The following is a 72,089-nucleotide window of genomic DNA, read 5'->3' as shown; positions in this document are numbered from 1 at the left end:
TCCCTATATAAGTGGCCATGTTTCGGGTGCACGCTCTCTCGCGCTCAAGCTCTCCCATCAACTAAAAGGCTCTCCAATAAAGCGTGATCTGAGAAGACTCCTGGTGTGGTGTTCGTTCTTCCTCGCTAGTCGAGAAGGTGCGCACAGCAAAGTGGTGCCGAAACCCGGGACCCGCGCGAGAGGCCGAACTCAACACACGGAGAGGGGATGTCGGTAAGTATCCCCCGGTATGCTGTTCACTGTAGATTTAGATATTTATTGGTTGCTTGCATTGCTTCTTCCCTTGTGGCTTGTCTTTTTGATGGTGCGCACTTCCCTGGAGGAGGAAGGGTTTGATTTAATCCAGGAAGGATGCAAAGTACTAACGCAGCATCAGGATAGTCTATCAGAGTCAGCATCCAGTAATGGGGAGGAAAATAGGCCTAAAAGAAAAAGGGAAAAAGGACAAAAGGATCCTAAAGAATTAAAGCAGGAGGGACTGCAGCCCTCAAAAAAGGAGGGGGTCTCAAGGAGACCCCCATGCCCTTCTTTAAAAGCAAACCGGTTCTCAGCCCTACATGTGGAAGGGCGGGACCAAGAATGCAGTGATCTTGTGAGTGACTCAGAGGAAGAAATGTTAGAGGAGGGAGAACAGCTGATAGTGAAGAGTTAGAAGAGGCTGCGAGGGAGTATGAGGCAGACAGATATGTGGGGTGGCGCCCCCTAGGGGTGGGAGTACCGCAGCAGCCAGGAAGAGGAAACGGAGCTGGCCCTCACCCGTCGGCCCCTCCCCCGTGCCCGGAGGCGGGGCGGAGTCACTTTATAAAAGGGAACACCTGGTCGCGGCTGGCGGCCGCCTTTCCAGTTTTTGAAAATCCAATTACTAATGAAAGAAATTTTGAGTCGGTTTCCTACTCCCAGCTTAAGGATTTAGTTGAGGCAGTCCGGACTTATGGGGTGACGGCCAATTATACCACTGCCTTGCTTCGAAGGCTAACTATTAATGCTATGATTCTGTGGGAGCAAAAACTGTTCAATATTTTCCTGAATTAGTGGCTAAACAGGCAATTTTGGTCTGAGAAAAAGAAAAAGAGAAAAAAAATGAAAAAAAAGGCAATTTTGGGTATAAAGTATTGTTTAATGCACTTTGCAAAAATTCCAGATAAATTAATTATTCCATACACCCGTGAGCAAGTTTAAATTTTAGCAGCCACAGTGGATATGTGGGCAATTCTTGTTTGCTCATTTCCAAATGTAATTGATAGCCATTATCCTAAGCATCCTCTGCTTGCCATAGTTAACAAAAATTTAGTGTATTTTTGTGTTGTCACTTCAAAGGAGCCCTTGGTTGATGCTCTGACCATCTTTAAGGATGGATCAAAATCTGGACAAGGTGCCTTTTTCGTTCAAGGACACAAATAGCCGGTAGTCTTTAATTTTCGGCCGAATGCCCCACAGGCTGTTGAATGTTTAATTGTGCTTGAAGTTTTTAAAAGATTTGATCAACCTTTTAATTTATTTTCTGATTCATTATATGTTGTAAATGCCGTTGCTTCTCTTGAAGTTGCTGCTTCAGTTAAGCAGGCCAGTACAGATTCTAATGTTTTGTTACAGATTCAGTCCCTTATCTTAAACAGAAAACACTCTTTCTATATTGGACATATTCGCGCCCACTCTATGTTGCCGGGCCCGATGGCAAGGTGTAATGATTTGGTGGACCAGGCAACTCGGGCTGTGGCTCTGGTCGCTGCTGATCCTGTAGAATTGGCAAAAGACTTTCATAGATTGTATCATGTACCTGCTAATACCCTTAGGAAAAGATATAATTTGTCAAGGCATGTGGCAAGAGATATTGTTAAAGCCTGTAAATCCTGTGGGGGTAAACCCCAGGGGGTTGAGACCAAACGCCCTATGGCAAATGGATGTTACTCATCTGACAGAATTTGGTAAGTTGAAATATTTATATGTGTCTGTGGACACCTTTTCCGTTGTCATTCATGCCACACCTCTGGCAGGAGAAAAGGTGTCTCACGTCAAAATACACTGCTTAGAAGCTTGGGCAGCTTGGGGAAAGCCCCTTAGACTCAAGACGGATAATGGCCCTGCTTATACTTCCCATGGTTTTTGCGCCTTTTGCGCACAAATGCAGGTTGCCCACACCACCGGATTGCCCTACAATCCTCAAGGACAAGGTATAGTGGAAAGAGCTAATAGAAGCATAAAAGAAATGCTTCAAAAACAAAAAGGGGGAATTGCTGAGTCAGCGTCCCCCAGGGAAAGACTTTCTCTTGCGCTCTTTACCCTTAATTTTTTAATTCTAAATGACAACGATCAGTCTGCCGCAGATCGGCATATGACAAGAGACCCCATGGATACTAAAGACATGCTTATGTGGAAGGATGTTATTAATAATAAATGGTATGGACCGGATCCGGTAATAACGAGATCCAGGGGAGCTGTTTGTGTTTTTCCACAGAGTCAAGAAGTACCTCACTGGGTGCCAACGAGACTGACCAGGCTGGGGGAGACTGCAGCAGAACCCCCTCTTGAAGATGCCATCCACTCGTCTCCTGATGCAGCTGATCTTCCTGCTGTTGGCAACAGTGCTAATAGCAATCCCTGTGATAGCTAAACCGATGATGCTGTGGGCTGTTACAATTTACTGACTGGGCCTCTGCGGTGTCCTTTTTCAAAGAATGGGTGGGAGTCAGAATGTTTTTAGCCTGCTGCCTGGGAGGATGCGTGGTCTGCCTATGGTTGGTCTGTTGCCTTCCAGCCCAAACCAGAAGGGACAAGGTTGTTATCTCGCAAGCATTAGCCGCTTTGGAGAGTGGATCCTCACCCCAGATCGGGCTGTCGGCCCTGAGAGGCAATTAAGCCTTACCATCCTGCATAGCCTTAGCACCCCGAGGGATCAGGGGATCCCATTGCACCGGGACAGGTATGCAATTTGCAATTTGGGACAGGGTGCAAGGCAAGTGCACTGCACTTGAGGAGGACCATCTCCTCAAGAAGAGCATGCTGGGTTGCAAGTGGGTTGATGCCCAAGATCCCACCTCTGCAAAAAAGGCATCGGACGGGCCTGGTCATCACTGGGGAAGGCGCCCTTCAGGCGAAGGCCAGTGCAAGGTCCTAATGTTTTAGACAGAGGCCCAACCTCTACTCTTACCTGTTGCCAAAAAACAGAAAAGGGTTAACTGTAGGGAGCCAGGGTAAACGCTATTACAAGATGGCGCCCACTCCCTTGCAGCTTTGAGGTAACCACTCCCTTTCAGGCGGTGCTTGGCGGGACAGTGGCTCCTGGGCTTTGCACATGCACGAGCCACGTAGGGTCCCCAGCCAATCCCGTGGCACCTGGTGACGGTGAAAGGCAGACGACCAATGATAGAAAGACCCGTGTTCCTATTCCCTATATAAGTGGCCATGTTTCGGGTGCACGCTGTCTCGCGCTCAAGCTCTCCCATCAACTAAAAGGCTCTCCAATAAAGCGTGATCTGAGAAGACTCCTGGTGTGGTGTTCGTTCTTCCTCGCTGGTCGAGAAGGCGCGCGCCGCAACTAACCATGCCCCTCACGCTAACCCTCACCCTAACACGAACTGTAACACAAACCCTCACCCTAAGCGTAATAAAAACCCTCACCCTAACCCTAAGCATCACCTTAACCCTCACCCTAACCCTAACACTCATCCACACCCTAACCCTCACCCTCACCCAAAACCTCACCCTCACCCTATCCCTCACCCTCACCCTAAACATCACCCTAACCCTAACCCTCACCCTTACCCGAAACCTAAACCTCACCTTAACCCTAACCCTCAACCTTACCTTCAACCTCAACCTAATCCTCACCCTAACCCTAACACTAACACTTACCCTAAACCTAAAACTCACCTTCACCCTCACCCTCTGCCTAACCCTAACCTATTCCTAACCCTAACTCTCACCCTAAACCTAAACCTACCCCTAACCCTCACCCTCACCCTCACCTTCACCCTCACCCCAACCCTCAAACTAACCCTAAACCTAACCCTCAACCTAACCTTCACCCTAACGCTCATCCTAACCCTCACCTTAAAAATAACCCAAACCCTAACCCTAACCCTCACCCTAGTCTTCACCCTAACCCTAGCCCTAATCCTAATCCTCATCCTCACCCTAAAACACACCCTAAGACTTACCCTCACCCTAAACCTAGCCCTACTCAAACCCTAACAGTAACCTTAACCCTAACAAAAAACCTAACTCTCACGCTCAAGCTCACCATCAGCCTAAGCCTAACCTTAATCCTAATCCTAACACTAACCCTCACTCTCACCCTCACCCTAAACCTAACCCTAACCCTAACCCTCCCCCTCCCCCTCACCCTCCCCCTTACCCTAACCCTGAAAATAACCCTAATCCTAACAATAATCCTCTTCCTAACCCTAACCCTGACCCTAACCATAACCCTAACCCTAAACCTTACCCTAACCCACACCCTCACCCGAAACCTAAACCTAACCCTCAGCTTAAAACTCACCCTAAGGCTAATGCTATCCCTAAACCTCACCCTTACACTAATCCTAAACCTAAACATAACCCTAAATTTCATCCTAAACCTCACCTTAACCCTAAACCTAACCCAAACCCTCACCCTAACCCTAAACCTAACCCTAACCCTCATCCTCACCATAACCCTCACTGTCACCCTAACCCTCACCCTAACCATAACCCTCAACCACACCCTAAACATCACCCTCAACCGAACCCGAACCCTCACCTTCACCCGAAACATCACCCTAAACCGAACCCGCACCCTAACCCTAACCCTTACCCTCACCCTAAACCTAACACTCACCCTCACACTCAACCTCACCCTAAGCTTAACCCTCAACCTAACCCTAACCATAACCCTAAACCTCACCCTAAACCTAACCCTAACCCTAAAACTCAACGTAACCCTAACCCTCAACCTCACCCCCAGAATCACCCTAAACCTAACCCTAATGCTCACCCTCACCCTAACCCTCACGGTCACCATAACCCTCACCATCACCCTAACCATCAACCACACCCTAAACATCACCCTCAACCGAACACTCTCCCTCAACCTCACCCGAAACATCACCCTAAACCGAACCCTCACCCTAACCCTAACCCTTACACTCACCCTAAACCTAACCCTCACCCTCACACTCAACCTCAACCTAAGCCTAAACCTCACCCTCACCCTAACCCTAACCATAACCCTGAAACTCTCCCTAAACCTAACCCTAACCCTAAAAATCAACCTAACCCTAACCCTCAACCCCACCCCCAGAATCACCCTAAACCTAACCCTCACCCTCAGCCTAACCCTATCCATCACCCTAAGCCTAACCCTAAACCTAACACTAACCCTAAACCTAACTCTCACCCTCACCTTCACCCTAACGCTAACCCTAACCCTCACACAACCCCTTACCCTCAAAATCACCCTAAACCTAACCCTAAACCTAAACCTCACCCTCACCCTAACCCTACCCGTCACCTTCACCCTGACCCTATACCTAAAGCTAATCTTAACCCTAAGCCTAAACTTCACCCTAAGCCTAACCCTAAGTCTATACCTAAACCTCACCCTCACCATAAGACTATCCCTAACGCTCTCCCTAACACTCACCCTCAGCTTAACACTAACCCTAACACTAAACCTCACCCTCAGCCTCACACTAAACTTTACCCTAACCCTCACCCTCATCCTCACCCTCACCCTAACCCTAACTCTAACCCTACCCCTCAGCCTAACCCTCACCCTAACCTAAACCTCACCCTCAAACTGAACCTAATCCATAACCTAACCCTGAGCCTAAACCTCATCATCACCCTAACCCTCACCCTAACCCTTCCCTCACCCTAACCCAAAACCTAACCCTAACCCTAACCCTCATACTAACCCTAACACTCACCCTAACCCTAACCTTAACACAAAGCTAAACCTCACACTAACCCTCACCCTTTCCATATCCCTAATCCTAACCCTAACCCTAACCCTCACCCTACCACTCACCCTAACACTAAACCTAAACCTAAGCCCCACCCTGACCCTATCCCTTAGGCTAAACCTTATCCTCACCCTACCCAAAGCCTAACCCTAAGCCTAAACCTAACACTCACCCAAACACTAAGCCTAACGCTAACCCTAACACTTACCCTTAACCTCACCCAAACCCAAGCCTAACACTAAACCTAACCCTCACCATAACCCTCACCCTAACTCTAAACTTAAACCTAACCCTAACACTAAATCTAACCCTCACCCTTACCCTAACACGAACCCTAACCCTTAACCTCACGCTAACCCTCACCCTTACCCTAACCCTAACCCTAACCCTCACACTAAACCTCACCATAACCCTAACCCTAACCCTAACCCTCACACTCATCCTAACCCTCTCCCTAACCCTAACCCTAAACCTCACCCTCACCCTAACCCTACCCCTCACCCTACCCTCACCCTAAAACTAAGCATAAACTTCACACTAACCCAAACCCTAACCCTAAATTTCACCCTAACCCTCACCCAAACCCTCAACCTAACCCAAACCCTCACCCTCACTCTAACCCTAACCCTAACCCTCACGACAGCCTAACCCTCACCGTCACCCTAACCCTGACCCTAAAACTAAACCTCACCCACACCCTAAAACTCACCCTAACCCAAAGCCTCATCCTCACCCAAAACATCACCCTAAACCTAACCTTAACCCTAACCCTCACCGGAAATCTAACCCTCACCTCACCCTCAAACTAACCAACACCCTCACCCTAAACATCACCCTAACTCTAACCCTCACCCTAACCCTAACCATAACCATCTCCCAAACATCAATCCTCACCCTCACCCTCACCCTCTCCCTAAGCCTATCCCTAAACCTACCACTAACCCTAAACCTAACTCTCACCCTCACGCTGACCCTATCATTAACCCTAACACTAACCCTCACTCTCACCCTCATTCTAACCCTAACCCTAACCCTAAAACTAAACCTAACCCTCAACCTAAGCCTATCCCTAAAGCTAAACCTAACAATCACCCGAACCCTAACCCTCACCCTATCCCTAACGCTCACCCTGACCTTAACTGAAACCCTAACCCAAACATAATCTTAACCCTCACCCTTACCCTCACCCTAAACGTAACTCAAACCCTAACCCTCAACCTATGCCTCACCCTTACCCTAACCCTAACCCTAACACTCACCCTCACACTAACCCTCACCCTAACCCTTATCCTCACCCTATCCCTCACCCTAACCCTTGTGCTCACCCTAATCCTCACCCTAACGCTAACTCTAAAAATTATCCTAACCCTCACCCTCACCAACATTCTAACCCTAACCCTAACCCTAATCCTAACCCTAACCCTCACCCTAACTCTAACCCTAACGCAACACTAAATCTCACCCTAATCCTATCCCAAACACTAAACTTTACCCTAACATTCATTCTCACCATAACACTAACCCTAAACCTCACCCTCATCCTAACCCTCACCCTAACCTTATCTTCACCATAAACCTAACCTTAACCCTAACCCTAACCCTCATACTAACCCTAACCCTCACCCTAAACCAAACCTTAACCCTCACCCTAATCCTCAACCTAAACCAAACCCTAACCCTAACCCTCACCATAACCCTACCACTAACCCTCAATCTAACCCTCATTCTCACCCTAACCTAACCCTACCCCTCACCCTACCCCTCATACTAACCCTAACCCTAAAAATAATCCTAACCCTAAACCTCACCCTCACCCTAATTCTAACCCCAACCCTAAACCTAAACCTCACCCTAACTCTAATACTCATCCTAAAATTCACCCTCACCCTAATTCTCACCCTAACCCTAACTCTAAACCTTACCCTAACCCTCACACTCACCCTCATTCTAACCCTAACCCAATCCTAATCCTAACCCTAACCCTTACCCTCACCTTCTCCCTAACTCTAACCCTAACCCAACCCTAACCCTCACCCTAATCCTATCCCTAACCCTAAACTTTACCCTAACCCTCATTCTCACCTGAAACCTAAACCTAAACCTAAACCTAACCCTCACCCTAACCCTAACCCGAACACTAACTCTAAAACTAACCATCAACCTCACCATAAAACTATCCCTAACCCTTATCCTCAAAATAAGCCTGAACCTAACCCTAACCCTAACCTTCACACTAATCCTAACCTTAACCCTAAATTTCCCCCTAACCTTCTCCCTAAACCTAAACCTAAACCAATCCCTCACCCTAACTCTAACCCTAACCCTAACCCTAAACTTCACACTCACCCTAACCTTCACTGTCACCCTAACCCTTACCCTAACCCTAACTCTCAAACATACCCTAAAACTCACCCTCACCCTCACCCTCACCCTCACCCGAAACATCACCCTAAACGAACCCTCACCCTAACCCTAACCCTAATCTACACCGTAAATCTAACCCTCAACTCACTAACCATATCCTTTACACTCACCCTAAGCCTAACACTAACCCTAAACCTAACACTCACCCTCACCCTAAGCCTTACACTATCCATCTTCCTCACCCTCAGCCTAACATTAACCCTAACCCTAATTCTCACCATCACCCTAACCCTAACCCTAACCCTAACACTCAACCTCACCCTAAACCTCACTGTTACCCTAATCCTCACCCTAACGCTAACCCTCACACACACCCTAACCCTTACCCTCACCGGAACACTAACTCTCACACTAACCCACACCCTCACCCTAACAATAACCCTAGCTCTAACCCTCACCCTCACCCTAACCCTAACCCTCACCCTAACCCTAACCCTCACCCTAACCCTAACACTCACCCTCACCCTCACCCGCACCCTAAGCCTAAACCTAAACCTACGACTAACCCTAAACCTAATTCTCACCCTCACCCTCACCCGAAGGTTAACCCTAAACCTAACCCTGACCCTTACGCTCTTACTCACCCTAACCCTAACCTTAACCCTCACACTATCCCTCACCATCACCCTAAACCTATTCCTCACCCTCACCGTCACCCTCATCCTAACCCTAAGCCTAACCCTAACCCTAAACCTAACTCTCACCCTCACGCTAATCCTAAACCTAACACTCTCCCTCATACACACCCTCTAACACTAACCCTAACCCTAACCCTCACCCGCACCGTCACCCTCACCCTAACCCTAAACCTCAAACTCACCCTCAACCTCATCCTCACTTTCACCCTAACCTTAAATCTCACAGGATCCCTGACCCTAAATTTTATCCTCACCCTAAACCTAATGGTAACCCTAACCCTAACCCTCACACTAAGCCTAAACCTCACCATAACCCTCACCCTAACCCTCACCCTAATCCCCACCCTAACCCTTATCCACACCCTAACCGTAACCCTAACCCTAACCCTAACCCTCACACTAAACCTAACCATCACCCTAACCCTAACACTAATCCTAACCTTAACCCTCACCCCCACCCTCAACCTTACCCTCAGCCTAACCCTAACCCTAATCCTAATCCTAACCCTAACCCTCTCCCTCATGCTCACCCTAAACCTAACCCTAACCCTATCCCTCACATGAAGCTAAAACTAACAATTACCCTAACCCTAACCCTAATCCTAAACCTCACCCTACCCTAACCCGAACCATAACCCTTAACCTAAACTTAACCCTAACCATCTCCCTAACCCTAACCCTAAACCTCAACCTCACCCTAACCCTAACCATAACCCTAACCATCACACTAAACCTATCCCTCACCCTCACCCTAATCCTCACCCTAAATCTTAAACTCACCCTCACCCTCACACTAACCGTAAAGCTCAAAATAACCCTAAACCTAACCCTCACCATCAAACTCACCCTCAGCCTAAACCTAACACTCACTCTAATCCTAATCCTGACCCTCACCCTCACCCTCACCCTAACACTCAACCTCACCCTCACCCTCACCCTAACACTAATCCTAAACTTAACCCTCACCCTAACCCTAAGGCTCACCCTAAAAACCCTCACCCTCACCCTCACCTTCACCCTAAACATAAACCTAACACTACCCCTCACCCTAACCCTAAGCTTAACCCTAATACTAATGCTAACACTCATCCTCACGCTTACACTCACCTGAACCCTTATCCTCACCATAACGCTAACCATAACCCTCACCCTAACACAATCGCTAACCCTAATCCTAAAACTAACACTAAACCTAAAGCTCACGCTAACCCTAACCCTACACCTGATCCTAATATTCACACTAACCCTAACTCTAATCCTATACCTCACCCTATCCCTAACCCTAACCCTAAACGTCAACCTCACCCTAGCCCTCAGCTAACACTAACCCTAAACCTAAACCTCACCCTCACCCTAATCCTAAGCCTAAACCTCACCCTCACCCTCATCCTCAGCCTAACCCTCACCCTCACCCTCACCCTAATCCTAATCCTAAACCTAACACTCACTCTCGTCCTCACCCTAATTCTAACCCAAACCCAACTCTTACCCTCAAACTAACTCTAACCCTAACCCAGATCTAACCCATCCCTAACCCTAACGCTAAGCCTAAACCATACCCTAACCCTCACCCTCACCAGAAACCTAACCCTAATACTAATCCTGACCTTAAACCTCACACTAACACTCAACCTAACCGTAACACTAACCCTAAACCTCACCCTCAACCTAAATCTCACCTTAACCCTTATCCGAACAATAAGCCTGAACCTAACCCTAACACTAACCCTCACACTAATCCTAACCTTAACCCTAACCCTATCCCTAAATTTCACCCTAACCCTAACCCTAACCCTAACCCTAAACCAAACCCTCACCCTCACCCTAAACCTAATACTAACCCTGACCCTCACTGTCACCCTAAACCTCACCCTAACCCTAACCCTGACCTTAAGAGCATCCCTCACCCTGACCCTGACACTAACCCTCACCCTAATCCTAAACCTAACCCTCACCGTCCCCCTAACCATCAACCTCACCCTAACCCTCACCCACACCCTATCTCTCACCCTCACCCGAACACTCATCCTATCCCTAACCTAATCCTAACCCTAAACCTAAACCTCACCCTAACCCCATCCCTCACCCTCACCCTCACCCTCATCCCAAGGTTAACCTGAAACCTAACACTAAACCTAAACCTAACTCTCACCCTCAACCTCACCCTAACGTTAACCCTAACCCTAACCCTAACCCTCACACTCACAATCACCCTAAACCTAACCCTAACCCTAACCCTCATCCTCAACCTCACCCTCACCCTAACCCTATCCCTCACCCTCACCCTCATGCTAACCCTAACCCTAACCCTGTCCCTAACCCTCACCCTAAGCCAAACACTAACCCTAACCCTAAAACTCACCCTCACCCTAAGCCTAACCCTAACGCTCAACCTCACCCTAACCCTCACCGTCACCCTAACCCTCAGCCTAAACCTAACCCTCACCCACATTCTAACCCTCACCCTCACCCGAACACTCACCCTCACACTAAAGCACACCTTCAAACTAAACATCACCCTAACTCTAAAACTCACCCTAACCCTAAACCTAACCCTAACCCTCACCCTCACCCTAACACTCACCCTAACACTTAATCTCACCCTTACCCTCACCCTCACACTAACTCTAATCCTAGCGCTTGCCATAACCCTCACCATAACCCTAACCCTAACCCTAACCCTCACCCTAACCATCTCCCTAACCCTAACCCTAACCCTCACCCTCATGCTCACCCTAACACTCACCCTAACCCTTCACCTAACCCTAACCCTAAACATCACCCTAACCCTTACCCTCACCCTAAAACTCACCCTAAACCTAACACTCACCCTAAAACTCACCCTCAATGTAACCATCACGTAACCCTAACCCTAAAACTCACCCTCATCCTAACCCTCACCCTAACCCTTACCATCACCGTAACCCTAACCTTAACCCTAACCCTAAACCTCACACTAATTCTAACACTCAATCTAACCCTCATCCTCACCCTAACCTAACCCTACCACTCACCCTAACCCTCATCCTAAACCTAACACTAAACATAACACTCACCGTAACACTAAACCTCACCCTCAACCTCACCCTCAGCCTAACCCTAACCCTAACCCTAATCCTAACCCTAAACCTCACACTCAGCCTAATTCTAACCCCAACCCTAAACCTAAACCTCACCCTAACCCTAAGACTCACCCTAAACTTCACCCTCACCCTAATTCTCACCTTAACCCTACCACTAACCCTTACCCTAACCCTCACCCTCACCCTCATTCTAACCCTAACGCTAACCCTAATCCTAACCCTAACCCTCACCCTAACCTTCACACTAATTCTAACCCTAACCCAACCCTAACCCTCACCCTAATCCTATGCCTAACTCTAAATTTTACCCTAACCCTCATTCTCACCTAAAACCTAACCCTAACCAAAAAGCTCACCATAACCCTAACCCGAACACTAACTCTAACACTAACCCTCACCCTCACCCTAAAACTCTCCATAATCCTTATCCTCAAAATAACCCTGACCAGAAACCTAATCCTAACCTTCACACTAATCCTAACCCTAACCCTAACCCTAAATTTCACCCTAACATTCTTCCTAACCCTGAACCTAACACAAATCCTCACCCTAAATCTAACCCTAACCCTAACCCTCACGCTCACCCTAACACTCACCGTCACCCTAACCCTTACCCTAATCCTAACCCTCAAATACACCCTAAAACTCATCCTCACCCGAACCCTCACCCTCACCCTAAACATCACCCTAAACCGAAACCTCACCCTAACCCTAACCCTAACCTACACAGGAAATCTAACCCTCACCTCACCCTCAGCCTCAACTTAAGGCTAACATTCACCGTAACCCTAAACCTAACCCTGACCCTCACCCTATCCCTAACCGTAACCCTAACACTCAATCTCACCCTAACACTCACCCTAACCCTAAACCTAACCCTCAACCTCATCCTCATCCTAACACTAACACCCTAACCCTCACACTCACCCTAACCCTAACCCTAAACCTCACACTAAACCTATCCCTCACCCTCACCCTAATCCTGACCCTAAATCTTAATCTCACCCTCACCCTTACCCTCACACTAATCCTAACCCTCAACCTAACCCTAAACCTAACCCTCACCCTCACACTAAGCCTATCCATAACCCTAATGCTAATCCATCCATAACCCTCACCCTCACCCTCACCCTAACCCTAACCTTAACACTAACCCTAATCCTAACCCAAAAATTAACCCTAACCCACAACCTAACTCTAACCCTAACCTAACCCTTATCCTCACGCTAAACCTCACCCTAACCCTAAACCTAAACCTCATAATAAACCTCACCCTAACACTCATGCTAACCCTAACCCTCACTCTCACCCTAAACTTCAACCTAATCCTTACCCTCACCCTAAACCTAACCCTAACTCTCACCCTCACACTAAATCTAACCTTCACCCTAACCCTAAGCCTACCCCTCACCCCAAACCTAAACCTAAACCTAACTCTCACCCTAACCCTTATCCTAATCCTACCCTAACACTAACACTCACCATAACCCTAAAACTCACCCAAACCCTAAGCCGAACACTAACCCTAACCTTCAACCTTATCCTCAACCTAACCCTAACCTAAACCTCACCCTCATCCTAAACCTAAACCTCACCCTCACCTTCACCCTCACCTTAATCCTAACCCTACCCCTCACCCTAACCCTCATCCTAACCCTGACCCTAAGCTTAACATTTACCCTAAAGCTAATCCTAACCATATTCTTCACCCTCACCCTAAACCTAACCCTAACTTTAACACTTACCCTAACATTAATGCTAAACCTCAACCTAAACCTCACCCTAACACTAACCCTAAACCTAACCCTCACCCTCACGCTAACCCTCAACCTAACCCTAAAAATAACTCTCACACTAAACCTCACCCTAACACTCATGCTAACCCTAACCCTCACTCTCACCCTAGAATTCAACCTAACCCTTACCCTCACCCTAAACCTAACCCTAAACCTAACTCTAACCCTCACACTAAACTTAACTTTCACCCTAACCCTAACCCTACCCCTCACACTAACCCTCAACCTCACTCTCACCATCACCCTAAGTCTTATCCTAATCCTACCCTATCACTAACCCTCACCATAACCTTAACACTCACCCAAACCCTAAGACTAGCACATAACCTAAACCTCACCCTAACCCTCAACCTAAACCTAACCAAACCCACACCCTCACCTTATTCCTAACCCTACCCCTCACCCTAACCCTCATCCTAACCCTAATCCTAAGCCTAACACTAACCGTAACACTAACCCTAACACTTACCCTCACCCATACCCTCACCCTCAGCCTAACCCTAACACTCACCCTAAACCTGACCCTCATACTACCCTAACCTTAAACCTAACCCTCACCCTAACCCTAAAAATCACCCAAAACCTAACCCTAACCCTAACCCAAACCCTCACGCTAACCCTAACCCTACCCCTCACTCTACCCTCACCCTGACCCTAACCCTTACTCTAATCCTCACACTCACCCTAACACTCACCCTAAACCTCACCCTAAAACTCACCCTCACCCTAACCCGTGCCCTCAACTTATGCCTCACCCTAAACCTGAAACTACCCGTCGCCCTAAACCTCGCTCTAGCCCTCAAACTCACCCTAACCCTAAGCCTAACACTCACTAAAACTAAACCTAACCTTCACCCTCACCCTAACCCTAACCCTCATCATAACCTTAACCCTCATCCTAACCCTAAACTTAACACTAACACTCATCCTAACCCTATCCCAAACCCTCACCGTCACCCAAACCCTATCCTGAACCCTACCCTAACACTCACTCTAACCCTCACCTTAACCCTTACACTAAACCTAACCCTCAACCTCACCCTCACCCTCACACTTACCCTTAACGTCAACCTAATCCTCACACTAACCCTAACCCTAAACTTCATCTTCATCCTAACCCTAACCCTCACCCTAACCCTAACCCTCCCTCTAACCCTCAAACTCACCCTAAACCTCACCCTTAACCTAAACCTCACCCTAAACCTCAAACCCTAACCCTAACGGTAACCCTCACCCTAACCCTAACACTCACCCTAACCCTCACCCTCACCCTAACCCTAAACCTAAACCTAAACATCACTCTAACCCGCATCTTAACTCTAAGCCTAATCCTAACCCTATTCCTCAACCTCACCCTCACCTTAATTCGAACCCCAAACATAACCCTAAACCTCACCCTCACCCGAACCCTAACTCTAACTCTCACCCTAACCGTAACCCTCACCCTAAATCTAACGCTAACGCTCACCCTCAACCTAACTCTAAACCTCACCCTAACCCTCAACCTAACCCTTACTCTAACCCTAACTCTCAACCTCACCATAACCCTAACCCTAACCCTAACCCTCATCCTATCCGTAACCCGAACCCGAACCCTAACCCTCACCCTAGACCTCACCCTAACGTTAACCCTAATCCTACCCCTCACCCTCAACCTAACCCTCAGCCTAACACTTACCCTCACCCTCACCATAACCCTAACCTTAAACTAACCCTTACCCTCACACCAAACCTAACACTCACCATAACCCTAACTGTAACCCTAATGCTAACCCTAACCCTCACCCTCACCCTAACCTTCACTTTAACCCTTACACTCACCCTAACCCTCACACTAACCCCAACTCTAACTATAACCCTAAAACTCAACCTAACCCTCACCCTAAACCTTACCCTAACCCGAAGCCTAACATCACCCAAAACCGCAATGTCACCCTAACCCTAACCGTCACCCTCATCCTAACCCTCACCCTAACCCTTGCCCTCAACCTAACTCTAAGCCTAACCCTAAGCCTAACCCTCACACTAACACTAAACCTCACCCTAACCCTAACCCTCACCCTCATCCTAACCCTCACCCTAACCCTTACCCTCACCCTAACCCTAACCCTAATACTAACCCTAAGCCTAAAAGTCACACTAACACTAAACCTCACCCTAACCCTAACCCTCACCCTCATCCTAACCCTCACCCTAAGCCTTACCCTCACCCTCACCCTAACCCTAAACCTAACCATAAGCCTAACCCTCACACTAACCCTAAACCTCACCCTAACCATAACCCTAAACCTCACACTACCGCTCATTCTGACACTAATACTCACCCTAACCCTAACTCTCACTCTCACCCTCACCCTCACGGTCACCCTAACCCTCACCTTAACCCTAATGCTCATACAAACCCTAACCCTCAACATCACCCTCATCCTCACCCTAAACCTCACCCCCAACCTAGCCCTCACCATAACCATAACACTAACCCTAAACCTTACCTAACTGAAACCCTCACCCTCACCCCCACCCTCACCCTAACCCTAACCCTCACCCTCACCCTAACACTTACCCTCACCCTAACCTTCACTCTCACGGTCACCCTCACCCAAACCATAACCCACACCCTCTCCCTAACCATTACCTTCACCCTATCCCAAACCCTCACCCGAACCCTCACCTCATGGTAACCCTCACCCTCAGCAAAACATCACCCTAACCCTAACCCTCACCCTAACCCTACCCCTAACTCTCACCCTAACTCTAACCTTAACCATCACCCTAACCCTAACCCTCACCCACACACTAACCCTCACCCTCACACGAAAACTCACCTCACACGAACGCACACCCTCACACTAAACATCACCCTAAACCTAACCCTCACCCTGACCCTAACCCTAACCCTCATCCTAATCCTAACCCTCACCCTCACCCTCACCCTCACCCTCACCCCAAGCCTAACGCTAAACCTAACACTAACCTTAAACCTAACTCTCACCCTCACCTTCACCCTCAAGCTACTCCACACCCTAACCCTAACCCTAACCTTAAACTTCACCCTAAAACTTACCCTCACTCCTAACCTTACCCTCACCCTAACAGTAACCCTAAACGTAATCCTCACACTAACCCTAACCCTCTCCCTAACCCTAACCCTACCACTCACCTTAACCCTCATCCTAACCCTAACCATAACCCTAACACTCATCTTAAACCTAAACCTAACCATAACCCTCACCCTAACCCTCAACCTCATCCTAGCCTTCAGCCTAAACCTAAACCTAACCCTAACCCTAAACCTCAACCTATAATTCAACCTCAAACTAACCCTTATCCTCGCCCTAACCCTCAACCTAACCCTAACCCTAACCCTAACCTTAAACCTCACCCTAACACTCACCCTAACCCTAATCCTTCCACTCATCGTAACCCTCACCTGAACCCTCACCCTAACCCTACTGCTCAGCCTAACACTCACCCTAATCCTATTCCATACCCTAAAACTCACTCTAAACCTTACCCTAAACCTTACCCTAACTGTCACCCTAAAACTTATCCTCATGCTAACCCTAACCCTCACACTAATCCGAAACCTAAACCTCACCCTACACCTCACTCAAACCCTAAACCTAACACTAACCCTAACCCTAACCTTCAACCTCACCCTTACCCTCAACCTAACCCTCACCCTAACCCTCACCCTAACCCTAACACTCACCCTAACCCTCACCCTAACCCTAAACCTATACCTAAACATCACTCTAACCCTCACCCTAACCCTAACCCTAATCCTAACCCTATTCCTCAACCGCACCCTCACCTTAATTCGAACCCCAAACCTAACCCTAAACCTCACCCTCACCCTAAACATAACCCTAACCCTCACCCTCAACCTACCTCTAAACCTCACCCTAACCCTCAACCTAACCATAACTATAACCCTAACCCTAACTATAACCCTAACCCTCAACCTCTCCCTAACACTAACCCTAACCCTAAGCCTCACCCTGACTCTCATCATAACCTGAATCCTAACCCTAACCCACACCTGACGCGTCCAGCAGGTTCAGTTATTCGTTAGGCTCGAGGAGGCGCCTCCTAAAAAACAATGGGGACGAGAGTGAAAAGAGACCAAGCGCATAAAGAAGACAAAGTCAGTCTGAATCGCGTCAAGGTCTGCTTTATTAAAGTGAGGCAGGGTTTATATACCCGAAGGGAGAGGGGACGGGAAAGAATGAAAAAACTTTGCAGAAGCAAGTGTGAGAAGTCCCGGGGTCAGGGATGGGTCATGCTTTTCCTTTGGCCGTTGTGCTAGTCTTTCTAAGAAATATTTATGGTTAAACAGGCGCCGTTTGCTTAGGGCTGGAGATAAGAGAAATATTTATGATTAGTCAAATGTTGTCTGCTTAGGGCTGGAGGAATATTTATGGTTAGCCAAATGTAGTTTGCTTAGGGCTGGAGGAATCTTATCTTTCCATACACTTTCTTGGCTCCCAACAAATCCCCCATTCTTATTTAGAAAATTGACCATCAATTGTTGGCTGCTCTTTTTAAGGGGGTGACAGAGGCTCTGTTCCTCTAAGGGCCCAGGGTTTTTCTCCGCTCCTGAGCGAGCATCCTCACTCGGGGAGGGGAGTTTTACAGGCCTTGGCATGAGGAGATGGCTTGTGGGTATGCATGCCAACCGTCATGCACCAGGGCTTGCCACTCAGGGGTCTTGGGTTTTGGGATCTCGCGGATCAATCTCCCTGCAGTCCTACCTGCACCCTTGATTAGAGCATTTCTTTTTCCTCCCATAGGTGCATCCTCCCCCAAGCGGAGGAGCCTATAGGAGGAGGGGCGAACCTATCCCTTATGACAATAGGTCTTGCCCGTTGAATGGTCAGAAGTTACGAATAAGAAGAAAGATTTTCTAAATAAGAAAAAGAAAAAGGGGGGGCTGTTTCCCACTGGAACAAGCTCACGGCAAAGCACTAATTAAAAGCCTAGGGTAAATTCTCAATCTCAATGCCTTATTCCGCCATATCGAGGTGATGATGATGAACCTGTATGGGCTTAGAAGACCAGAGATTAATCTGTTATTTAATAAATTCAAACAGGAAGGTCCAAGTCTGGAGTTCTAGCTGCATCTGTAAGAGAAAAGTCATCATCTTCGGGGGGGAAGGTTTCCCCTGGGTTGTGGTATGCAATTTACCTGTTTTATCAACAAATTTTCCAAAGGTAGGTTATAAGAAAACATCCTGTCTTAGGCTACTGGCTACATGCCATGTTGAGCCAGCCTGTATGGCCTCTGTATGTAGTGCTATTCAGGGTAAGCTCCATAATACTCCCGTTATTGGATATTTTCTAGCTTTCTAGGAATCATTAGGGAAGAAATGTATGGAATTGCAGTCCTTCTCTAGGGGTGACCGAGGTGTGCTTCGTGGGGTCCTCCTGAGTCTCTAAGCGATGATAATGCACCGAGATCAAATTTTTTTTGGAAGAGCAGAATCTATTTGATTTTTTATAAAGCACATAAGGCACTGAAAAGCCCAAGGGCCAAAGGAAACAAGCAAAAGTAATCCAACAAGGGGCCCCAGGAGGGGAAGAACATAGGGTAAAAGTCCCCCCCAAGCAGCCCAAATAGGGTGCTCAAAATCTCATGTCGCCGTCTTTCAATCTCCTCCTGATGTTTTTTAACTCGATCTCTTACAATGCCAGACTTATTGGCATAAAAACAGCACTTTTCCTGTAAAGTTAAACAAATGCCACCTCTGTCAGTAGTTAAAAGATCTAAACCTCTGCAATTTTGTAAAGCCACCTCAGCTAATGAATCTAACTGATCCTAAAGATCTTTAACTGATTGATAAACTTTAGTATTATCATCAGCTAATTGTTGTGAAAGCTTGGAGTATGAGGAGACAGCAGTGGCTAATCCTGCAGTCCCAGTGCCTAAAGCACCAGCCACTCCAAGTCCTATCAGTAGGGGAATAAATTGTACCACCCTTTTATGTCGGGGAACAAAATAATCAAAGTCAGGAATGGGTACTGGCTCATCTCCGGAAATCAAGTCAATGTCTGTGAGCAAAATAGCTGGAATACAGAGCCCTGTCCAATTTTGGGGAAGTATAGTGTAGGCCATATTATTGCCACAAACAAAAACCTGGCTCTGTTGTGAGCATAGGGAGGCAGAAACATTAATAACATTGTTGCACAGGGAAAAGGAGGATATCCCAACATCAATGTCATACTACCTGGGGACGTTTATAAAACTCTTTGCAATAAAACAATTAGCGCGGATGATCAAACTGAGGTAGTCACTCTGGGAGGTAAGGGTTAAGGAATCTACAGTGTTACAGGCTTGTGATTGATTAACACTTGGCCTAGTCTGCTGGGCTCATCAAATGGCCCTTATCTTGAGCCCCCTAAATCGAGAATTTTTACACAGGAATGCGGAGGAACCTACCCTTTGTTCCTTATCTTTGGTCCCATTTGGCCATTTGGGGAATTTACTTGTTAGCCCTTTATTTAGGACTACAGAGCTTGTCCCAGGGCCAATATCTAGACTCCGAAACTTTTTATATATCTCCAGGGAGGGGAAGGGTCAGTGCTAGCGCAAGCAAGTTTACAGAAGCAAAACCAGCAGTTAGCAATTGTAAAATATAACTCTAATTTTTAATCTTTTATTCCCCTATTTTTCTTTGGACTAATATCAATCTTAAAATTTAGGGGGTTCTTATCTCAGTCGTAGGGGTGTCTCTATATTATCTTGTGGGGTATCAGTTGTTCTCAATGCTTGGTATTTGGATCTCAGAACTAATAGACTGACTACGCTGATCTTTTTCTTTTACAAAAGATACCAGTCTGTTGAGTATACAAAGTCCGATTGTAACAAAAGTAACAGTACCAGAGCCCCCCCTTTTTTTTCAAGGCTTTCTTCACTATCCTCTTTTTTTTTTTTTACGATTTTTTGAGCATCTTTGTGGCAGTAGTTTAAAACTGCCCAATTTTCCTTTGGCTTGCGGAACCTTTATCTTAGAACAGCGTTAAGGCACCACTGTGATGCAGAAGCTTGCTAGATTTTAAGGCTAAGAGTATTACCTTCATTGATAAAACACTCAGGTTATTACCATATCAGAGTCAAACTAGGCTGTGACCCTAGAGTGAATTTCCAGTCACTATGCACTGAAGTGCCTAAGACAAACAAGCCAGTGATATCCTTGTCCCCAGTACCCACTGTGGGAAGAGAGGGTTTCTGGATATCACCCAAAAGAATGTCCCACAAGATCTTAGATTTAGCAGCAGTCAACCAGGAAGCCGACTCAGGTGATGGAATCAGGCAGGAGTTCCTCCAGGTGGCTGTCAGGCCATTAGGGTATGTAGCAGCAGCAGCAGCAGCAACAGCAGGGTCTCTCAGTAGCTCCAAGGGACTGTCACACCTCATGCTGGGCTGTAAATTCCTACACAGACTGGTTAAGGATACATTGCATAGGCTTGGCAGGCTTTGATCCTGCTGGTTTTTAAGATCTTTAAACAATAGCCCAGGACAATTTACCAAAATCAAAACTCTTTTTACTAACCAGATATTTTTGTAAATAGACACAGAAGGCTCAAAAGACTTAGTCTTGTAGCCATCTCTGACAGATGCAGTCTCCACACCTTGAACACCTACAACAATTACAGTATTCTTTATGACTTTTCTTCATCTATTTTGCCTCATTTCTCCAAAATTTCTGACTCTGGACCCTTGATCTTAAAAATGGGGGTAGAAGGGCAAAGATCCATCTTCCGTAACTTCTTCAAGCTGACTTTAGGGGCGTTGATCTTACCTAGCCAGGAACCTATAACTTTAGCCTATTTAACAAAGAGGCTATCAGGGTTAGATGTCATTAAGAACAATATTTTAACTTTTGAAAACTGCACAGATCTTTCCTCCGGCTACAGCAGTGTAGCTTGTTTAGCATTCTGGTTTGCAAAAGCATCTTCCTAGATGGCTTAGGAATGTGATCTCTAATGATCCCAAATAATGTCTATGTTACCTTTGCAGGCCTTGAGACAGATATCAATAGAAACACTCTCTCAGGTTTACAAACTTTTTCCTGAGCAGATGAATTTCCTGTAACTAGTGTCAGCTCAATTAGAGCTGCCATTTAGAGTTTTTGGCACATAAAGGAGTTGAGATTTAAACTATTCCCCACATTTTATAACATTATCTTTTTACTATTACAGAGGACTGGCAAGTTTCTGTCCCTTACAAGGTAGATGGTCATGGACATTTGGCATGCTTACAAACTCTTTTTATGACCTCCCGGCTCTGACCAGTTTTGAAGGGCCACAAAATGACTCTAGGATCTGACATTTCTGCCATCCAAGCAGTGGCCTGCCTCTGGATGCTCCTCCATTGCTTTTGTCCCAGGGATAAATGCCTCATTGGCATTTTCCTTAGCTGGTTGCTGGACTTGAACTCAGGGCCTGAGCACTCTCCCTCAGCTCTACAGCTTAAGGCTAGCATTCTGCCACTTTGAGTCCCAGACTCGGGGCTTGAATGCTGTCCCCTAACTCTTCAGTCCAGGGCTAGTACTCTGCCACTGTGAGCCTCGAGCTTGGGGCTTGAGTACTGTCCCCTGACTCTTTAGTCCAGGGCTAGTACTCTGCTGGCTGAATAGAGGTGACAGTCTCACAGGAACCTTATTGTGCCCGGGCTGGCTTTGAACCAGTTTCAGATCAATGAGTCTTATAGAAAGCCACTTTACTCCAATTAAAAGCAACAAGGTCGTCAACATAGAAGTAGCTTTTAAGCATGCTCTTACCTGAAACTTATTAAGAGTCAAAGTTACATCTGACAAACTTGTAAGAATCCTCTGTGCTTTGCTCTGAACTTGCTGGAAACTTAAAAAACCTATAAGAGCAAACTAGAATAGCAATTATTTTGGTAATCCTAATTTTTCCTTTGTGCACATTGAGGCCAATGTTAAGAACACCTTTACAGTTAAACTTTATATCCAAAAATCCATTTCTAATAATTTTTTTAAAACCTGTCATTAATCACCTTTAATATTTTATACTTTAGTTTTCATTTGCATTTTGAAAAGATCCCTTGAAATCTTGAGGCCAAGTGTCACTCATTCCCTCTTGGTTGCTTGTTTTATTTTATTTTATTTTTAATTTAATTTAATTTTATTTTATTTTATTTGAGAACATACTGTACAGAGGGGTTACAATTACATGGGCAGGATAATGCTTACATTTCTTACCAAGCATTGCAGCCTCCTCCTTTGTTTACCCTTCACCTCCCTTTCCAGCCTCCCCCCTCCCCCCCCAGCCAATCATACCCCCCTCCCCCCCACACCGACATTGTAAAGCTGGTTTTGACATGACATTTTGTACTTCTCATTGTTGCAACAGGTCCACCTGAATCCTTAAACGACTTGTTTGTCCCCATCTCCTCCACATGTTATACTGACATCAAATATAGTGAAAGCGGGGGTTACAATGTGGGGGAGGGACATACACAGCAACAAAGAAATAATCTTATAAATGCGTTAGAAACACATGCATGAAAGAAACGAAAACATTAAAATACATATTTAAGGGTTCATTTTCCTAACATCACATTATCTGACCTTTTCCGCTTGACTCATACCTATAATAGATATTGCAAATAAGGGAAACCATGGGACCTATGTTCCTTGGGCCTGGCTTACTTTACTTAATATAATTTTTCCAAACCTTTCCATTTCCTAACAAATGGGGAAATGTCATTCTTTCTGATGGAGGCATAGAATTCCATTGTGTATATATACCACATTTTCTTGATCCATTCATCTACTGAGGGGGATCTGGGTTGGTTCCATATCTTAGCTATGGTAAATAATGCTGCAATAAACATAGTTTTGCTGGTAGCTTTAGTGTGGTCTTGTTTGTAAACGTTTGAGTAAATGCCCAAAAGTGGGATTGCTGGATCATAGGGAAGATCTATGTGAAGTCTTTTTAGGAACCTCCATACTGCTTTCCAAAGTGGTTGAACAAGTTTACATTCCCACCAACAATGAAGTAAGGTTCCTTTCTGTCCACATCCCCTCCAGCATCTGTTGTTGTTAGAGTTTTTGATTTTTGCTGTTCTAACTGGAGTGAGGTGATATCTCAATGTTGTTTTGATTTGCATTTCTTTTATGGCTAGGGATGTTGAACATTTCTTCATGTGTCTATTGGCCATCTTTCTTTCTTCTTCAGAGAAGTTTCTCTTTAAGTCTTTCGCCCACTTATTTATTGGGCAGTTGTTTCTTTGAGGATTTGTTGTTGGGTGGTTTAATTTTTTGAGTTCCAAGTATATTTTAGATATGAGGCCCTTGTCCGTTGTATGGCTAGTAAAGATTTTCTCCCAATCCGTGGGCTTTCTATTGATCTTGCTAGCTATGTCATTTGCCCTGCAGAAGCTCTGCAACCTTATGCAATCCCATTTGTCCAAACTTTCTTTGATTTGTTGTGTTTCCGGGTCTCTATTCAGAAAATTTCGGCCTGAGCCAAGGAGGGTTTCTCCAATAGGGTTTCTCCTATTCCATCCTGTATTGTTTTCAGAGTGTCTGCTTTGAGTTCAAGGTCTTTGATCCATTTGGAGTTGATTCTGGTGCAGGGTGATATATAAGGATCTAGCTTTAGTTTTCTACATGTAGTTAACCAATTTTGCCAGCACCATTTACTGAAGAGGCTGTCTTTCTTCCATTCTATTGTTTTAGATTCCTTATCAAAGATTAAATGGCTATAGGTCTGTAGGTCCATTTCTGGGTTTTCAATTCTATTCCATTGGTCCTGAGGTCTGTTCTTATGCCAATACCAAGCTGTTTTGATTACTAGGGCTTTATAGTAGAGTTTGAAATTTGGTATTGATATTCCTCCAGCAGTGTTCTTTCCGTTGAGGAGCGTTTTTGCTATTCGGGGTCTTTTATTGTTCCATATGAATTTTTGGATTGCCTCTTCTATTTCCTTGAAGAATGAGGGTGGAATTTTGATAGGTATAGCGTTGAATTTGTAGATAGCCTTGGGAAGTATTGCCATTTTCACGATGTTATTCTTGCCAATCCAGGAGCATGGGAGGTTTTGCCATTTTTTAAGTTCTGTGTTGATTTCCTTTTTCAAGATTTTAAAGTTTTCATCGTAGAGGTCCTTCACTTCTTTAGTTAAGTTAATTCCTAGGTATTTTAATTTTTGTGGGGCTATTACAAATGGAGTTGCTTTCCTAATTTCAGCCACACTTTTCTCATTGTTGGCATACAGAAAAGCCATTGATTTTGGGGGGTTAATTTTATAACCTGCTACTTTGCCAAAGTTTTGAATCAGCTTGAGTAATTTGGGAGTGGAGTCTATGGGATTCTTTAAGTACAAGATCATGTCATCTGCAAAGAGGGAGAATTTTAGTTCTTCTTTCCCTATTTGGATCCCCTTTATGTCTGCATCTTGTATTATTGCTGTAGCTAGGCATTCTAATACTAGATTGAAGAGAAGTGGAGAGAGTGGGCATCCTTGTCTTGTTCCTGAGTTAAGAAGAAATGGCTTTAGTTTTTCACCATTTAAGTACAAGATCATGTCATCTGCAAAGAGGGAGAATTTTATTTCTTCTTTCCCTATTTGGATCCCCTTTATGTCTGCATCTTTTCTTATTGCTGTAGCTAGGCATTCTAATACTAGATTGAAGAGAAGTGGAGAGAGTGGGCATCCTTGTCTTGTTCCTGAGTTAAGAGGAAATGGCTTTAGTTTTTCACCATTGAGTATAATGCTGGCTGTAGGTTTGTCATATGCAGCCTTTATTGTATTGAGGAATGTTCCATGGATTCCTACTTTTTCCAAAACCTTCATCATAAAGGGGTGTTGGATCTTGTCGAATGCTTTTTCTGCATCTATTGAGATAACCATGTGGTTCTTATTCTTGCTCCTGTTGATGTGATGAATAATATTAATTGATTTGCGTACATTGAACCAGCTTTGCATCCCTGAAATGAATCCTGTTTGATCATGGTGTATGATTTTTTGGATGAATTGTTGAAGTCGATTGGCCAAAATTTTGTTGAGAAGTTTTGCATCAATGTTCATCAAAGAAATGGGTCTATAGTTCTCTTTCTTTGATGAGTCCCTGCCTGGTTTTGGGATGAGGGTTATAATGGCTTCATAGAATGAGTTCGGTAGTGAGCTTTCTCTTTCAATTTCATTGAAGTGTTGGAGGAGTATTGGTGTGAGCTCTGCTTTGAAGGCCTTGTAAAATTCCGCTGTAAAACCATCTGGTCCTGGACTTTTCTTAGCTGGGAGGTCTCTTATTGCTGTTTCTATTTCAATGCTTGATATGGGCCTGTGAAGCTGGTTTAACTCATCTTGGTTTAGTTTTGGCATGTCAATATTTGCTAGGAAAAGGTCCATTTCTGTCAAGTTCTCAAACTTATTAGCATAAAGTTTTGAGAAGTATTCCCTTATAATGTTCTGAATCTTGGTTGTTTCCGTGGTGATGTTTCCATTCTCATCTCTGAGTTTATTAATTTGGTTGTGTTCTCTCCTTTTTCTGATAAGGATTGCTAAGGGTCTGTCAATTTTGTTAATTTTTTCGAAGAACCAACTCTTTGTTTTGTTGATTCTTTCTATAGTTTTTTTTGGATTCTAATTCATTTAATTCTGATTTAATTTTGATTATTTCTTTCCGTCTACTTGATTGGGGTTTATCTTGCTGCTCTTTTTCAAGGAGGTTTAGATGTGTCGTTAAATTGTTGGTTTCAGATCTCTCCAATTTGTTGATGTAGGAGCTCAGAGCTATAAACTTGCCTCTGAGTACTGCCTTTGCTGTGTCCCAGAGGAGCTGGTAATTTGTGTGTTCATTTTTGTTGAATAGCATGAACATTTGAATTTCCTTTCTAATCTCTTCCATGACCCACTCATGATTCAGCAGTGTGTTGCTCAGCCTCCATGTAATACCGGACTTTTTTGGTGGCTTTTGGTGTTGAGTTCTAATTTTATTCCCTTGTGGTCAGAGAGAATGCAAGGTATAACTTCAATGTTTCTGAATTTAGAAAAGTTTGCTTTGTGCCCTAAAATGTGGTCTATTTTAGAAAATGTTCCATATGCTGCTGAGAAGAACGTGTATTCTGATGCTGCTGGGTGAAATGTTCGGTAAATGTCTGTTAAGTCTAGTTGATCTATGTAGCTGTTTAGATCTGCGGTTTCTCTGTTGAGTTTTTACCGAGTTGATCTATCTAGTGGGGAGAGTGGTGTGTTAAAATCCCCAACAATTAATGTCTTTGGATCTATATGGGATTTGAGGGAAAGTAGTGTTTCTTTGATAAATTTGGGTACTCCATTGTTTGGCCAATAGATATTTAGAATTGTAATATCCTCCTGAAGAAGAGATCCTTTAATTAGTATGTAGCGACCTTCTTTATCTCTTCTCACGAATTTTAATTTGAAGTCTATTTTATCTGATATTAGGATTGCAACTCCCTCCTGTTTATGAGGGCCGTTTGCTTGGTAGATTTTGTTCCAGCCTTTAACATTGAAAATGTGTGTGTTTTTACGGGCAAGATGTGACTCCTGCAGGCAGCAGATAGAAGGGTCTTGTTTTTTAATCCAACTAGACAGTCTATGTCGCTTAATTGGAGAGTTCAGTCCGTTAACGTTAAGAGATAGGACTGAGAGTTATTTGGGAGTTCCTGCCATGTTATCTTCCTTCTTCGGGGCTTTAAAACTGGGTTCTTCCTATGGTTCTTGGATTCTCAGTTTGGGTGCAGTTTGTTGGTCTTTATTGTGGTCTTGTTGGTTTTCTATGTGTAGGACATCTTTAAGAATCTTTTGTAGGGCTGGTTTGGTGGAGATATATTGTTTCAATTTTTCTTTGCTGTGGACGGTTTTTATTTGGCCTTCAGTTTTGAAGGAGAGTTTAGCTGGGTACAGTATTCTTGGTTGATAGTTGTTTGTTTTTAGGGCATGGCGTACATCATTCCAGGCTCTTCATGCTTTGATTGTCTCTGCTGAGAAATTTGAGGTGATTCTTATTGGTTTCCCTTTATAGGTGATTACCCTTTTCTCCCTGACAGCTTTAAGGATCTTTTCCTTGTTCTGAGTTGATCCTGTGTGGACGGTGGGATGTCCTATTCTGGTCTGGTCTATTTGGGGTTCTAAAGGCTTCTTGTATCTGAATAGGCCTATCTTTTTGCATGTTTGGGAAGTTCTCTTCTAGGATCCTGTTAAACAAATTTCCTAGACCATTAACTTCTGTTTCTAGGTGCTCCTCTACACCCATTATCCTTAAGTTAGGCTTTCTGATGGTGTCTTCCAGGTGTTGAATAGATCTATCATATTTCTTGGACTTGTCTTGGATGGTTGTATGTTCTTTCTCTATAATATCTAGGCTGTCTTCAATCCCTGAGATTCGATCTTCTGCATGGTCTAACCTGCTGTCAAGACTCTCTACTTTGTTTTTTATCTCTTTTCCTTCTAATTGGTCAGATTTGATGGCTTCAAGTTCTTTGTTGAAGCTCTGTTTTAGGTCTTGTATGAATCTCTTTACTTCCTTAATTTGGTGTTCAGTGTTTGTCCTCAAATCACTTAGTTGGTTGGATATGGTTTCTTTGGACTCCCATTCCTTCTGTTGGGTTCCATTCAGCTTTCCCTTTGTGGTCTCCCTGACTTCCTTCAACTCTTTGTTAATGGATTCTATGGATGCCTTTAGTGATCTTTGTGTGTTCTCTACCTGGTCTCTCAATTCCTTTATTACTCTTTGATTAGCTTCCTCGCGTTCGTGGGATTCCTGCAGTTCTCTTTGAGTGTTCTCAGCCTGCTCACGCCATTCCTCCCTTTCTCTTTGAGTATTCTCAAGTTGTTCACGCAAATACTGTATCAGTTTTTGAGTAGCTTCCTCACACTTATGATATTCCTGTATAAACTTCTGGGATGCCTCCTCTCTCTCCCTATCACGCTCATACTGAGTCCTTTGTACATTGTCAAACTTCTCATTTATCATGTTTGCTAGTAGTGTTTGTAGAGCTATTTGGGAACTCTCCTCTGGATTATTCTTTATCTGTTCTAATCCCTGATTATCAAGATTGGGAATTGAGATACCCGAATTTGCATTTTTTCTTGTGTTTTTCCGGCTTACTCTGCCCATTTGAGATGAAGATAGCACCAGTTTTGTGCTAGAACACTATCTTAAGGCAACCATCAACCAAAGTTTGCATTTGTACAGTCAATAGTCTACAGATACAATCTAGTTCAACAGATACATCTATTCAACATCAAACAACTATATGTTAAAGACTTCGAACCGCAGAAAAGAATTTGGAAAACCAGAAATTATTAGGATTAGGGAGAGATGTAGGTAAAAAATAGGAATAGATTGGTGTGGGGAGGAACAGGGAGAGTTAACTATGTCCTAATCACAATGCAGGAAATGGGTTGGGTAGGATGCAAGTAGAGAGAGAGAAAAAAAGAAGAGACGGAAAGGGGAATGAAAAGAGACCAGAAAAAAAATAGAAACGTAAAAATTAATGTTATTATAGAGATTAAAAGACCATCTACTTAGAGAGGAATGTGAATATGTTGAGAGAAAGGGAGGGACATAGAGGAGATGTGAAAAGCTTTGAGGATGGGAAAGGGAGAAGAAAAGATCAGAAGTTCAGTAGAGCTTGACAAAAAACAAAAAGATGATTAAGAAAGAAAGAAAAAGAGAAAGAAGTCAAGAAAAGAAAGGAAAACGCTCATTCACATATTCCTAAAATAAAAATTATAAGGGGAGAAAGAAAAAAAAAGTTACTGGAAAACAATTATTTTTTCAGAAGAGGCAAAAATTAAATATTAATAAAAGTTTTAGAAGAGAAAAAAATTTATATATATATATATAAGGTAACAAAAAAAACCAAACAAAAAAAGAAAAGAAGAAGAAGAAAAAAAAAGAAGAAAAAAGTCCTTTCATTTTTGGGGGGGGGAGGGGTGGGAAGAATCCTGTATCTCCCTTTTTTCTGTAAACAGCCTCTTGTTGGAGTCTCTGGTCAGCTTGAGGTCCTGTGGCTTGATTGGTTTCTTAAGTCGGTTTGTTGGAAGAGGCAGAAAAATGCTCTGCTTTACCCAAGATTTTGAGATCGCCCTCCCAGCTTAGTTTTTTGGGAGGGTGATCAGCTTTGAGAATCACAAAAGAGGGGGATGCAGTGATGAGGCTAGGTTCTTCGTAGAGTTGAGGCCTTTCAACCTACAGTAGCTTTTCCCTGGGGCTATTTTGTGATAAAACTCACAGCGCCCAGCCTGGAGCCATTCTCAGGGTTTCTGTTTTTCAATTGATTGTGGTGGCTGCTAGAGGGAGGGGCAGCCTCTGGCTCTGGTTACCCAGTGAGGAAAGCCAATCCAATTGCTGGCGCCTGAGCTGGGTGACTTTTCCCTGGATGGAGCCGAGTCTGGCAGGTCACTTCGCCGTTAAGTTCTTGTGACCTGCTAAATGACTCGTTTTATTCCAAGGCCTGAGCTGAAGCTAGCAGCTCCTCCGAGCTTTGTCAGTATCCAAGATGGAGATCACCGGTGCTGGGGGTGGAGGGGTGGCCTTCCCTCCTCTGCTCCCTGAGAAGGAGTGAGGACGTCGGGCTTGTACTCACGCTGAGTCTTGGATCCTGGGTCGTCTCTGGTCTGCAAACTGCAGGATGAAGATGTCCGCTCCTTGTCGGTTCTTTTTGGTGTTGAGTAGAATCTGCTTGTCCGCTGCGTCTGGCTCCTTCGTCCCGGACTCTCTGTGTCTCAGGTATGACCCCGCAGCGGTGGTCGCCGCCGCGACCCTGCCACCGCAGGGGCAGCTCCTGGCAGGCGCTCAGATGTGTCTTCTTGGCTTCCCCTCTCTTGACTAACTCTCTGTCCTGTGATGGCACACTTGGTGTGATTCTCTGGCTTAGGACTGTTCACTGGAACTCTGAAACTGCTTTCTATGCGAGAGCATGTTCAGATTCCAGCTTCTCCTCCACCATCTTCCCGGAACTCTGGTTGCTTGTTTTAAAACAGACACACATTAAGATTTTTAAACTCAAATGACAATTTTTCCTTAATGCAAGAATTATAGTCACCTTCACTATATCACGAAGCTAGACTTAACACCTTTATAACTTTTAAAAGCATCCTAATTGTGGAACATAATTGAAAGTAAGCCACATTATATAAATAACTTTTTAGCCCTCTTTTAAGGCCTTCCTAATTTTAATTTTAACACATCCAATGGGAGGTTTTAGCAATACTAATCAGATCATCACATCACTCATTTTAACCATCATGTTTTCAGTATCTATCTGCAGAGAAAAGAGAGAACAAAGATGGGCCACTCAGCCCCTTCTATGGAATGGCCACACACCCAATCTGACTCGTAAGGGTTAGATGAACTGTGTTCGCATCAGCTTGCCCTCTTTCTCCATGCGTGGACTCCTCCCAGGGCCTGTCCCAACATGCATGACCAGCTGAACTGCACTTCGGCTTGTTCACCCCTCACCCCTAAAGGTCTTCTGTTGGCTTCTAAGTTTTTCTCCATCTCTTCTCTTGGTTTTCGAATGGAATACACACTTTTAGACAGACAAAACAGGTAACATCTTTGACAGTGTTAAACTAACCTGTACATTTAAATTTTTAATATTTATCCCAAATTTTAGCCAAGGGAACTAGATCCCAAACAGCGAATGCATTTTTGTTAAGCCAGATAACTTGATTACAGTATAAACAGTCTTATGCATTTTAAAACATTAGTCTTTAAATACCAGATTTTCTAATTTGCAAGTTAAAGTATCCTTACAAAGCCATTTAAAACAATGCGAAGATTTTTTTTTTTGGTCAATGTCCAAACCTCATAACTTTTTGAATTTTAAATTTAAACTCACCCAATTGTTACAGCATGCTGACAATTTTTATCTTTGAACACGTTGACAGACACACACAAAACACTCACACAGATCTTAAAGCGCGCAAAAATCAAAATCAGTTGTACGTACACCTTTTAAAGTTTTTAAACAAAAATTTAAGACAGTATTTCTTTTAACTATGTACCTTTTTTGGGCGTTATTTTCCCAGAGCTTGCTTATCTAGCAAGGCAATTCACTAATTAGTCTTTTGAATCTTTGTGCTGTTCTCATTCAGCAAGCTGAATCCAGAGTCTGCTGAGTGAGCCTGCCACACTCACCCAAATCTTCCCTACCACAGAAAACATAAAATGAACACACACACTAATCAAGACAAACAAGTGACCACAAAGACAAAATCAGGTCTTAGTGAATGGGGCGACATCTCACCACCATTCACTTACTAGGGGACTCAACACTCCTACTCTCCTCCGGAGGATTTTTTTTCTTTTTTCTTTTTTCTAGATTCCTGCAAGCATTGACCCAGGGGCCTTCCAAGGCGGAGGAGAATTCCCAGTCATCTTGGGGCAAGGGAAAACAAAAATCCCTAGCCGCCGTCCCCTCAGACTGACAGGTTCTCCCCCACCCTCAGACCCCCTGAACCAAGGCCCAAGGCTGAGATCTAACTGGGGCCACTCACAGGTGGTCAGTGACAATTTCATAATTGACAAACAAGCAAGTTCCTAAAACCTGACAATCTGGGCTCGAGCTGTAACTTTTTTCCAGTGATCTAAAGTCAGACTTAAGGGGGTTGTTAGTTGCCGCCCCTTCCCTTTAAGAACAACAAGACAGACAACAGAGATAATTAACACTAAACAGAAACAGAGGAAACCAGAACTGCAACAGAAAAAGCAACTTCAGATGGTAGTGGCCATCTGAACATGTTTTTTGTTTATGATAGCCTGAACCTCTGCCTTATCTATAAATTCAGCCTTCAAGGTTAAATATTGACCTCTGGTCAGGACCGATTGTACAATCTTATTCTATTCATGAGGCAGCAGGTGTCCTCCATTAAAATCAATAAGCGGGCACCATCTCTTCCCTTTCCTACCTCTTTTAAAATGTCCCTGATAATCCCATAAAAACTAAAAAAGGCCTCTGGAATTTCTTCTCCTTTAGCCGCTAAATCATTAATATTTTTCCCTACTTTACTCCAGGTAAGAGGATGAATGTCCGGGCCACTCAAAATTAGCCAAGGACATTTTTCCCACGACAAAACAAAAAATTTTTACAAGATCCTTTCTTTTTACTCTTATTCCTCTCTCCCTAAGAACTTCCTTCATATCCTTTATAAATAATGGCTCTTTAGAAAACGTCTTGCCCATGGTTTATGGGACGGCAAACTTACCTCAAGACTTAACGCGGTGCATGAGTGATGCGATGTGTGCGTCTCTACCCTTAGATTATTGGGGATCCCCGTCTCCAGCGCCGTCTGGCAGGCCACCGTGCCTCGAGCCCCACGTTGGGAGCCACTTGACCCATCCAGCAGGTTCAGTTATTCGTTAGGCTCGAGGAGGCGCCTCCTAAAAACCAATGGGGATGAGAGCGAAAAGAGACCAAGCGCATAAAGAAGACAAAGTCAGTCTGAGTCGTGTCAAGGTCTGCTTTATTAAAGTGAGGCAGGGTTTATATACCCGAAGGGAGAGGGGAAGGGAAAGAATGAAAAAACTTTGCAGAAGCAAGTGTGAGAAGTCCCGGGGTCAGGGATGGGTCATGCTTTTCCTTTGGCCGTTGTGCTAGTCTTTCTAAGAAATATTTATGGTTAGCCAAGCGAGTTTGCTTAGGGCTGGAGATAAGAGAAATGTTTATGTTTAGTCAAATGTTGTCTGCTTAGGGCTGGAGGAATATTTATGGTTAGCCAAATGTAGTTTGCTTAGGGCTGGAGGAATCTTATCTTTCCACACACTTTCTTGGCTCCCAACACACACCCTAATCCTAACCCTCACCCTCACCCTCAAACATCACCCTAACCCAAACCCTCACCCTAATCCTAAAACAAAACCTCACCCTAACACTAACCCTCACCCTAAATTTGACCCTCACACTAATCCTCACCCTAACCATAACTCTAACCCTTACCCTAACTCTCATCCTCAACCTCACCCTCAGCCTAACCCTAACCCTAACCCTAATCCTAACCCTAACCCTCACCCTCACCCTAACTGTAACCGTTACTCTAACCCTCACCCTCACCCTCACCCTAAACCTAACCGTAAACCTAACCCTAACCCTCAAACTAACCATAAACCTAACCCTCACCCTAACCCTCATCCTAACTAACCCGAACCCTAAAATTAACCCTCACCCTAGACCTCATCCTAATGTTAAACCTAATCCTAACACTCACCCTCAGCCTAACACTTACCCTCACCCTCACCATAACCCTAATCCTCAAACTAGCCCTAACCCTCACCCTAATCCTAACGCTCACCATAACCCTAACCCTACCCCTCACCCTAAACCTAACCGTAAGCCTAAGGCTAACCCTAACCCTCTCCCTCACCCTCACCTTGAATTTAACCCCTACCCTCACCCTAACCCTCACACTAACCCTAACTCTAACCGTAACACTAAAATTCAACCTAACCCTCACCCTAAACCTAACACTAAACCAAACCCTAAACATCACCCTAACCCACAGCCTCACCCTAACCCTAACCCTCACCCTCATCCTAACCCTCACCCTAACCCTAACCCTCACCCTAAACCTAACCCTAACCCTAACACTAAGCCTAACCCTCACACTAACCCTAAACCTCACCCTAACCCTAAACCTCACCCTCATCCTAACCTTCACCCTATCTCTTACCATCACACTAACCCTAACCCTAAAGCTAACCCTAAGCCTAACCCTCAGACTAACCTTAAACCCTAAACGTCACCTTAACCCTAACCCTAACCCTCACACTACCCCTCATCCTGATCCTAATTCTCACCCCAACCCTAACCCTAACCCTAAACCTCACCCTCACCCTAACACTCACAGTCACCCTATCCCTCAACCTAAGGCTAATGGTCAACCACACCCTAACACTCAACATCACCCTCATCCTCACCCTAAACCTCACCGTCAACCTAGACCTCACCATAACCGTACCACTAACCCTAAAACTTACATAACAGAAACCCTCACACTCAACCCACCCTCACCCTAACCCTAAACCTAACCCTCACCACAACAATTACCCTCACACTAACCCTCACATTAACCCTAACCCTCACTCTCACCCTCACTCTCACGGTCATCCTCACCCTAACCATAACCCTCATCCTCTCCCTAACCCTTACTTTCACCCTATCCCGAACCCTCACCCGAACCCTCACCTCATGGTAACCCTCACCATCATCCAAAACATCACACTAACCATAACCCTCACAGTAACCCTAACCCTAACCCTCACCCTAACCCTAAACCTCCCTCTATCCCTCAAACTCACCCTAACCCTAACTCTAACACTCACACTAAAACTAAACGTAAACCTAAACCTCACCCTAACCGTCAACCTCATCCTAAACCTAACCCTCGTCCTAACCCTAACCTTAACACGAACACTCACCCTAACCCTATCCCAAAACCTCACAGTCACGCAAACCTAACACTCACCCTAACCCTCACCTTAACCCTAACCCTCACCTTAACCCTAACACTAAAACTAACCCTCAACCTCACCCTCACCCTAAGACTAACCCTTAACCTCAACCTAATCCTCACACTAACCCTAACCCTAAACCTCACCTTCATCCTAACCCTAAAACTCACCCTAAACTTAACCCTCCCTCTAACACTCAAACACACTCTAATCCTCACCCTAAACCTAAACCTCACCCTACACGTCAAACCCTAACCCTAACGGTAACCCTCACCCTAACTTTCACCCTCACCCTTACCCTCAACCTAACCCTCACCCTAACCCTAACCCTAACCCTAACACTCACCCTAACCCTCACCCTCACCGTAACCCTAAACCTAAACCTAAACATCAAACTAAGCCTCACCCTAACTCTAATCCTAATACTAACCCTATTCCTCAACCTCACCCTCACCTTAATTCGAAACCCGAACATAACCCTAAAACTCACGCTCACCTTAACCCTAACTCTAACTCTCACCCTAACCGTAACCCTCACCTTAAACCTAACCCTAATGCTCACCCTCAACCTAACTCTAAACCTCACCCTAACCCTCAACCTCACCCTAACCCTAACCCTAACCCTAACCCTCATCCTAACCCTAACCCGAACCCTAACCCTAACCCTCACCCTAGACCTCACCCTAACATTAACCCTAATCCTAACCCTCACCCTCAGACTAACACTCAGCCTAACACTTTCCCTCACCCTCACCATAACCCTGAACTTCAACTAACCCTAACCCTCTCACCAACCCTAACCCTCACCATAACCCTAACCCTAACCCTCACAGTAACCCTAAACGTAACCCTAACCCTAACCCTAACCTTCATCTTCACCCTAAACCTAACACTCACCCTAACCCTAACCCTCTCTCTAATACTCAAACTCACCCTAATACTCACCCTAAATATACCCCTAACCCTCACCAAACACAAACCCTCAGCCTCATTCTCACCCTAACACTAACCATCACATTCACCCTCATCCTCAGCCTATCCAGATGCCTAACACTCACCCTCACACTCACCCTCATCCTCAGCCTATCCCTAAACATGAACTTAATCCTAACCCTAAACTTCAACCTGACCCTCACCCTCACCCTAAACCTAACCCTAAACGTAACCCTCACCCTAACTCTTAACCTCACCCTAACCCTTACCCTAACCCTAAGCCTAAACCTAACCCTCACCCTACCCCTCACCCTAACACTAACCCTAAACTTCACCACCACCCTAACCTTCATTCTACCCTTTACCCTCACCCAAACCCTCACCCTAAACCTAAACATAACCCTAAACCTCACACTAACAATCACCCTAACCCTAACCCTAACCCTAACCGTAACATCACCCTAACCCTCACACTAACCCTAACCCTCACCCTAACCCTAACCCTACCACTCTCCCTAACCCTCATTCTAACCCTAACCCTAAACTTAATCCTCATCCTAACCTTAACACTAACAATAAACTTCACCCTCATCCTAACCCTCACCTTCACGGTAATCCTCAACCTGACCCTAACCCTCACCCATACCCTAAACCAAATTTTCACCCTCACCCTAGCCCTAACCCTAAACCTAACCCTCAACCTAAGCCTAACCCTCACCCTAATCCTCACCCTCATCCTAACCCTCACCCTAACCATTACCCTCAAACTAACCCTAAAACTAAACCTAACCCTCACAATAAACCTTACCCTCACCATAACCCTCATCCTCACCCTATCCCTCACCCCAACCCTAAGCCTAACCCTCAACCTAACCCTAAACCTCACCCTCACCCACACCCTAAACGTAACCCTAACCTTACCCATCAACCTAAACCTCATCCTCACCTTAATCCTAACCCTAACACTCACACTAAACCTAACCCTAAACCTAAATATCCCCCTAACCCTCACCCTCATCTTAACACTAACCCTCACCCTAACCCTAACCCTCACCCTAACCCTAAACCTAACCCTAAACAAACCCTCACACTAACCCTAACACTCACCCTACCCCTAACCCAAACACTAACCCTAAACCTCACCCTAACCCTCACTCTACCCTAAACATAACCCTAACCCTAAACATCACCCTACCCCTCACCCTAACCGAAACCCTGAACCTAACCTTCTTCCTCATCCTAACCCTTACACTTACCCTCACGGTAAGTCTAACACTAACCCTAACCTTCACACTAAACCTAACCCTCACCCACACACTAACCCTCACCCTCACCCGAAAACTCACCTCACATGAACCCACACCCTCACACTAAACGTCACCCTAAACATAACCCTCACCCTAACCCTAATCCTAACCATCACCCTAATCCTAACCCTCACCCGAAACCTCATCCTCACCCTAAGCCTAACCCTAAACCTAACACTAACCCTAAACCTAACTCTCAACCTCAATTTCACCCTAACGCTACCCCACACCCTAACACTAACACTAACCATAAACTTCACCCTAAAACTTACCCTCACCCCTACCCTTACCCTAACTCTAACCATAACCCTAAACCTAACCCTCACACTAACCCTAACCTTCTTGCTAACCCTAACCCTACCATTCACCTTAATCCTCATCCTAACCCTAACTTTAAACCCAAATGCTCACCCTAAACCTAACCCTAACCATAACCCTCACGCTAACCTTCACCCTCACCCTAGTCCGCACCCTGAACCTAACCCTAACCCTAACCCTAAACCTCACCCTAACCATCACCCTCAACCTAACACTTACCCTCACCCTAACCCTCAACTTAACCCTAACGCTAACCCTAACCCTAACCTTAAACATCACCCTAACCGTCACCCTAACCCTAATCTTTACCCTCATCCTAACCCTCAACCTAACCCTTACCCTCACCCTAACCCAAAACATAAACCTCACCCTCACCCTAACTCTAAACCTAACCCTCACACTAACGCTTACCCTAACCCTACTGCTCAGCCTAACCCTCACCATAACCCTATTCCTTACCCTAAATCTCACCCTAAACCTTACCCTAAACCTTATCCCAACCCTCACCCTAAGCCTCACCCTGAAACTTATCCTCACCCTAACCCTATACCTCACACTAATCCTAAACCTAAACCTCACCCTACACCTCACTCAAACACTAACCCTTACCGTAACTCTCACCCTAACCTTAAACCTCACCATTACCCTCAACCTAACCCTCACCCTAACCCTAACACTCACCCTGACCCTCACCCTCACCCCAACCCTAATCCTAAAAATAAACATCACTCTAACCCTCACCCTAACTCTAACCCTAATCCTAACCCTATTCCTCAACCTCACCCTCACCTTAATTCGAACCCCAAACCTAACCCTAAACCTCACCCTCACCCTAACCCTAACTCTAACTCTCACCCTAACCCTAACCCTCACCCTAAACCTAACCCTAACCCTCACCCTCAACCTAACTCTAAACTTCACCTTAACCCTCAACCTAACCCTAACACTTACACTAACACACAACTTCAATTTAACCTTAACCCTAACCCTAACCCTCACCCTAACACTCGCCATAACCCTAATCCTAACCCTAACCCACACCCTAACCCTAACACTCACCCTCACCCTAAACCTCAACCTTACTCTAACCCTCACCCTAACCTAAACCTAAACCTCACCCTAACTCTAACCCTCACCCTAAATTTCACCCTCACAGTAATCCTCACACTAGCTATAACCCTAACCCTTACCCTAACCCTCTCAACTTCACACTCACCGGCAGCCTAACCGTAACCCTAAACCTAATCCTAACCCGATCCCTCACCCTCACCCTAACCCTAACAGTTACCTTAAATCTCACCCTCACCCTCACCTTCACCCTAACCCTAACCCTCATCCTCACCTTAACCTTAATCCTAGCACTCACCCTAACCCTAACCAAAAACCTCTCCGTCACACAAACTCTAACCCTAACCCTCACCTTAACCCTAACACTAAACCTAATACTCAAACTCACACTCACCCTCACACTAACCCTTAACCTCAACCTAATCCTCACACTAACCCTAACCCTCACCCTAAACCTAACACTCCCTCTAACCCTCAAACTCACACTAATCCTCACCCTAATTATACCCCTAACCCTCACCAATCCCAAACCCTCAGCCTCACTCTCACCCTAACCCTGACCATCACACTCACCCTCACCCTCACCCTATCCAGATGCCTAATCCTCACCCTCAAACTCACCCTCATCCTCAGCCTATCTCTAACCCTAAACCTAATCCTAACCCGAAACTTCAACCTGACCCTCACCCTCAGTCTAACCCTAATCCTAACCCTAACCCTCCCCCAAAACTTAACCTCACCCTAACCCTTACCCTAACCCTAAGCCTAAAACTAACCCTCACCCAACCCCTCACCCAAATCCTAACTCTAACTCGCACCACCACCCTAACCTTCATCCTAAACTTTACCCTCACCCTAAACCTCACCCTAAACATAACCCTAACCCTAAACCTCACACTAACAATCACCCTAACCCTAAACCTAACCCTAACCATAACATCACCCTAACCCTTACCCTAACCCTCACAATAACCCTAAGCCTCACCCTACCCCTAACCCCAAAACTCACCCTAACCCTAATCCTAACCCTAAACCTAATCCTAATCCTTACCCTAACCCTAACACTAACACTAACCTTCACCCTCACCCTAACTGTCACTTTCACGGTAATCCTCAACCTAACTCTAACCCTCACACATACCCTAAAACTAAACCTCCACCTCCCCCTCCCCCTAACCCTCACCCTCACCCTAGCCCTCACCCTAAACCTAACTCTCACCTTAAGCCTAACCCTCACCCTAATCCTCACCCTCATCCTAGCCCTCAACCTAACCCTTCCCCTCAACATAAACTTAAACCTAAACCTAACCCTCACAATAACCCTTAGCCTCACCATAACCCTCATCCTCACCCTAACCCTCACCCTAACCCTAACCCTAACCCTAATCCTCACCCTCATCCTAAACCTTACCCTCACCCTTACCCTAATGGTAACCCTAATCCTAATCCTAACCCTAAACCTCACACTAACCCTACCGCTCAAAATAACCCTACCCTAGGCCTCACCCTAACCCTCATCCTAAACCTATCCCTAACACTCACACTCATCCTAACCCTAACTCTAACCCACAACCTAACCCTAAACCTCACGCTCAATCTCAAACTAAAAGTTACCCTAACCTTACCCCTCACCCTGAACCTCATCCTCACCCTAACCCTAACCCTAACACTCACACTAAACCTAAACCTAACCCTAAACCTCACCCTAACCCTCACCCTCATCCTAACACAAATCCTCACCATAAACCTTACCCTCACCCTAAACCTAACCCTAACCCTAAACCTCACACTAACCCTAACAATCACCCTAACCCTAACCCAAACACTAACCCTAAACCTCACACAAACCCTCACCCAACCCTAAACATAACCCTAACACTAAACCTCAACCTACCCCTCACCCTAACCGAAACCCTAATCCTAACCCTTACCTTCATCCTAACCCTCACCCTTACACTTACCCTCACGGTAACCTTAACCCTAACCCTAACCCTCACACTAACTGTAAACCTCACTATATTTCTAAACCTATCCCTCACCCTAACCGTAACTCTAACACTAAGCCTCACCTCAATCCTCACCCTAACCCTAACCTAACCCTAACCCTAACCCTCACACTAAACCTAACACTCACCCTAACCCTAACCCTAAACCTAACCCTGACCCTCACACTAAACCTAATCCTCACGCTAATCATCACCCTACCCCTCAGCCTACCCCTCAGCCTAACCCTAAACCTCACCCTTTCCCTAACCCTAACCCTTAGCCTCACCCTCACACTAGCCCTCACCTTAACACTAAAACTAACCTTAACCCACACCCTTACTGTCACCCTCACCCTAACAGTAACCCTCATCATCAACCTCACCCTCAGCCTAAACCTTACCCTAACACTAATCCTAACCCTAAACCTCACCCTCCTCCACACCCTAACTCTAACCCTAACCCTCACCCTAAACCTCACCAAAACCCTTACCCTCACCTAACCCGAACCCTAAACCTAAACCCAACACTCACACTTATCCTAACCCTCAGCCTAACCCTAATCCTTCCCCTCACCCTAATCCTCACCCTAACACTAACCCTAATTCTAACCCTCACCCTACCCCTAACCTTAATCCTCACCGACAGCCTAACCCTCACTTTCACCCAAACCCTCACCCTGTACCTCACCAAAACATTTACCCTCACCTAACCCGAACCCTAAACCTAAACCCAACACTCACACTTATCCTAACCCTCATCCTAACCCTAGTCCTTCACCTCACCCTAACCCTCACCCTAACACTAACCCTAATTCTAACCCTCACCCTACCCCTAACCTTAATCCTCACCTTCAGCCTAACCATCACTTTCACCCTAACCCTCACCCAAATCTTAACCCGCACTCACACCCTAACTCTCACCCTCCCCCCAACACTCACCCTCACCCTAACCCTCAGCCTCACCCTAAACATCATCCTAACCATAAGCCTTACCCTAACCCAAAACCTAACCCTCACCCTAAACATAACCCTCACCCTAAAACTCATCCCAACCCTAATCCTCTCCCTAAACCTAAGCCTAAACTTACCTTAACCCTAAACTTCTCCCTCACCCTCACCCTCACCCTAGTCCTCACGCACACTCTAGCCCTCACCCAAACCCTAACTCTAACCCTACCCCTAACCCTCACCCTCTCACTCAGTCTAACCATAAATCTAACGCTAATCCTAACCCTAACCCTCATCCTCACCCTAACCCTAACCCAAACCTTAACACTCATACTAACCCTAACTCTAACATTAATCCTAACCCTTACCCTAACACTAACCCTAACCCTAACCTTTACCATCACGCTAACTCTCACACTAACCCTAAACCTAACCCTCACATTAACCCTCACACTAACACTCACGCTAACCCTAACACTCAGTCTCACCATAACCCTCACCCTAACACTTACCCTCACCCTAACCCTAACCCTCACCCTGACCCTAACCCTAACTCTAACCCAAACCCTAAACCTAACCCTCACCCTAAAGCTCACCTTAACCGTAACCCTAACATAACCCTCACCCTACTCCTCACCCTTACGCTAACCCTAACCCTCACCCCTACCCTAAACCTAACCCTAAATTTTATCCTATCCCTGTACTTCTCCCTAACCCTAATCCTAACCCTAACTCTCATGCTAACCCTCATCAAACCCCGAAACTTAACTTTCAATATTACCCTCCCCCTAACCATAACCCTACCTCTCACCCTAACCCTCATCCTAACCATTACCCTAACACTAACCCTAACCCTAAACCTCACAGTAACCCTAACTCTAACTCTAACCCTAACCCTCACCCTCACCCTCAACCTCAGTCTAACCCTAACCCTAACCCTAATCCTAACCCTAACCCTCACCCTCACTCTCACCCTAACACTTACCCTAAAGCCAAACCTAAACCTCACCCTAACTCTAACCCTAACCCAACCCTATCCATCACCCTAACACTAACACTAACCCAAAACCTTACCATAACCCTCACCCTCACCCGAAACCTAACCCTAACCCTCACCCAAAGCCTCACACTAACCCTAACGCTAACCCTAACACTCAACTTCACCCTAAACATTACCCTTACCCTTATCCTCACCCTAACGCTGACCCTAACCCTAACCCTAAACCTCACACTAATCCTAATCCTAACCCTAACACTAATCCTAAACCTAACCCTCACCCTCACCCTAACACTCACCCTCACCCTAACCCTAACCCTATCACTAACCCTCAACCTAACCCTAATCCTAATACTAACCCTAAGCCTCAGCCTCACCCTCACCCTAAGTCTAACCCAAACCCAACTGTAACCCTCAACCTAACTCAAACCCTAACCCAAATCTAACCCTCCCTTAACCCTAACCCTAACCCTAAACCATACTCTAAACCTCACGCTCACCAGAAACCTAACCCTAACACTAACCCTAACCCTAACCCTAACCTTCACCCTCACCGTAAACCTCATCCTAAAACTTATACTTACAATAACGCTGACCCTAACCTTAACACTAACCCTCACAGTAAACCTAACCATAACCCAAACCCTCATCCACACCCTAAACCTAATCCTAACCCTGAAAATCACCCTACCCTTCACCGTCACTCTAACCCTAACCCTAACCCTAACCCTCACCCCAAACCTAACCCTCAATCACATCTTAATCCTCACCCCCACCCGAACACTCGCCCTCACACTAACGCACTCCCTCACCCTAAACATCACCCTAATCTTAAACCTCACCCTCACCCTAAGCCTAACCCTCACCCTAAATCTAACCCTAAACCTAACCCTAACCCTCACCCTCACAATCACCAAAAACCTAACCCCAAACCTATCCCTCACCCTCAACCTCACCCTAAGCCTAACCCTATCGCACACCCTCACCCTCACCCTAACCCTAACCCTAACCCTAACCCTATCCCTAACCCTCACCCTAAGCATAACACTAACCCTAAACCTAACACTCACCCTCACCCTAAGCATTACCCTAACCGTCTCCCTCACCCTCAGCCTCAGCCTAACACTAACCCTCACCCTAACACTCAACCTAACCCTAACCCTCACACTAATCCTAACCCTAACGCTCAACCTCACACTAACCCTCACCCTAAAGCTAACCCTCACCCACACCATAACCCTTACCCTCACCCGTACACTCACCCTCACACTAACCCACACCCTTACCCTAAACATCACACTAACTCTAACCCACACCATAAACCTAACCCTAACACTCACCCTAACCCTAACCATCACCCTCACCCTAAGCATAAACCTAAACCTAAGATTAACCCTAAACCTAACTCTCACCCTCACCCTCACCCGAACCTTAAACCTAACCCTAACACTATCCCTCAGCCTCACCCTCACAGTAACCCTAACCCTCTCCCTCACCCTTACCCTAAGCCTAACCCTCAACCTCACCTTAATCCTAAACCTAACCCTCTCCCTCACCCTCACGTTCAGCCTAACACTAACCTTAACCCTAACCTTCACCCTCACCCTCAACCACAACCACACCCTAAACCTCACCTTCACCGAAACCCTCAACCGAACCTTAACCCTAAACATCTCCCTAAACTGAACTCTTAACCTAACCCAAAAACTAACCCTCAAGCTAAATCTAATCCTCACCCTCATCCTAAGCCTAACCCTCACCCTAAGCCTAACCCTAACCCTCACACTCAACCTAACCCTAACCCTCACCCTCACCCTAACCCTAACGCTCAACCTCACCTTAAAACTCACCGTCACCCTAAACCTCACCCTAATCCTAACACTCACTCTAACCCTAATCCTAAACCTCACCCTAACCCTAACCCTCACCCTCACCCTCACCCTAAGCCTAACCCTAAACCTAACACTAACCCTAAACCTAAATCAAACCGTCACCCACACCCTTACGCTAACCCTAACACTAACCCTAACCTTCACCATAAAAATCACCCTAAACCTAACCGTAACCCTAACCTTCACCCTCACCCTAACGCTATAACTCACCCTCACCCTAACCATAACCTTAAAACTAACCACAAATCTAACCCTAACCATAACCTTCACCCTATGCCTAACCCTAACCCTAACTTAACACTCACCCTCACAGTATGACTAATCCTAAAACTCTCCCTTACCTTCACCCTCACCCTCTGCCTAACCCTAACCCTAACCCTAACCCTCACCCTAACCTTAACCCTAACCCTAACCCTCACCCTAATCCTAACCCTCAACCACACCCTAACCCTCAGCATCACCCTAAGCCTCAACCTAACGCTAGCCCTCACCCACAACCTAATCCTTAACTTCACCTGAACCCTCACTCTCACACTAACCCACACCCTCACCCTAAACATAACCCTAACTGTAACCCTCACCCTCACCCTTACCCTAACCCTCACCATACTCCTAACCCTCAGCCTCACCCTAAGGCTAAACCTAAACCTACGACTAACCCTAAACCTAAAACTCACCCTCACCCTCAACCGAAGGTAAACCCACACTCTCACCCTCACCCTAACCCTAAACCTCACCCTAACCCTCACCCTCACACTCACCATCACCCTAACCCTAACCTTAAACCTCACACCATCCCTTACCCTAATCCTTATCCTCACCCTAAACCTAAAGCTAACCCTAACCCTAACCCTCACACTAACCCTAACCCAAACCCTCACCCTCACCCTAACCCACACCCTAACACTTACCCACACCCTAACCATAACCCCAAACCTAACCCTAAGTCTTACACTAAACCTAACTATCAACCTAACTTTAAACCTAAGCCTAACCTTAACCCTCACGCCCAACCTCAACCTTACCCTAAACCGAACCCTCATCATCAACCTCACCCTAAGCCTAACCCTAAACCTCACTCTAACCTTAACACTAACCCTAACAATAACCCTCACACTAAACCTAACAATCACCCTAACCCTAACCCTAAGCCTAACCTTAACCCTCACCCCCACCCTCAACCTTACCCTAAACCTAACCCTCACTATCAACCTCACCCTAAGCCTAACCCTAAACCTCACTCTAAATCTAACCCTAACCCTCACCCACCCCTCACCCTAAGCCTCAAACTCACCATCACCCTGACACAAAGCCTAACCATAACCCTCATCCTAACCCTAATGCTCATCCTAAAAACCCTAACCCTCAAACTCAACCTCACCCTAAACCTAACCCTCACTATAACCTTAACCCTACCTCTGAGCCTAAAACTCACACTAACCCTCACCCTAAACCTAAACCTCAACCTCACCCTAGCCCTCAGCTTACACTAACCCTAACCCTAACCCTCACTCTCACTGTCACCCTTACCCTCACCGTAATCCTAACCCTCAAGCACACCCTAAACGTCACCCTCACCAGAAGATTAATCATAAACATCACCATAAACCGAACCCTCATCCTAACTCTAACCCTAACCCTCACCCTAAACCTAACAACTCACTCTCACCCTCACCCTCACACTAAGCCTAACCCTCACCCTAACCCTAACCCTAACCCACACCAGAACATTAATCCTAACACTCAACCTATCCCTAACCCTCACCCTAAACCTAACCCTAAAACTCAACCTCACGCAAACCCTCACCATCACCCTAACCCTCACCCTAACCCAAACCCTCACGCTCACCATAACACTAACCTTAACCCTAACCCTAACCCTCACACTAACCCACACCCTCACCATAAACATCACCCCATCCCTTACCCTAACCCTCACTCTAAACCTAACCCTAACTTTCACCTTCATTCTCACCCTTACCGTACCCCTATCCCTCAACCTCACCCTAACACTAACCCTAACCCTAAACCTCACCCTCACCATAATCCTAACCCTAAACCTCACCCTCAGCCTCAGCCTAACACTAACCCTAATCCTAGCCCTCACCTTCACCCTCACCCTAATCCTAATCCTAACCCTAAGACTCACCCTCATCCTCACCCTAACTCTAACCCAAACCGAACTCTAACCCTCAACCTAACTCTAAACCTAACCCAAATCTAAGCCTCCCTTAACAGTAACCCTAACCCTAAAACATACCGTAACAGTCACGCTCACCAGAAACCTAACCCTAACACTAACCCTCACCCTAACCCTCACAATAACCCTCACACTAACCGTAATGCTAACCCTAACCCTCACCCTCACCCTAAAACTCATCCTAAAAATTATCCATACAATAACCCTGTGCCTAACTCTAAACCTCACCCTAACACTAATCCTAATGCTCACCCTAAACCTATCCCTAAACCAAACCCTCATCCTCACCCTAATCCTAATCATAACCCTGACAATCACCCTACCCCTCACCGTCACTCTAACCCTCACCCTAACCCTAACCCTCACCCTAAACCTAACCCTCAATCATGCCCTAACCCTCACCCTCACCCGAACACTCGCCCTCACACTAACGCACTCCCTCACCCTAAACATCACCCTAACCCTAAAACTCACCATAAACCTAAACCTAAACCTCACCCTAAACCTAACCCTCACCCTCACACTCACCCTTAGCCTAACCCTCACCCTAACTCTAACCCTAATCCTAACCCTAACCCTCACCGTCACAATCACCCTAAACCTAACCCCAACCCTCACCCTCACCCTCACCCTCACCCTCACCTAACCCTCACCCTAAGCCTAACACTAACGTGAACCCTAACACTCACCCTCACCCTAAGCCTAACCCTAACCCTCTCCCTCACCCTCACCCTCAGACTAACACTAACCCTCACCCTCACCCTAACCCTAACACTCAACCTAACCCTAACCCTCACCCTAATACTACCCCTAACGCTCAACCTCACCCTAACACTCACTGTCACCCTAACCCTCACCCTAAAACTAACTCTCACCCACACCATAACCCTTACCCTCACCTGAACTCTCACCCTCACACTAACCCACACCTTCACCCTAAACATCACACTAACTATAACCTACACCCTAAACCTAACCCTAACCCTAACCCTAACACTATCCCTCACCCTCACCCTCACAGTAACCCTAACCCAAACCCTCACCCTAAGCCTAACCCTAACCTCAACCTAATCCTAAACCTAACCCTCTCCCTCACCCTCACCTTCAGCCTAACACTAACCGTAAACCTAACCTTCACCCTCACTCTCATCCTCAACCACACCCTAAACCTCACCCTCACAGGAACCCTCACCCTCACCCTAACCATAAACATATCCCTAAACCGAACTCTTACCCTAACCCTAAAACTAACCATCAAGCTAAATCTAATCCTCACCCTCACCCTCACACTCATCCTAAGCATAATCCTCACCCTAACCCTAATCATAACCATCACCCTAACCCTAACCCTAACCCTCACACTCAACCTTAACGTAACCCTCATCCTCACCCTAACCTCAACGCTCAACCTCAACCTAACCCTCACCTTCACCCTAACCCTCACCGTCTCAATAACCCTAAACCTCACCCTAACCTAATCCTAAACCTCACCCTAAACCTAACGCTCACCCTCACACTTACCCTCACCCTAAGCCTAACCTTAAATCTAACACTAACCCTAAACCTAAATCTCACAGTCACCCTCATCCTTACGCTAACCCTAACCCTAACCCTCAACATCACAATCAACCTAAACCTAACCCTAACCCTAACCTTCACCATCACTCTAACCCTATCCCTCACCCTCACCCTCACTCTATTCTTAAACCTAACCCTAAACCTAACCCCAACCATAAGCCTCAACCTAAGCCTAACCCTAACCCTAAACTTAACACTCAGCCTCGCCGTATGACTAATCCTAACCCTGTCCCTCACCCTCACCCACAGCCAAACACTAACCCTAACCCTAACCGTCACCATCACCCTAACCCTCACCCTAACGCTAACCCTCACCCACACCCTAACCCTTACCTTCACCGGAACCCTTACCCTCAGACTAACCCACACCAGCACCCTAAACATAACCCCAACTGTAACCCTCACCCTCGGCCTAACCCTAAACCTAAAACTCATACTAACCCTAACCCTCAACCTAAACCTAAACCTAACCACCACCATCACCCTCACCCTCACCCTAACCTTATCCTGACCCTATCCCTCACCCTAACCCTAACCCTAACCCTAAACCTAACCCACACCCTAACCCTAAGGTTATGCCTCACGCTAACCCTCAACCTATCCCTAACCCTAACCCTCACCCTAATCCTCACCCTCACCCTAATATTCTGCCTAACCCTAAACCCAACCCTTACTTAACCGAAACCCTCACCCTCACCCTCACCCTAACCATAACCATAACTATAACCTATCCCTCCCCCTAACACTCACAATAACCCTAACCCTCACCCTCATCCTGAACCTAATCCTTATCCTAACCCTTAGCCTATCCCTCACCCTCACCCTAACACTCACCCTAACCCATACCCTTACCCAATCCAAAAACCTAACCCTAATCCTAACCCACACATTAACTCTAACACTCACCCTAACCCTATCCCTAACACTAAACCTAAACATCACCCCAACTCTCAACTAAACATAACCCTACCCCTAAAACTAACCCTCACCCTTGCCCTAACCCTAATCCTAAACCTAATCTTAACCCTCCCCCTCCCGCTCACCCTCACCCTACCCTAATCCTAACCCTAACCCTCACCATAACCTTAAACCTAACACTCACCCTAACCCTAACCCTAACCCTAACCCTCACACTAACCCTAACCCTAACCCTAAACCTACCCCTCACCCTACCCTCACACTAACCCTAACCCTAACTCTAAACCTCACCCTCACCCTAACACTCACATTAACCCTTACCCTAACCCTAACCCTCACCCTCACCCTAACTCTAAACCTAACCCTCACCCTAAACCTCACCCTAAAACTCAACCTCAACCTAACCCTCACCCTCAACCTAACCCTCACCCTAACCCTAACCCTAAACCTCACCCTCATCCTAAACCTCACCCAAACACTTAACCTCAACGTAACCCTAACCTTAACCCTAAACCTAACCTCAGACTAACCCTAACCCAAAGCCTAACCTTCACACGCCCCCTCACCTTCAGCCTAAACCTAACCCTAACTCTCATCCTAACACTAACCCTCACACTGAACCTCAAGCTAACTCTAACCTTAACCCTAAACATAAACCTCACTCTAACCCTCACCCTCACCCTCACGCTAAACCTCACCCAAAACTTTACCTTCACCCTAACCCGAACACTAAACCTAACCATAAACCTACTAATCCTAACCCTCAACCTAACCCTAATCCTACAGCTCACCCGAAAGCTCACTCTAACACTAACCCTAACCCTAAACATCACCATAACCCTAACCCTAATCCTCACCCTCACCCCAACCCTCATTTTCACACTAACCCTCACGCTAATCCTAACCTTCACCCACACATTAACTCTCACCCTCAAAGGAACCCTCACCCTCACACTAACCCTCACCCTCACCTTGAACATCATCCTAACCATAACCCTCACCCTAACCCTAAACCTATCCCTCACCATAAGCCTAACCCTCACCCTATTCCTCACGCTCAATCTAATTCTCTCCCTAACCCTGACCCTAACCCTTACACTAACCATAACCCTCACCCTCACACTCACCCTAAACCTAGCACAAACCCTAACCCTCAACCTCAACCTCATCCTCACCTTCAACCTAACCCTAACCCTCACTCTAATCATACCATAACCCTCACTCTCACAGTAACCCTAAACTTAACCCTAAGCCTCACCCTAAGGCTAACCCTAACATTAATCACAACACTCACCCTAACCCTCAACTTAACACTAACCCTAATGCTAACCCTCACCCTCAGGCTAACTCTCACCCTAACCCTAACCCTCACCCTAAACCTAACCCTAAACCTGCCACTAACCAAAACCCTCACCCTCACCCTCAGACTAACCCTAATCCTAACCCTAACCCTCACCTTCAACTTCACCCTAACACTAAGCCTAACCCTAAGTCTAACACTCACCGTCACCCTAATCCTCACCCTAAACATTACCCTCAGAGTAACCCTCATCCTAACCCTAACCCTAACGCTAACACTCACCCTAACCCTAACACTCACACTCACCCTCACCAACAGCCTAACCTTAACCGTCGCCCTAAACCTTACCCTCACCATACCCTAAACATAACCCCAACTCTAACACTCATCCTAACACTAACACAAAACCTAAACCTAACACTAACCCTACCCCTCACCCTAAACCTCACCCTAACCCTAACCAAAACCATAACCCTTACCATCAACCTACCCTTCACCCTACCCCTAACCTAACCCTCAACCTCACCCTAACACTCACCCTAATCCTTATACTACCCCTAACCTTCAACTTCACCGTCACCCTAACACTCACCTTAACCCTAACCCTCACCCACAACCTAACCCTCACCCTCATCCTGACCCTCACCCTCACCCTAAACATCACACTAACACTAATCCTCACCCTAACATTAACCCTACCCCTCAACCTAACCCTAACCCTCACCCTCACCATAACTTTACGCCTAACCCTCACCGAAACACTAAACCTAAACCTAACCCACACCCTCACCCTAACCCTAAACCTAACCTTAAACCTCACACTCACACTCACCCTAACCCAAACCCTAACTCTACCCTAACCCTAAACCTAACCCTCACCCTAACCCTCACCCTAACCCTAATGCTAAGCTAAACCACACCCTCATCCTGACACTCACCCTAACCCTTACCCTCACCCTAACCCTAATCCTATCACTAAACCTAACCCTCACCCTAACACTAACCCTCACCCTAATCATAGCCCTACCCCTCAGGCTAACCCTCAAACAAATGCTAATCCTCTCGTGAAACCAAAACCTAACCCTTCCATCACCGAAACCCTGACCATCACCCTCACCCTAACCCTAACCCTAACCCTCACCCTCACCCTAACCCTCATCCTAACACTTACTCTCACCCTAACCCTCACCCTAGCACTAATCCTAACCCTCACACTAACCCTAACACTCACCCTAACCCTAAACCTAACACTAACACTAAACCTCACCCTAACCCTCACACTAACCCTAACAATATCCCTAAGCCTAACACTCACCCTACCTCTCACTCTTTCCCTAACACTAACCCTAACCTTCACCCTCACCCTAACTCTTACACTAACCCTAACCCTCACACTTGTCTTCACCCAAACCCTAACCCAAAACTCACCCTAACCCTCATCCTAACCCTACCCCTCACCCTAACACTAAACCTAACCCTCATCCTCACCCTAACACTCACTCTCACCCTAACCCGAATCCTAACCCCCATGCTCACCCTAAGCCTCACACTTATCCTTAACCTCTCGGTAACCCTAACCCTAATCCTAAACCTAACACTTACAATAACCCTAACCCTCACCCTAACTCTACCCTACCCCTCAACCTACCCCTCAACCTGACCCTAATCCTCACCCTCACCCTAACCCTAACCCTCACTCTCACCCTAAAACTCACCCAGAACTTAGCCCTCACTATAACCGTAACCCTAACCCTAACCCTTACCTAACCGAAACCCTCAACCTCACCCTAACCCTAACCCTCACCCTCACCCTAACACTTACCCTCATCCTAACCCTCACACTAACAGTAACCCTCACCCTCACCCTAACGATCACACTCACCCTAACCCTAACCCTCACTCTCACCCTAACCCTCAACCTCACGCTCACTTTCACCCAAAACATAAGCCTAAACCTAACCTTCACCCTAACCCTAACGCTAACCCTCCTTCTAAGCCTCAAACTCACCCTAATCCTCACCCTAAACATAAACCTAACCCTTACTAAGGGAAACCCTCACCCTCACCGTCACCCTCACCGTCACCCTCACCTAACCCTAACCCTCATACTAACCCTAACACATTAATCCTTACACTCACCCTAACCCTAACCCTAAACGTCAACATCCCCCAAACCCTAACTCTCACCCTGACCCTCACCCTAACCCTAACACTAACCCTAACCCTCACCCTCACCCAAACCCTCACCCTAACCCTAACCCTCACCTCACGGTAAAACTCACCCTCACCAAAAACATCACCCTAACCCTAATCCTCACCCTCACCCTAACCCTTAGCCTCACCCTAACCCTAATCCTAACCCTAACCCTAACCCTAATCCTCACCCTGACCCTAACCCTAACCCTAAACCTAACCCTCAACTTAACCCTCACCGTCACCCTAACCCTCACCCTACCCTAATGCTCAACGTCATCCTAACCCTCACCCTAAACGTTACCCTCAACCTAACCCTAATCCTAAACCTATCCCTCACAATAAACCTTACTCTCACCCCAAACATAAACCTACTTCTCAGGCTAACCCTCACCCTAACCCTAATCCTAACCCTCACCCTCATCCTAACCCTCATGCCTACCCTTACCCTCACGGTAACCCTAACCCTAAACATAACCCTAAACCTCACACTAACCCTAACCCTCACACTAACCCTAACCCTACCCCTCAAAATAACCCTCCTCCTAAACCTAACTCTAACCCTCACACTCACCCTAACCCTAACCCTAACCCTCACCCTAGATTTCACCCTAACCCTAACCCTAATCTTAAACCTCACCCTCACTCTAACACTCACCCAAACCCTAACCCTAACTCTTACACTAAGCCTCATACTAACTCTCATCCAAAACCTAACCCCAACACACTCCATCACCCTACCCCTCAGCCTCACACTAAGCCTAAGCCTAACCCTAACACTAATCCAAAACCTAACCCTCACCCTCATCCTAACCCTAAACCTCACCCTCATCCTAACCCTCACCCTAACACTTACCCTCACCCTCACCCTAATCCTAAACTTAAACTTAACCCTCACACTAACCATAACCCTCAACCTAACCATAAACCTACCTCTCACACTAACCCTCAACCTATCCCAAAACCTAATCCTCTCCCTAACCCTAAACCTAATCCTCACCCTCACCCTAACCCTAACCTTAACCCTAACCCTCAGCCTACCCATCTCACTGACCCTAACGCTCACCCTCACCCTGACCCTAATCCTAAACTTAAACCTTGCCCTAACCCTCACCCTCACCCTAAACCTCACGCTAACCCTTACACTCACCCTAACACTACACCTAACCCTAACCCTAACACTCATACTAACACTAACACTCACCCTAAACTTAACCTTATCACTAACCCTAAACCTCATCCTAACCCTCACCCTACCCTAACAATAACCCTAACCCTAACCCTCACCCTAACCCTAAACCTAACCCTAAGCCTCACACTAAGCTTAACCCTCCCATTAACCCTAACCCTACCGCTCACCCTAACCCTCATCCTAAACCTAACACTAACCCTAACACTCACCCTAACCCTAAACCTCACCCTCACCCTCAACCTAACCTTAATCCTACCCCTCAACTTATCCCTCATCCTAAACATAACCCTAACACACTCACCCTAACCCTAATCCTAACCCTAAACCTCAACCTCACCCTCACCCTCAGCCTGACACTAACCCTCACCCTAAACCTTACCTCACCCTACCCTAACCCTAACCCTAACCCTAACCCTAACATTCACCCAAACCCTAACACTAACCCTAAACTTAACCCTAACCATAACCCTCAAGCTAACACTCACCCTTACCCTTACACTAAACCTAACCCTCAAACTCACTGTCATCCTAAAACTCACCTTAACCCTAAGAGTCACCCACACCCTAACCCACACGCGAACCCTCACACCCACCCTAACACTCACCCTCACATTAAACATCACCCTAACCCTAACCCTCACCCTCACCCTAACCCTAACCCTCACCATAACCATAACCCACACCTTCATCCTAACCCTATGCCTAACCCTAATCCTAATCCTTAACCTACCACTCACCCTCACCCTAACACTAAACCTAGCCCTAAGCCTCACCCTCACACTCACCCTTACCCTAACCCTAACCCTCACCCTCACTCTACCCCTAACCAAAACCCTAACCCTAACCCTCACCCTACTCCTCACCGTAACCCTTAACCGAACCCTAACCCTCACCCTCTCCCTAACCCTAAACCTAACCCTAAACCTAAACCTAACCCTCATCCTCACCGTACCACTCACTCTCACCCTAAACCTAAACCTAAACCTAACCCTCACGCTAACCCTCACCCTAACCCTAAATTAACCATCAACCTCACCCTAGCACTCACCCTCACCCTAACCCTAACCCTCACGCTAACACTCACCCTAAACCTCACCCTTACCATTACCCTCACGGTAACCCTCACCTAACCCTAAACCTAACTCTCGCACTAACACTAAGGCTCACACTTACCCTAACCCTACTCCTCAACCTAATTCTCAAACTAAACCTAACCCTAACCCTAAACCTCACCCCTACCCTCACCCTAACCCTCTCCCTAAGCCTCACCCTAACCCTAAGCCTCACCCTCTCCCTAACCCTCAAACTAAACCTAAGCCTCACCCTCACCCTAACCCTAACCCTAACCCTCACCCTAACCCTAACCCTCACCCTCATCCTAACCTTAACCCTAAAACTAACACTCACGGTAACCCTAACCCTAACCCTCACCCTCAGCCTAACCCTAACTCTCACCCTACCCCTTACCCGCACCCTACCCAAACCCTAAACCTAACCCAAACACTCACCCTAACCCTAACACTCACCCTCACCCTCACCGAAACCATAACACTAACCCTAAACCTCACCCTAACTCTCCCCTTAACCCTAACCCTAACCCTAACCATCACCCTAATCATCACCCTAAACCTAACACTAAGCCTAACACTCACCCTCACTCTAACCATAACCCTAACCCTAACCCTCATTCTAACCCTCAAACTAACCCTAACGCTAACAGAGAATCTCACCTTCACCCTAAACCTCACCCTAAACTTTACCCTCACCCTAACCCTAAACAATACCCTCACACTAATCCTAATCCTCACCCTAACCCTAATCATACCCCTCAACCTTTCCTTCACCCTAACACGAACACTAACCCTAACCCTCACCCTAACCCAATCCCTCAAACACATCCTATCCCTCACCCAAACCTCACCCTCACCCTAATCCTCACCATCTCCCTAAACATCACCCTAAACCTAACCCTCATGCAAACCCTAAACCTAAACCTCACACTAAAGCTAACCCCCACCCTAATCCTTATCCTAATCCTAACCCTCAAACTCACCCTCACCCTTATCCTAAACCTAAAACTAACCCTAATCCTAACAACAACCCTCACCCTCACCCTAACCTAAACTCTAACACTCACCCTAACCCTCACCTAAACCTAACCTTAACCGTAACCCTCACCCTAGACCTCACCCTAACCCTAATGCTAATCCTAACACTTACCCTCACCCAAACCCTAACCCTAACACTAATCCTCACCCTAACCCTAAACTTAACCATCAACCTCACCCTAACCCTAAACCTAACCCTAACCCTAACCCTAACCCTCATCCTCAACCTACCACTCACTCTCACCCTAACCCTAAACCTAAACCTAATCCTTACCCTAACCCTAACCCTACCGCTCAACCTAACCTTAACCCTCACCCTCACCATAACCCTAAGCCTAACCCTAACAGTAACACTAAACCTAAACCTAACCCTCAACCTCACCCTCACACTAAACCTAACCCTATACCTCACACTCACACTCACCCTTAACCTAAACGTAAAACTACCCCTCACCCTAACCCTATCAATAACCCTCACCCTAACCCTAACGCTAACCCTAAACCTCACCCTCATCCTAAAACTCACCCTAACTCTTAACCTCAACCTAACCCTAATCCTATCACTAAGCCTAACCCTCACCCTAAAACTAACCCTCACCCTAACCATATCCCTACCCCTCATGCTAACACTCAACCTACCCCTAACGCTAACCATAACCATAACCCTAACCCTAACCCTTACCTAACCGAAACCCTAATGCTCACCCTCACCCTAACCCTAACCCTCAACCTAGCCCTAACATTTACTCACACCCTAATCCTCAAACAAACGCTAATCCTCTCACTAAACCAAAACCTAACCCTTACTTAAACGAAACCCTCACTCTCACCCTCACCTTAATCCTCACCCTCACCCTAACCCTCATCCTAACCCTTACCCTCACCCTAACCCTAACCCTAACCCTAATCCTAAACCACACACTAACCCTAACACTCACCCTAAACCTAATCCTAACACTAACCATAAACCTGACCCTAACCCTAACCCTAACATTCACCCTCACCCTAACTCTTACACTATCCCTAATCCTCACCCTGGCCCTCAACCTAAACCTAACCCTAAACTCACCCTAACAGTAAACCTTATCCTAACCCTCATCCTAACCCTAACACTCACCCTCACCCTAACCTGAAACGTAACCCTATGCCTCACCCTAACCCTCACCCTCACCCTAACCCTAACCCTAGCCCCCATCCTCACCCTAATACTCTCTCACCCTAACCCTAACCCTAACCCCCACGCTCACCCTAACCCTCACCCTTAACCTTAACCTCACAGTAACCCTAACCCTAACCCTAACACTAACTCTCACAATAACCTAACCCTCACTCTAACACTTACCCAACCACACACCCTAACCCTCAACCTAAACCTAACATTAATCCTAACCGTCATCTTCACCCTAACCCTCACCCTAACACTCACCCTCACCCTCACTCTCACTCTCACCCTAACGCTAAAACTACCCCTCACCCTAACCTTCATCCTCACCCTAAACTTAAACCTAATCCTAACCCTAACATTCAGCCTAACCCTAACCCTCACCCTAACCCTTAACCTCACCCTACCCTAAACCTAACAGTAAACCGAACCCTCAAACTAACCCTAACACTCACCCAAAACCTAACCCTAACACTAACCCTAACCCTCACCCTAAACCTCACCCTAACCTTAACCCTAAACCTAACCCTAATGCGAACCCTCACCCTCACCCTAACACTTTCCCTAACACCCACCCACACCCTAACCCTCTCCCTAAACCTACACCTAACCCTAACCCTCACCCTTACTGTAACCCTAACCCTCAACTTTACCCTCACACTAACCCTAACCCTACACCTCAACCTAACCCTCATCCTAACCCTAACCTAACCCTAACACTGACCTTAACCTTAACCCTAACCCTAACACTCGCCCTCAACTTCACCCTCAGCCTAACCCTAACCCTCATCCTACCCCTTACACTCACCCTATCCTAAACCTAACCCTAACCCTCACCCTAACACTAACACTCACCCTAACTGTAACCCTATCCTTAACCCTAACCTTCACCCTCACCTTAACCATAACCCTCAACCTTACACTCACACTAACCCTAACCCTACAGCTCATCCTAACAATCACCTTAACCCTAACCTAAGCCTAAAACTCAACTTAACCTTAACTCTAACCCTAACTCTCACCCTCACCTTCACCCTCAGCCTAAACCTAACCCTCACCCTACCACTTACACTCACCCTACCCTAAACCTAATCCTAACCCTCACCCTAACCCTAACACTCACCCTAACTGTAACCCAAACACTAACCCTATCCCTCACCCTAAACCTCACTCTAACCCTAAACCTAACCCTAACCGTAAACATCAACCTAATCCTCACCCTAACCCTAAGCCTAACCTTAAATTTCACCCTCAACCTAACACTCACCCTAACCCTTAACCTCACCCTAACCATGACCCTCACCATAACCCTCACCCTAAACCTAACCCAAACCCTAACCCCCACCCTCACCCTAATCATAACCCTAACCCTAACCCTCATCCTAGCCCTCAACCTAACCCTAATGCTAACCCAAAACCTCACCCTCAGCCTAAACCTCACCATAACCTTTATCCTCACCCTAACCCTAAACCTAACACTTACCCTCACACTAATCCTAACCCTCACCCTAACCCTAAACATACCCCTCACCCTACCCCTCAGCCTAACACGAACCCTAAACCCAACCCACACCGTAACCATATCCCTAACCCAAAAACTCACCCTAACTGTCACCATCACCCTAACCCTCACCCTAACACTAAACCTCACCCACATCCTAACCCTCACACTAACCCTAAACCTAAACCTTACTCTAAACCTAAACCTCACCCTAGACCTCACCCTAACCCTAACACTCAGCCTAACTGTAACCCTAACACTAACCCTAACCCTTACCCTAACCCTAACCCTAACACTAACCCTCACCCTAACCCTCACCCTAACACTAACACTCACACTAACCCAAACCCTCTGCCTCAAGCTAAACCGCACCGTCACCATAACCCTCACCCTAATCCTAAATTGAACCCACACCCTAACCCTCATCTTTACCCAAACTCTCACCCTCACCCTAACCCTCACCCTCACACTAAAAATCACCCTAAACCTAACCCTCAGCGTAATCCTAAATCTAAACCTCACTCTAACCCTAACTCTCACCCTAACCTTCACCGTCACCCTAATGGTCATACTAAGCCTATAACCCTAACCCCTACACTAACCCTAAACCTCAACCTAAACCTAACCCTCACCATCACCCTTACCCTAACCCTAACCCTAACCCTCACGCTAACTCTAAACCTCACCCTAACCCTAACCCTCACACTCATCCTAACCCTCACCCTAAACCTCACCCTAAACTTCGCCCTTACTCTAGCCCTAAACCTAACCGAAACACTAACCCTAACGCTCACCCTAAACCTAATCCTAATTCTCACTCACACCCTCACCCTAACATTCTCCCTAACCCTAACCCTCACCCTCAACCAAACCCTAAACCTCACTCTAACCCTAACCCTCACACTCTCCCTAACCCTCACCTTAAACCTAATCCTAACCCTCACCCTAATCCTAACCTTAACCCTAACCTTCACCATAAACCTAACCCTAAACCTAATCCACACACTAACCCTAACCCTAATCCTCACCCTCACCCTAACCCTAACCCAAACCCCAAACCTCATACTAAACCTATTCCTCACCCTTACCCTAACCCTCACCCTAATCCTAACCCTAACATGAACCCTCACCTTCACCCTAATCCTCACCCTAAATCTTACCCTCACCCTCACACTTACCTTCACACTAACCCTACCCCTCAACTTAACCCTATAACTAACCTTCAACCTCACACTCACCCTCAACCTAATCCTCACCCTCACCCTAACACTAACCCTAAAACTAACCCGCACCTTAACCCTAACGCTCACCCTAAACTTAACACTAACCCTCACCCTCACCCTCACCCAAAAATTAACCCTAAACCTAACCCTCACCCTAACCCTCACCCTAACGCTAATAGTAACCCTAACACTCACCCTCACCCTAAAACTCACCCAAAACCTTACCCTCACCCTAAACCGAACCCTAACCCTATCCCTCATACTAAACCTACAACTCACAATAACACTAACACTAACCCTAATCCTAATCCTCACACTAAACCTAACCCTCACGCTAACCCTAGCCCTACCCCTGAGTCTAACCTTCACACTAACCCTAACCCTAACCCTAAACCTCACCCTATCCCTAACCCTAACCCTAACCCTCAACCTTACCCTAGCCCCCAGCTAACACTAACCCTAACCCTAACCCTCACCCTCACCCTAACCCTATCCCTCACTCTGAACCTAACCCTCAGCCTAACCCTAACCCTCACCCTCAATCTCACACTAACCCTTACTCTAACCGAAACCCTAACCCTCACCCTCACCCTACGCCTCACCATAAAAATAACTGTAAGCCTAAACCTCACCCTCATCCTAACCCTCACCCTAACCCCTACCCTCACACTAACCCTCACTCTAACCTACACCTAACTTTCACTTTAATCCTCACCCTTACCCTAAACATATCCCTCAACCTCACCCTAACACTAACCCTAACCCTCACCCTATGCCTAACACTAACCCTAAACCTCACCCTCACCCTAAACCTAACACTAACCCTCACCCTCACCCTCGCCCTCAGCCTAACACTAACCCTAACCCTAACCCTCACCCTCACCCTCACCCTAACCTTAACCCTAAACCTCACACTATCCCTAACGCTAATCCTTATCCTCACCCTAACCCTAATGCTAACCCTAACCCTACCCCTCACCCTAACCCTACCCCTAACCCTCACCTTCACCCTAAACCTCACCCTAACCCTTACTCTCAGCCTAACACTAACTCTAACCCTAACTCTCACACTAACCCTAACCCTATCTGTAACCCTCACCCCCCCCTCACCCATTCCTTCAGCCTAACCCTAACCCTAACACTAATCCTAACCCTATCCCTCACCCTCAGGCTCACCCTAACCCTCACCCTCACCCTCACTCTAAAGCTAGCAATAACACTATCCCTAATCCTAACTTAAACCTTACCCAAACCCTAACACTAAAACTCACACTAAACCTATTCCTCACCCTTACCCTAACCCTCACCCTAATCCTAAACCAAACACTAACCCTCACCCTCACCCTAATCCTCACCCTAAATCTTACCCTCACCCTCACAATTACCCTCACACTTACCCTAACCCTCAGCCTAACAGTAAACCTAACACTAATCCTAACTCTAACCCTCACCCTCAAGCTAACCCTCAACCTCAACCTCACCCTCACCCTAACACTAATCCTAAACCAAACCCTCACCTTAACCCTAACCCTCACCCTAAAACTAACCCTAACCCTAAACCTCACCCTAACCCTCACCCTAACCCTAATACTCACCCTCACCCTAAACCTCACCCAAAACCTTACCCTCACCCTAACCTGAACCCGAAAACTAACATTCACACTAAACCTAACCCTCACCCTAACACTAACCCTAACCCTAATCCTAACCCTCACACTAAACCTAACCCTCATGCTAACCCTATACCTACCCCTGAGTCTAACCCTCACACTAACCCTAACCCTAATCCTACACCTGACCCTATCCCTAACCATAATGCTAATCCTCAACCTTACCGTAGCCCTCAGCTAACACTAACCCTGACCCTAAGCCTAACCCTCACCCTAACACTAACCCTCACCCTGAAACTAACCCTCAGCCTAACCCTAACCCTTACACTCACCCTCACTCTAAACCTTACTCTAGCTGAAACCCTAACCCTCACCCTCACACTAACCCTTGCTCTAACCGAAACCCTAACCCTCACCCTCACAGTACGCCTCAAAATAACAATAACCCTAAGCCTCACCCTCACCCTCACCCTAACCCTTACCCTAACCCTTACCCTCAAACTAACCCTCACCCAAACATAAACCTAACTTTCACTTTAATCCTCACCCTTACCTTAACCCTATTCCTCACCCCCACTCTAACCCTAACCCTAACCCTCAACCTAAGCCTAACCCTAAACCTAACCCTAACCCTCACCCTCACCTAAACCTATCTCTAACCCTCACCCTCAGCCTAACACTAACCTTAACACTAACCCTCACCCCTACCCTCACCCTTACCTTCAGCCTAACCCTAAACCTAACACTAATCCTAACCCTAACTCTCACCCTCAGGCTCACCCTAACCCTCACCCTCACCCTAACTCTATAGCTAACAATACCCCTATCCCTAATCCTAACCCTAAAACTTACCCTAACCCTAACCGTAAACCTATTCTTCACCCTTACACTAAGCCTCACCCTAATCCTAACTCTAACACTAACCCTCACCCTCACCCTAATCCTCACCCTAAAACTTACCCTCACCCTCACACTTACCCTAACACTAACCCTAACCCTAAACCTAACCCTCAACATCACACTCACCCTCAGCCTAACCCTAAACCTAACACTAATCCTAACCCTAATCCTCACGCTCAAGCTCACCCTTAACCTCATCGTCACCCTCACCCTAACACTAACCCTAAACCTAACCCTCACCTTTACCCTAAAGCTCACCCTAAACTTAACCCTAACCCTCACCCTCACCCTCAGCCTAACACTAATCCTAACCCTAGTCCTCACCCTCACCCTCACCCTCACCCTCACCCTAATCCTAAACCTCAAACTATCCCTAACCCTAATCCTTATCATCACCCTAACCCTAATGCTAACCGTAAACCTACCTCTCACCCTAAACCTAACCCTAACCCTCACCCTCACCCTAACCCTTACACTTAGCATAACACTAACTCTAACCTTTACCCTCACACTAAACCTAACCCTCACCCTAAACCTAACTCTAAAGCTAAAAATAACCCTATCCCTAACCCTAACCCTAACCCTCACCCTAACCCCAACCCTAACCCTAAACCTCAACCTAAACCTAACCCTAAACCACACCCTCACCCTAAACCTAACCCTAACCCTCACACTAAACCTAACCCTCACCCTTACCCTAACCCTCACCCTAACCCTAATCCTAATCCTAACCCTAACCCTCATCCTCACTCTAATCCTCACCCTAAACCTTAACCTCACCGTCAACCTTACCCTCAAACTAACCCTAACCCTCAACCTAAACCTAACCCTAACCCTCACCATGACACTCACTCTCACCCTAACCATAAACCTAACACTCGCCCTAACCCTAAGCCTAATCCTAATGCTCACCCTCACCCTAGCCCTCACCCTAACATAAATCCTTACGCTAACCCTCACACTAACCCCAAACCTCACCCTAACCCTAAACCTCAACCACATCCTAACCCTTACCCTAACCCTAACCCTAACATTAACCCTAACCCTCACCCTAAACCTAACCCTGATGTAAACCTAAACCTAAACCTAACCCTAAACCTTACTCTCACCCTAACCCTCAACCTAACCTTTACCCTCACTCTCACCCTAACCCTCACACTAACACTAACCATCACCCTAACCCTAACCCTAACCCTTACCCTCACCCTAAAGATCACCCTCAGCCTAATCCTAACCGTAACCCTAATCCTAACACTAACCCTCACCCTCACCCTCACCCTCACCCTAAACCTAACCCTAAGCCTAACCTTCTCCCTCACACTCACCCTCACTCTCACCTTAACCCTCAGCCTCACCTTCACCCTCAACCTAAACCAAACCCAAACCCTACACCTCAACCAAACCGTCAATGTAACCCTAAACCTAACCCTAACCCTCACCCTAACCCTAACCCTAACCCTAACACTCAGCCTGTCCCAAATCCTCACCATCACCCTAAACCTCACTGTCACCCTAACCCTCACCCACACCCTAACCCTCACCCTCACCCTAACCATAAACATAACCCTAAATCTCACCCTAAACCTAACCTGCACACTCACCCTCAGCCTAACCCTAACCCTAACCCTAACCCTAACCCACTCTCTCACCTGCACCCTCACCCTCAGGCTAACCCTAAACCTTACCCAAATCCTAAACCTAAACCTCACCCTAACACTAACCCTCACCCTAAACTTCACCAACACTCTAATCCTCACCCTAAACCTAACCCTAATCTTCACCCTAACCCTAACCCTAACCCTCACACTAGACCTAACCATAAACTTAACCCTAAACCTAACCCTCATCCTCACCCTAACACTCAGCCTAACAATTACCCTCACCCTCACCCTAACCCTAACCCTCATGATAACCCTAATCCTCCCCCTGACCCTAACCCTAACACTATCCCTAATGCTAACCCTCACCCTAACACTAAGCCTCACCCTCACGCTAAACCTCACTGGAAACCTAACCCTCACCCTAAACCTAACCCTCACCCACACCGTAAATCTCATCTTAAACCGAACCCTCACCCTCACCCTAACCCTCATCCTCAACCTGAACATCACCCTAACAAGAACTCTTACCGTAACACTAACCCTAACACTGACCCTAAACCAAAACCTCACCCAAACCCTCACTCTCACCCTAAACCTCAACCTAACCCTCACCCTAATCCTAACCCTAACCCTAATCCTCACCCACACCCTAAAGCTCACCCTCACCCTAACCCTAACACTAACCCTAATCCTCACACTCACATTCAACCTCACCCTAACCCTAACCTAACCTAACCCTCAACCTAACAGTAACCCTCAACCTAACACTAACCCTCACCCTAACCCTAACCCTCACCCTAACCCTAACCCTAACCCTCACCTTCACCCTAAACTTCACCCTAAGCCTTACCCTCACACTAACCTTCACACTACCCCTAACACTAACCCTCACACTAACCCTAAGCCTAAACCTAAACTTAACCCTAAACATCACCCTAACCCTCACCCTCACCCTAACTCTAACCCTCCCCCTCAACCTAACGCTCACCCTAACCCTTACCCTTACCCTCACCCTAACCCTAACTCTAAACCTATTCCTCACACTAACCCTAAACCTCACCTAACCCTAACACTGTCCCTCATCGTAACTCACCTCCTGACCCTAATCCACACGCTAAACCTAACCCTAAACCGAACCCTCAGCCTGACACTAACAATCACCGTCACTCTAACCCTCACACTAACCCTAACCCTCACCTACGCCCTAACCCTCAACCTCACCCTCACCCTCACCCAAAACCTGACCCTTAACCTAGCTCTCACCGTAACCCTAACCCTAAACCTTACCTAACCAGAGCCCTCACCCTCATCCTCACCCTCACCCTAACCCTAACCCTCACCCTCACCCTAACACTTACCCTCACCCTATCCCTCACGCTAACCCTAACCCTCATCCACACCCTCAAGGTCACCATCACCCCAACCCTAACCCTCACCCTCACCCTAACCCTTAGCCTCACCCTAACCCTCACCCTCACCCTCACCTCAGGGTAACCCTCACCCTCACTCAAAACATCACCCTAACCCTAACTGTCACCCTAACCGTAACCCTAAATCTCACCCTAAACCTAACCCTCCCTCTAACCCTCAAACTCACCCTAATTTTGACCATAATCATAACCCTAATCCTTACCTAACCGAAACCCTCAACCTCACCCTCACCCTCAACCTAAACCTAAATCTCATCGTAACCCTAACCTTAACCCTAACACTCACACTAACCCTAATCCTAAACCTCACCCTCACCCAAACCCTAACCCTAACCCTCACCCTAACCCTCACCCTAACCCTAACACTAACTCTAACCCTCACCCTCAACCTAACCCTCACCCTAAACTTTAACCTCACCCTAATCCTCAAAAAAACCTAAACCTAGCCCTCATCCTCACCCTAACCCTCCACCCTCAATCGAACCCTCACCTCACGGTAACCCTCAACCTCTCCCAAAATATCACCCTAACGCTAATCCTCACCCTAACCCAAAACCTAACAATCGCCCTATAGCTATCTCTCCATCTAACCCTCAAATTCAACCTAATCCTCACCCTAATCATAACCTTAACTCTTACCTAACCAAAACCGTCACCCTTACCCTCACTCTCACCCTAACCCTCATCCTCTCCTTAGCCCTGAGTTTAACCCTAACCCTAACCTTAACCCTCACCCTCACACTCAACCTCACCCTCAGACTATCCCTAACCCTAAACCTAACCGTAACCCTAAACTTCACCCAGACCCTCACCCTCACCCTAACCCTAACCCTCACCCTCACCCTAACCCTAACCCTAACCCTAACCCTTACCCTAACCCTAACCCTAAACCTAAACCTCACCCTACCCCTCACCCTAACCCTAACCCTAACCATCACCTTCACCCTAAACTTCACCCTAACCCTTAACCTCAACCTAACCCTCATCCTAAACCTAACTCTAACACTAACCCTAAGCCTCACCCTAACCCTCACCCAAACCCTCACCCTAACCTTAAACATCACCCTAACCCTAACCCTCACCTCATCCTAACCCTCAACCTAACCCTTAACCTCACCCTAACTCTAACCCTAAACCTCACCCTCACCCTAACCCTAAGCCTAACTCTAACTCTCACCCTAACCCTAACCCTCACCCTAAACCTAACCTTAACCCTCACCCAAACCCGAACTCTAAACTTCACCCTAACCCTAACCCTAACCCTAAACCTCACCCTCACCCTAACCTTCAACCTAACCCTTACCCTCACCCTAACACTGACACTAACCCTAACCCTAACCCTCACAATAATCCTAACCCTAACCCTAAACATCACCCTCACCCTCACCCTCAACCTAAACCTAAACATCACCCTCATCCTAACCCTCACCCTAACCCTTACCCTCACTCTAACATTGACCCTAACCCTAACCCTCACAGTAACCCTAACCCTCACACTAACCCTAACCCTACCCCTCACCCTAACCCTCATCCTGACCCTAATCCTCACTCTAAACCTAACACTAACCCTAACCCTCAGCCTTACCCTAACCCTCACCATCACTCTAACCCTCACCCTAACCCTAACTCCCCCCCCACACCCAAACCCTCAACCTTACCCTCTCTCTCACCATAAACCTCACCCTTAACGTATCCCGCACCGTAACCCTAACCCTAAACCTTACCTAACGAAAACCCTCACCCTCACCCTATCCCTAACCCTCACCCTCACCCTAACACTTACCCTCACCCTAACACTCACGCTAGCCTTCCCCTCACCCTCACCCTCACCCTCATGGTCACCCGCACCCTAATCCTAACCCTCACCCTCACCCTAACCCTTACCCGAACCCTAACCCTAACCCTCACACGAACTTTCACTGCACGGTAACCCTCACCCTCACCCAAAACATCACCCTAAACCTAACCGTCACCCTAACCCTAACCCTAACTGTCACCCTAAGCCTAACCCTCTCCCTAACCCTAACCCTCCCTCTAACCCTCAAACTAACCCTAACCCTCACCCTAACCCATACCCTCAACCTAACCCTCACGCTAAGCCTAACCCTAACCCTAACACAAACCCTAACCTTAAACATCTCCCTAACCTTCACCCTAACCCTAACCCTCACCCTCATCCTAACCCTCAGGCTAACAATTACCCTAAACCTAACCCTAACCATAACCCTAACTCTCACCTAAGCCTTACCCTCAACCTAACCCTAACCCTAACCCTACCCCTCACCCTAACCCTCATGCTAACCCTAACCTTAACAGTAATCCTCAACTTGACCATAATCCTAAACCTAACCCTAACTCTAAACTGCACCCTCACCCTAACACCCTAACCCTCACCCTACCTTAATCCTCACCGACACCCTAACCCTCACCCTCACCCTCACATTAACCCTCACCCTCACCCTAGCCATCAGCCTAACACTCACCCTAATCCTAAACTTCACCCTAACCTTCACCTTCATCCTAACCTTCACAATAACCCTAAGGTTAGGGTGAGGGTTATTGTGAGGGTGAGGGTTAGGGTGAGGGTGAGGGTGAGGGTTTCTGTTAGGTAAGGGTTAGGTTTAGGGTTAAGGTGAGGATTAGGGTTAGGGTGAGGATTTGGGTTAGGGTGAGGTTTAGGGTTAGGGTTAGGGTGAGGTATAGGGTTAGGTTGATGTTTAGGATGAGGGTGAGGTTTAGGGTGAGGGTGAGTGTTCGGGTGTGGGTTAGGGTTAGGTTGAGCGTTAGGGTGAGGGCTATGTTGAGGGGAATGGTTAGGGTTATGGTGAGGTTTAGGTTTGGTCTGAGTGTTAGTGTTAGGGTTAAGGTTAGGGTAAGTGTGAGGTTAACTGTTAGGGTGAGGGTTAGGGTGAGGGTGAGGGTTAGGGTTAGGGTTAGTCTTAGACTGTGAGTGAGGGTGTGGGTGAAGGTGAGGGTTAGGTTTAGGGTGATGCTTAAGGTTAGGTTTAGGGTCAGGGTTATGTTTAGGGTGATGTTTAGCTTGAGGGTGAGGGTCAGGGTGAGAATGAGGGTTAGGGTTGGGTGAGCGTTAGAGTTAGAGTGAAGGTTAGGGTGGGATTAGGTTTAGAGTTAGGGTGAGGGTGAGGGTGAGGGTTAGGCTTAGGATTAGGAATAGTGTTAGGGTTAGAGTGAGGGTGAGGGTGAGGGTGAGGTTGACGGTTTGGGTTAGGTTGAAGGTTAGGGTTAGGGTTAGGGTGAGGGTAAGCATGAGGGCTTAGGGGTAGTATGAGGGTTAGGTGGGGGGGTACGGTTATGGTGAGGGTGTGGGTTAGGGTTACTTTGGGGGTTAGGGTTAGGGTTAACGTTAGGGTTAGGGAGACGGTAAGGGTTAGCGTGAGGGTTAGGTTGAGGCTGAGGGTTAGTGTTAGGGTTAGGGTGATGGTTACGGTAAGGGTTAAGGTTAATGTTAGGGTTCGGGTTAGGGTGAGGTTTTGGGTGAGGGTAAAGGTTAGGGTGAGGATTAGGGAGAGTGAGGGTTAGTGTTAGGGTTAAGGTTAGGGTTAAGATGAGGGTTAGAGTGAGGGATTGGGTTAGGGTTAGGGTTAGTGTAAGGGTGAGGATTAGGGTCAGGGTGAGGGTTAGGTTTAGGTGAGGGTTAGGGTTAGGGTGAGGGTTAGGATTAGGGTTAGGGTAAGTGTTAGGGTGAGTGTTAGGCTGAGGGGTAGTGTTAGGGTTAGGGTGAGTGTTAGGTTTCCTGTGAGGTTTAGGGTTAGAGTTAGGGTTAGGGTTAGGGTGAGGGTGAGGGTTAGTGTTAGGGTTAGGATTAGGATTAGGGTGAAGTTGAGGGTGAGAGTGTGGGTGAGGTTTAGGGTTAAAGTAAGGTTTAGGGTGAGGGTGAGAGTGTGCTTTATGTTTAGGATTAGGATTAGGGTTAGGCTTAGGCTCAGATTTAGTGTGAGAGTAAGAGGGATGGTTAGGGTTAAGGTTCGGTTTAGGATTAGAGTGAGGGTGAGGGTTATTGAGGGTTAGGGTTAGATTTAGGGTTAGGTTGAGGGTTTGGGTGAGGTTGAGGTTTAGGTTTATGGTTAGGGTTAGGGTTAGGGTGAAGGGGATTGTTAGGTTTAGGATTAGGTTTAGGATTAGGGTTAGGATGAGGTTTATTGAGTAGTTGATCGTTAGAGTTATTGTTAAGTTTAGGGTGAGGACTAGGGTGAGGGTCAGTATGAGGGTGAGGGTGAGGCTTTCGCTTATGTAAGGGTTAGTTTTTGCGTTAGGTTGTGAATTAGGGTGAGGGTGAGATTTAGGTTGAGTGTTAGGGATAGATTGAGGGTTGGGGTTAGGGTTAGGGTGAGGGTGAGGGTTAGGCTTAGGGTGATATTTAGGATGAGGGTGAGGGTTAGGCTGAGGGTGAGGGTTAGGATTAGGGTTATGGATAGGGTTAGAATTAGGGTGAGGGCTAGGGTGAGGTTGAGGGTTAGGGTTCGGGTAAGGGATAGGTTGAGAATTATAGTTAGGGTTAAGTTTAGGGTGAGCGTTAGGCTGAGGGGTAGGGTAAGGGTTAGGTTGAGGGTTAGGGTTAGGGTTGGGTTAGGGTTAGGGTTAGGGTAAGGGTTAGGGTGAGGGTTAGGGTGAGTTTGAGGTTTAGTTTTAGCATGAGGGTTAGGGTGAGGGATAAAGTGAGGGTTAGGGTTAGGGTTATGGTTAATATGAGTGTGAGGGTTAGGGTTAGGGTGAGGTTTATTGTTAGGGTGAGGGTTAGGATTAGGGTTAGGGTTAGGGTGAGGATGAAGGTGAGGGTGAGGGTTAGGGTGAGGGTGAGGGTAAGGGTGAGGTTTAGGGATAGGGTTAGGATGAGTGTGAGGCTGAGGGTTAGGGTTAGGATTAGGGTTACGTTTAGTGTTAGGCTGAGCGTGAGGGTTAGGGTTAGGGTTAGGGTGAGGGATAGGGTCAGTGTGATTCTTAGGGTGAGGGTGAGGGTAAGGATTACATTGAGATTTAGGGTGAGGGGGAGGGTTAGAGTAAGGTTTAGGATTAGGGTTAGGCTGAAGGTTAGGGTTAATGATAGGGTTAGGGTTAGGGTAAGGGTTAGGGTGAGGGTTAGGGTTAATGTCAGGGTTAGGGTGAGGGTGAGGATAAGTGTTAGGCTGAGGGTTAGGATGAGTGGGAGGTTTAGGGTTAGGGTTAGGGTTAGGGTTAGGGTGAGAGTTAGGGTTAATGTTAGGTTAGGGTTATGGTGAGGATTAGGGTTATTGTTAAGTTTTCCTTTAGGGAAACTTTTAGGGTGAATGTTAGGGTTAGGGTGAGGGTTAGGTATAGGGTGTGGGTTAGGGTTTGAATGAAGGTTAGGGTTAGGGTGAGTTTTAGGGTTAGGATTATTGTTAGGGTTAGGGCTAGGGTGAGGGTGAGTGTTAGGGTTAGGCTTAGGGTTAGGGTGAGCATTAGGGTTAGGGTTAGCATGAGGGGTAGTTTTAGGGTTAGGGTGAGTATTAGGTTTAGTGTGAGGTTTAGGGTTGTGTAAGGGTTAGTGTGATTGTTAGGGTGAGGGTTAGGGTGAGGGTTATTGTTAGGATTAGTGTTAGTGTTAGGCTTAGTGTTAGGGTTAGGGTGAGGGTGAGGGTGACGGTGAGGGTGAGGTTTAGGGATAGGGTTAGGTTTAGAGTGAGGGTGAGAGTGATGGTTAGGGTTAGTATTAGGATTAGGGTTATTGTTAGGCTGAGGATGAGAGGGAATGTGACGGGGAGGCTTAGGGTTAGGGGTAGGGTTAGGGTTACATTGAGAGTTATGTTAAAGTTATTGTTAGGATTAGTGTGAGGGTGATGGTGAGTGTGAGGGTTCGGGTGAAGGTTAGGGTTAGGGATAGAGTTAGGGTGAGGGCTAGGATGAGTGTGTGGGTTAGGGTTATGAAGAGGGATTGGGTGAGAATTAGGGTTAGAGTTAGGTTTAGGGTGAGGGTTAATCTCAGGTGTAGGGTTAGGGTTAGGGTGTGGGTTAAGTCTGAGGGTTACGGTTACATTTTCGGTTAGATTAGGCTTAGGGTGAGAGTAAGGGTTAGGGTGAGGGTTAGGGTGAGGGTGTGGTTTAGGGTTAGGTTTAGGGTGAGGGTTGGGTGAGGGATAGGTTTAGGGTTAGGGTTAGGGTGAGGGTGAGGGTTATTGTTAGTGTTAGAGTTAGGGTGACTGTGAGAGTGAGGCTAAGGGGTAGGGTGAGGGTGAGTTTGAGTTTGAAGTTTAGGGTTAAGGTGAGGGTAAGTGTGAGGATTATGGTTAGGATTTGGTTTAAGATTAGGGTTAGGTTGAGGGTGAGCTTGAGGGTGAGGGTGAGGTTTAGGGGTAGGTTTAGTGTGAGGATTACGGTTAGGTTTAGGGCTAGTGTTAGGGTGAGTGTGAGGGTT

Source organism: Dipodomys merriami, unplaced genomic scaffold (genome assembly GCF_024711535.1).
Source record: "Dipodomys merriami isolate MVZ:Mamm:240054 unplaced genomic scaffold, mDipMer1.0.p SCAF_105, whole genome shotgun sequence".
NCBI classification, from domain to species: domain Eukaryota; kingdom Metazoa; phylum Chordata; class Mammalia; order Rodentia; family Heteromyidae; genus Dipodomys; species Dipodomys merriami.
This window is presented reverse-complemented; position numbering follows the sequence as displayed.